A 51,037-nucleotide genomic window follows, 5' to 3' on the forward strand; every position below is an offset into this window, starting at 1 on the left:
ACAGCTCTTGCGAGACGAGGCTTCCCAGACACACAGCCTCGCTCCCTCATGCACGACGTGGCCGTACGGCGCTGCTGGCGACACATACAGACCCTGTGGTGGACATCGGCAGCTTGGCCTGCTGCTGAAGATGAAGAGGGACCCTTCCTCCCCCGGAGAGGCAGGCTTTCTCTCTTACCTGCAGCTGCCGGCCGGATGGCCTTCAAGTTCTTCTTCTTTGCCTTTCTGCGGCCTCTCCGGCTTCATCCACGGCAGCTCCTGTCCCTGTTGGTCCCCAGGCTGCGAGGGGAGCGAGGCCAAGCAGAGACGAGCCTGGGGCGGGGGCAGCCCACGGCATCCCCGAGGGAGGAACGGACAACCCCGTCCTCGGCGCAGCCTCTGGGTGAGAGAAGGGACCGGCAGCCGCCGTGATTACCACAGCCGACCCCGGCCGGCACTCCCCCTCTTTCCCCGCACGGCCGCTAACTGCACCTGCCCCCTTCCCCTCCTCCCCTTCCAGCAGCTCCCGGGGAACTCTCTGGGGCTGCCCCCCTCCCGCAGACCAGCTCCCTCGCCCACCACCGCGGGGAATCGCGCCCGGCCCGCTGCCACCGTGCAGCAGCAGCAGCAGCAGCAGCAGCAGCAGCAGCAGCAGCGGCGGCGGCGCTGCAGTTCCGCCCTTGGCCGCCAGGCGGCAGCAGCAGCAGCTGCGCCCTGCGGCACTGCGCATGCGTGATGCTTTTCCCGCCTCGCAGCCCGAGCGGTGTCGTTCGTTGCCTCCGTACCACACAGCGCTGAGGCGGCTGGAGCGTTGCTGTCCTTTGCGTTTGACCGCTTTAAAAGTCTGGGGGTTGCCGCTTTCCATGTCGTTCCCCCCCCCAGTACCTCGGGAGGAGGAGCAGAACAGGTGGGGGTTTGCCCCCCCAGGGGTTGCTGTGTGGGTCCGCGTGTGGCGTCGGGGTTGTGGGACGGCAGCGAGTCAACAGATGCTGGCAAGAGATTTAAAAAAAAAATAAAGCGGCACAGACAACATCCCGAAGGCGGGCGAGAAGAGACTGACAGGTGCTTTGTGCGAGAGGGGCAGCTCTGTTTAAGCATGAACAGGGCATCAGAGCGGACCAGGTGCAAGCGGCCGATCTGCAAAGGAGCGATACGCTGGTGATCCCTGGGCGTTGTTGTGGTGTTTGCACCTTTCCTCGGCTCTGTGCCGTCAGCACTCTGCTCTCCTAACCCTGCGCGCACACCAGGCTTCCTCTGCAGGCCTTGTCGCTTAGGTAAGAGACACTGCATGGTGTTACTTACCAGCCTGCCTGCCAGCATGCAGAGTAATTAGACATGAATCAGGGAAAGCAAAAAGGCACGTCGGTATACTAGATGTCCTTAGCAGATGACCACAGAGCCCTGGAGGTTCCATCTTTGCCCTGCACAGGAGCGTAGCTCTGCACTCCTTGCTGCTCCTTGCCAGCAAGCATCACAGTTGCTCTTTGCTGCCTGCAACACGCAGTCCTTGGTAGGATGGATGGGCTGTTCTGCCAATGTGTTGGGCAAGCAGCTCAGTTCCTTTGGCTGCCTAATTTGCCTCCAACACTCAGTTTCTTTAATTCAGACCCCTCTAAAGACCTCCTGGCCTGCAAGCAATGCAGCTGAAATACAGTGCTGGCAGAAATCTAGGGGAAAGGAATGACTGGGAGTAAAGATCTCCAGGGTGCTGGTGTCCCGTGCAGAGACAACCTGAGGAGAAGTCACAGGGCTGCAGCAGTTTCTGCAGCAAACGTACTTTCCAGCTCAGCTGGGCAGAGTAAGAGGCAAGAGGTGCATTTCTAGAAAGACTGCTCATACTACCCAACTTCTGCCAGAACTACCTTCTGGGTAGGACTGAATGACAAAGCAGAACTAGATCCCTTAAGAATCCCCTCTCAAAAATATCTCTGGTTGCAAAGTAAATTATTTACTGTGAATTACCGATGACTGACTCCCTTAACAGAGGTAGATGAGTCCTAAAGGCCAACACCAACAAGCCATGGAAAGACAAGAAGCATATCAGGAACTGTATGAAGTGGCCTAATTAACACCTAAGTAGCTAGAACAAAAATAAATTGCAAAACACAACAAAAAACACCACAGGAGATGTGTCGATAAAGACAGATGACGGCTATTGCCTCCTCTGAAAAACACAAGAGGAGATCTGAGCTGACAACAGACATCTTTGGGGTACCAGGTACCCAAGAGAACCATACTCTAAGACAGAAAAAAAAAGACTGCTCTGGAGCACAGAGGTGGCTTCGGAAAAGGTCCTAGAGGGACCAGAGAGACCAAGGGGATGCGACGAGCTCACAAGGGAATCAAACAAAGTACAGATGTCCTCAAGGGACTGGGGACCGAATGGAGATGCACCAAACGAATGAGAGGACAGGAAGACTGGCCAGGGTAACAGATGCGGACTCAGGAAAGGTTCTGAGGGGAAAAGAGGGGTGCAGAGTGCCCTCCCGTGCTGAAACAGGTCTCTAGGGCATGGAGGATGGCTCAGAAGAGCTCAGCAAAGGGAGCAGTGGGGTTCCCAGGGGGCCTGAGAGACCAAAGCAGCCTCAGAGATGCCAGTGAGGAACTCTGAAGGGGATTTCAACAAAGTACAGAAGTTGTCTGGGGGCCGGGGGCTGCATGAAGGCAATCCTAAATGGCAAAGAGTAAGATAAAAGCACAAAAAAAGCCTAAACCAAACCACAAAAGGCAGCTAAAGTGCTACAGGAGTGCTGCGGAGTACAAGAAAGGACTCAGAAGACATTGTAACAGAGAGAAGAGGAATTAGGAGGGGGTAGGGTAAGAAAAGAAGGCTTGGAGACACAGTGAGGACCTTGGAGTCTCAGGAGGGCATCTAGGTAAACTACAGCTGACAGAGTGAGAGAGGAACTGAACACAAACACCCTCGGTGGCAGAGAGAAAGATAAAGGAGCACTGTGTAGCAAAGAAAGAAGGAAGGCTGTGATGGAATGAGAGTGATAGAATGGGAGATAAAGTGCTACAAGGTGCTGTGGAGGTTGAGGAAGGTCTCAGGAGGCATTGTGACTGAGAGAAGAAATGTCCTGAGGGAGCCAGAGAGACAGAAAAAGGATTGGGGACACAGCAATTAAATCCAGTGGGAATCCAGTGGGATAGGGGAGAGAACTGGGGGAAAAAAAAGTAGAACTCGTGGGTTGAGATAAAGACAGTTTAATAGGACCGAAAAGAAGATAATAATAATGGTAAAAGAGTTGGAGTATACAAAACAAATAATGCACAGTGCAATTGCTCACCACTCACCAACCAAATCCCCAGTTAGTTCCTGAGCAGCGATCTGTCCCCCACCCCCCCGGCCAACTGCCCCCAGTTTATATACTGGACATGACATCACATGGTGTGGAATGTCCCTTTGGCCAGTTTGGGTCAGCTGCCCTGGCTGTGTCCCCTCCCAACTCCTTGTGCCCCTCCAGCCTTCTTGCTGGCTGGGCAGGAGAAACTGAAAAATTCTTGACTTAGTGTAAACACTACTCTGCAACAACTGAAAACATCAGTGTGTTATCAACATTCTTCTCATACTGAACCCAAAACATAGCACTGTACCAGCTACTAGAAAGCAGGACAACAGAGAAGGGGCAAGAATGACAGAGAGAAAGTGGAGGATGGGGAGCAGGAGAGACGGAGAACAAACAAATAGCAATGGGCAGAAGAACAGAAACACAGAGAATTTAAAAATACTTATAGGGAGTAGGACAGAGGGCTAGAACCAGAGGGAGAAATCAATGGGGAGAAGGATGGGTAACACACAGCAGGACACTGGGGGAGTAAGAGGGAGGGAACACAGAGCAGGACAGAGGGATGAAGAGAGAGAAAAATGGGGACAGAAAGAAAAGTAGAATAACCAAGAGAGGGGGGGGAAACCCAAAGGCAACTGGACAGAGATGGGCAGCAGGACAGAGCAATGGAGAAAGAAAAAACAAGGAAAAGAACAGAGGGCTAGAGAGGCAAAGAGAGGGACGGGGACCCAGACAGTGGGATATAAACAGAGAGTAAACAGAGAGGGACAGCATTTGGGACTCAAGGCTGCAGAGAGAGAGATACAGGGAAGTGGGAAGAATGACAGAGAGAAAAACTGCAGGGCAGGCAGCAGGTCGGAGAGCTGGAGAAAGAAAAAAATACTGCTGGTGAGCATGAGAGGAGAGTAGAGCCAAAAGAGATTAATGGGAAGCAGGGCAGTGGGATGCAGACAAAAATAATGACAGGCAACAGGACAGAGGGATTGACAGAGAAGTAAGGGATAGGCAACAGGACAGAGGAATGGAATGAAAAAATACTGATGAGGAACAGGACAAAGAGATGTAGAGAAAAGGAAGGACGGAGAGAGAGAAAAAGATGTGGATAGAGTGTGGGACACGGAGAGACAAAAAGCAGGACAAGGAACAGGACAGAGGGACTGGGGTTAGCAGGGGGGAACCAGATGCAGATTTAGACAAAGAGTTGGAGAAGGGGAAAAACTTATGATGGGCTGCTGGACAGAGATGGAGGAAGAAAAAGTAAGGGCAAAGTAGGGAAGAGAGAAAGGAAGAAAGGGACAGCTGGCTGGACAGGGGGATATAACTAGAAAGACTGAGACAGGCAGGGGGACAGGGATAAAGGCAGAATAACCAGTGAGAGGAAGTGAGATGGATGGTGGGACAAAAAGAAGGGGCAGGGAGCAGGACTGAGAGATGGAAGAAACAGCATTAGGGGCAGAGGAATAGAGAGAGGAAAATACAGGTTGGAGGAAGGACAAGTGAACAGAGAGGGAAAGAGAATGACAGAACCTGGACAGAGGGTGGAAGAAAGAAAAACCAGTGACAAGCAGGAGGCCAGAGGCACAGGGACCATGGGGAAGGAAGGACAAGAGGAAGGATAGGGAGTAAGCAAACTGAATACAGAGGAAAAGAGAGGGATGGGGAAAAGGACACTGGGATAGAGTGCAAGCAAGAGCAACAGGGAGATGGAGCCAGAGGAAAAACAGGGACTGAAAGCAGGACAGAGAAATGTAAATGAAAAATTAGGGATGGGGAGCAGGACTGAGGGGTGGAGAGACAACGAGGGATGCAAGAATAACAACAGAGAAGGAGGGATGGGGAGCAGCACAGTGGGGTGGAGAAAGAGAGGGATGGGGTGTGGGGCAGAGAAATGGAGAAAGAAAATACAGTGATGGGGAGCAGGACAGAGGACTAGAAAGAGAAAAATAAGACAAAGGAGAAGACAGAGGAGCAAAGAGAGAATAAAGGTTGAAAGAAAAGTTCAGAGAGGTAGAGAAATCCAGAAAAAGCAAGATGGAGCAAGGAAATGTAGGGTTGGTGAGTAGGACAGAGGAATAGAGAGATGGGGAGAGAAGGAGAAGAACAACAAAGGAGGGACAAAGGCTGTGAAAGGGCACAGGACGTACAGACAGAGAAAAAGGATAAGGAACAGGACAAAGGGATTAAGAAATAAAGAAAGGGTTAGACCTGTACAGAGACAAAGAAGGAAAAAAAAAAAAAAAGGCAATGGGCTAAAGGACGGAGACAGAGGAAAAGAAAAAAGGGCCAGGGAACTGGACAGAGGAGAGAAAGTTAAGAAGGGAGAGCCAGATGGACAGGGAGGTATAGCAAGAAATGAGACAGGCAGTGGGACAGAGAAAGACATAAAAAAATGGGGACAGGAAGCAGGACAGAGGGACAGGGAGAGGAAACAAGGGGCAGGGAGTAGGACAGAGATGGAGAAAGAAGCACAGGGGCAGAAGGCTAGAAAGAGAAAAAAGGACAGGAGGAAGGATGGGGGTGCAGGGGCCGGGGGGGAGAAGGACAAGGAACAGGACACAGATTGTGAGACAGGGACAGTGAGCAAGACAAGGTGATACAGAGAGAGAAAAAAGGGCCAGGGAGGCAGGACAAAGTGAAAGACAGGCAAAAATAAAAGATAGGGAGCAGGACAGAGATGGAGGGGGAAAAGCCTAGGATGGGCAGCAGGAGAGATAGATGGCAAAGGAAAAAAAGCATTGGGCTGCAGGACAGAGATGGAGTGTGAAAAAACTGACAGGGAGAAGGATGGAGTGACAGAAAACAAAAAACCTGGAGAAGTAACAGGACAGAGAAATGGGGGGAAAGACAAGGAGAAGGACTGAGAGAGGGAGCAAGAAAGGAAAAGAAGACAGGAGGCAGAACAAAGAGAAAGACAAGGACAGGGAGAAGGACAAAGGGATGGAAGAGGTAAAAAATAGTGATGGGCTGAAGGACAGAGCTGGAGGAATTAAAAAAACAGAGAGCATGACAGAATGACAGAAAAAAGGGACAGAGAGAAGGACAGCATTAGAGGAAAAAACCTGTGATGGGCAGTGGGAGAGAGAAATGGAGAAAGAAAAAATAGTGAGGAAGAGAGAAAAGAGAAGGGACAGCTAGCTGGAGAGGAAGATACAGTTAGAAAGGATGGGAGAGGGAATGGGACAGAGTGAAAGACAGAAAAGATAGCAAGGAGGCAGGGCAGAGGGACAGCAAGAGAAGAAAAAAGGGACAGAGAACTGGACAGAGATGGAGAAAAAAGCAGCAGGGAAAGATACAGCGAGATATGATGGGACAGGAAGCAAGACAGAGTGACAGACAAGAATAATGACAAGAGAGAGAAAGACAGAGACTGAGAGAAGCACAGGAGGTTGGAGAAAGAAAAAGAGGTATTAGGAGCCCTGCAGGGAGATGGAGGACAGAAAAAAAGGGCAGGGAGCCGCACAAAGGCTCAGAGAGAGTAAGAGAGGAACAAGAAGGATGGGGACAGTGAAATACAGAATGAAAAAAAACAGTCATGCTCTTTCTGTTCCAAATTCTATTACTGCAATTGTGTGCATTTGTGTGTGCAATAGATAATTCCAAAGATACTCAGGAACATGTCCTTGCAACTCTGCCTACAGCTGACTAGCCCTGAAAGCTGCTCATTCCTCTCCAGGGTTTCACTTGCTTACATAGACCTGGTCCCAGTACCCATTACAGGTGAGGAATGGGATTTAAAATACTAGTACCTCCTTCAGAGGGGCTCGAAGGGATACAGATGTTGTTGGTGCCTTGCCCCAGTATGTGTATGGAGTGTTGGTAAAATCAAAGAGTGCAAATGGTTCCAGCCAAACAGCTCGGTAGGATGGCACTGTCAGGTTGCGGGGGAGGCACCATTCACTCTCCAAAGGCTCTGAATGAAATAATACAGAGTAAAATAAAACATTTTTTTCCCCTCTCCTAAAGGCCTTCAGTTTTCCAAAATTCCCCTCACCAAGCTGGTCAACTAAATCAAGACCAAGCTTCTCCTCCTGTGAGTAATCGTTGTTTCACCAGCTCCTGTGGCACTGTAGCACTGTGTAGAAATCTGCTAGCAACCTGCCCTTTGAATTTAAAGTAAAGCTTGCCAAATGTGCTAAAATTAAGTGTGGGTGAAGGCTAGATTTCACATCCAGGCAAAGGCTGGCCCACTGGTAGCTCAGAGGACACTTCTGTCTCAGAGTTACTGTGAAAGGCTCTCTCACACATCTTTGAGCACTGGGAGCTCCTTGCCTGGCACTTCACACCCCAGCAGCTAGCCCAGAGCTATTGCTAAGCCCATGTTCCTCCTGTGCTGGTCTCAGTGATGGAGAAACAGGACAGTTTCCTTTATATTTACAGTTCACTTTGGTTGCTTGACTGATTTGTAAATGCTGGAGAAGAAAAAAAACTCTATTTCTGTTTAAAAATAGATACATCAGCAAGTAGTGCAGTAATACATTTAGATAATAAGGAGTAATTGTGTGAATATCCTCACATGTAGAGCTTTTGATTTTTATTTTTGTTTTACTTTTTACACAGTAAAAGACAGTTCCCCTTTCCACATTTGTGGAGGGACTCCAAGTGATGTGAAAACTTGAAGAATTTCCTTTAATTCTGGAGGAAGACCCTAGCACTGAATCTGGAGTCACTTTTGGTGTAAAAGAAAAAATTCCTGTCCATAGAGAGAGGAAGAAATAATTATAATTTAAAGAATATGAGCAATAAGTAGACTTTCAAACCTGACTTAAATAATTAAAGTACTGTGGAAAATCCTATAAACTGTCATTAGATAGAAACAATGAATAATACCACCATGTATTTCTTAGCCAGCTTTTAAAATTGCACATTATCCAGATATAACCTGATATATTTATTAATAAGTTGCTGTTGTTCTTATCTTCTGTCAAATGAATAATTTCAAGAATGAAGAATTACAGGCTGACAGCGAATACCTTTATTGAGGAGTATAGATAAAATAATGTACCTGGCAAAGGTTTAAGTGATGTGTGAACAAGGATAAAGGCTGCAAACTCTGCTAGTTGCAAGAAGGGAATGCTAAGGCTCTGATTGACTTCTTGAGTTGCAATGAACTGAAGGCTATTAATCCAGAACAGACGACCACTGTAGTATTCCAGCACACCCTGAGATATTTCTGAAGTACTCCATGCTGCAAATTCTGCGACAAAGGCATTACCACAACTGTGAAAACATGTATGAAATTAGCAAACTGAAAACACACATGTAGAGAGAATGAGATTTATGTAATGTTTGACACATTGATAAGTTTCTCATCATTCAAATTCTTAATACTCATGTAGGAGGCAGAAAAAACAGTTCAAAAAGTTTTCTTTAAGTTCTCTAAAGCTGAACGCTTTTTCAGAGTGGCACGTTGCAGGAGCACCTGCAAAAGAAAAGCCTTCATTCCCTTGATTTCATTAGAAAGCAATTATAAAATGGCTTAATATTCTGATGCATGGATACAGAAAAATTGAAAAATCAGCCCACCTTCTCTCAGCAATTCCACTGAAACAGTGGAGTCTACTTCACAGCATGAGATTCATTCTACTTCACTAGAGCAGGTCCCCAGATGAATTTGACCCTGCTAGTTTCCTTGATAACCTTCCATTATTTATTAAATTCTATTAACATTTTCCTCCACTGGGATCAGTGGTGATTTAATCTGTCTTGTTACTTCTATGTCAAAACTTACAGGCCTTTTTTAGTTCCAATTTATCTTCTGGGTAAGAGATTAAATGTGTTGTAAGAGGCATCATTTTGCCATCTCAGAATTGTCTTTCAGCTTAGACACATACTATCCAAAACAAATTTGGAAAAGCTTTGACATACCACCAGGTCCATTAGGATGGATCACTTCTAATCTCTCTATTCTGACACGCAGGGACAATGATTTATGTCTGCCAATTGGTTCACAATGGAGCTGCATGTTCTAGCTAAAACTAGTCAACATATTTTGATTCTGTAAATGTTTACCATTAATCATAGGAAGTTTAATAACAGTCAGAAAATTCAGCTGATTCCACACAAAGCCAGCCTGCAACATTGTGAGGACATACAAATACAGATACTGTTCAATTAAGTTTAAGAAGTTTAATCTGACGCTTGAAAAAGAAAAAAATGGCACTCTCCATATGAAAAGGAGGAAAAACATAGTTTTATGAGCTACCACTCATCATGTACTTGGCAGTTACAGAACAAATTACCGTTTTTCTCCAGGTCTTAGTATATATTCAAGCTGACCCATAAACATGGTTTTGTTTGGAGGGGGTTTTTTCAACTTTGCCTTTCAGGAATAATGCAGCTATTTCGTGTTCAGGATGATCAAGAGGAAAGCCTGCTGAGTACTGATTGCTCAGGTGAGAAAGCGGTGTCAGTTCATGTCCTCAGCTCCGTGCAAGATGAACAAGTTACAGCTCTAGGCACTTGAAAACTGTCAGGTGTTGTAAATGCCAAGATAAAATAGGCAATAAATGGTGATTATTTCCTAAAGCTAAGTCTAAAAATTGATGAGCATGACCTCAGTTCAGTTGACCTTCCATAATGTGTTTCTCTCACTGTAAAACCATGCTAACAACCTTCTCAACATGTAGTTTGCTGTCAGCTAGCTGTGATCATTAGCTCTTCTTTTTGTTTATGTTAAATTAATAACTAGTATGCCCAGCATTGGACAAAAATTGTTTTTAAAGAGTATCACAAAAACTAGAAAATACAGACTTTCTTACCTCTGCTACACTTATGCTTCTTTGCAAAGAGAAGCTCTGTATAGGTTTAGGCATAGACTATCTTGCACAAGCCAGTAAAGAAAACCACAGGTGAGATCCAAAGTTAAACCAACCACCTAAGAAAAAAAAGTCCAAATGGCAATTTGAACTCACCTTCACTTCTGAGGTAAAAGCCCTTAGGCATAACTGTTGTCTAGACAGCTTCATGAGTAGCTCTTTAACGACAAAAAATAACATTACTACCATGAATGTTTATTCTAACCCCAAAAGAGGTAGCACTAGAAAATAATCAGGTCCTTGGTGGACACCTATTTATAGCAGCTGATGATTTTCTAGATAGCATTTTATGAACACCTGTCACATGTTCATCCCTGGAGTATCTGAGTACTTCACATATGATGGCAATAGTGTATCAAGTGATTTATGGAACTACCTGTGAAAATTTCCACACCACCTCTGGTAATTTAACATCCTTTGTCTGAAAGAGGTGGTTGATATCCAGTCTGAAAGTCAGAATCACCTTTTGAAAGAAGTACTTCAGATCTTTTGTCTTTGTTTTCTAGCTTTGATTTTATGCATACAATATTTAATATGTTACATTATTTATGGAAAATACATGCAAAATTTTTATTGACTTATTTGGTTAAACAGGAAATTCATGGAATCATAGAATGGTTTGGGTTGGAAGGGACTTTAAAGATCACCTAGTTCTAAACCCCCTACCATGGGCAGGGACACCTTCCACAGACCAGGTTGCTCCAAGCCCCATCCAACCTGGCCTTGAACACTGCCAGGGATGGGGCAGCCACAACCACTCAGGGCAACCTGTTCCAGTGCCTCACTACCCTCACAGTGAAGAACTTATATCTAATCTAAATCTGCCTTCTATTCAAAATTTACATTTTGGTAAATCATTTATTATTCAAGAAAGAGTCAGGGTGGGGCTGGGGGAGCAGGGCAGGGCAAGGATGAAACAATCTTCCTGTTCATTACTTCAATATTTCATCTTCTTTTAAGGTAGGTGCAAGGTTTTTTGTTTATTTTTAATAGGACCTAATATTCAAAACAGAGCTTTCTTGCTTTTGCAGTAAACAACAGATTCGATACCATATGCAACAATAATAGAAATTGGACATCTAATAAACTGCTCTGTGAATAACACGGAATTTGCTTCCACAAATTAGTCTGCTAAATGTTATCAAGTTCAGTTTATGTCATGTCATTAGCACAGCTTGCAAGTTTGTTAGGGGCCTCTCTGAACATGTTTTCCAGCAGGTCTCGAACTTCTCATCCAAACACTAGTTGTATCTATTCTTCCATAAGCTTAAATTTCCATTATGGGTGTAAGTGGAGCAACTTTTTTTTTTAACTCTTCATTAATAAACTGCAGAAGATGATGACAGGAAAGCAAATGCCATATCACTTAGTTGCCTGTTGGTCCTTATGTAATCACATTCTTGACATATTTCTGTTAACATTGCATGTCAGAAAATCAAGGTCTGAATGATTGCTCCTGTAGGTTTTCCTGTTAAAAATATCTTACAGTATGTATGTGCCTGAATGCATATTTAATCAACCATGTTATATTTTATCCCATTTACCTATTCTCCCTCCCATGCTAAACAACAAATTAAATCTTCCTGAATCTACCTTGCTTTTTTAAATGTTTGGGTCTCTTTCCTTGCCCCACTTTTTTTCTGCAACTATTACATTTTCCCACAGACACGCTCATCTTCTTTATCCTGATCCTGTATCCCCATTAATAAAAGGCAAAGAAGTATTTGTACTATTCATCATTGCGAGTTAGTAATTTAACACCTCCCTTCTGTTATGCTTCAAAAATAGACAAACTTCTTCCATTTCATGAAAGGTATTAGTCTGGACACGATATGTAGCTGTAGTTATGCAATGTAACTCAACAGCATAAGAAGCAACATAAATTTAGCCACTTGAAATACCCTTTGACTAGAAATATTAAGAGACCACACCTAGAGGGTCCTGCCCCCTCAGGCATATAACGCAGTTTGCTGCTCCTCTATAAATTTGCTGCTCCTCTATAAATTGCTTTTGTCCCAGGCATATTGTACAGTGTAAACGACTTAGTAAGTACTTTGGAAATTCTGTGCCAGATCCTAAGCTGGAATAAATCAGAGTAGCTCTGCCAAAATCAATCAAGCTATGCCAAAACGCACCAGCTAAGCTAAACAACTGATTGGAAAATAAAGTAATTGTCATAAAAGGATCTAGTCCCTGCAAAAGAAATTGGACTTTCAAAGCTCTGCCTTTATATTTGTTTAGGAAATATGTCATCTCCACAGTAGTCTCTTCTATTCCCATCACTCAGATTTCAAGGGGATACAGCTATATACTGCTGAAAATCCTGTACTGACCAGCTGAACAGCAATTCTTTATCAGAAAAACAGCTAGTGAATATCAGTAAGAAGCAGCTACGTAGAGAACATGCTTGAACTGTTGGATAACAGCTATTAACTATTACATCTGTGTTTTAATACTGAGGTAAGAGGTATTCTTTTCAGGACAAAGGACTCCGTTGTGTGAGGAAGATACATATTAGTACTTGTGCAAACGTATAGTTGCATCTTTATGTGGGACAATAACAACCAGCTCAATAATTCCACCATTAAAGACTGTTGTACTGCCCTTTTTTTTCTGGTGGGTTTATTTTAGGTTTTATTTTATTAAACACCTGTCAGCTATAACTGGTCACTTCTCAATCTAGACATTTTAACTTGGCTTTTTTCCTGTATGCATCACAGCAGGAGGCTGAGTTCAGGAAGTCAGTGCATAGATTAGGGGCAGCAGAGAAGCAAAAGAGGAGATGTTTGTTTGTAGGAGGTGTGAATAAGTGGATGGTTGAAGGCTGGTATCACTGACATAGAGAAAGGTGCAGGAAAAATAAATGACAGGAGCAGACAAGCAGTCTTATTGCCGCCAAGGTTCCTGAAGACAAGAACAAGAAATTTGAGTTTAGCATGAGGCAATTCAGAGAAACAGGTAGTGAATCAAAAGAGAAGGGCAAGGAAGGTGATGTTTGCTGCTTAGGATAAACTGCAAATTGTCAGCCCTTTGCAACAGATCACCCAGAAGATATGTGATAGGCGTAAGCGTGCTGTTGAGCTTGAACAGCATCTATCTTCCCATGAAGACAGTCCGCAGCAGCCAGCTTCCAGAGAGGTGTGAGGCTAGTACTGGAAAATACAGTGACCCTTTGCAGCACAAACATTCCTCTCTACATGTGACAAACGTTTTTCAGTTCTTCTGTACTTAGGTTTACAAGTATAGCAGGTGCGACACCAGAACCAGCTTCCTGTCTCCTTCCCAAACCCTCATGAAGGTAACAGAGACCTGTGAGATCAGCTGGCCTTCTGAATGTTAGTTGCCTTTCAGAGACTACAACAGGCCTGGCTTTTTTTATCCTTAGAGAAACACCAGCCTCTTTTCCTTTGGGAAAGGAGATTGAAATATTCTGGGGAATGCTACAAAGCTAACCAAGAGACATAGTTCTCTAAAATTTAGAAAGGGTCTATAATAGAGCACCTGCCCTTAGGTAAAATGGGAGCACAGGTTGTACAATAGATGGAATAAAAACAAAGGCTTCTCTTTAGCAAGAGCTGTGTTTAAAGAAAGCTGTTGCAGCAAATAACATAGCCAAGTTGACCTCCCCAGCTACATGGGAAGGGGAAGAGGAAGGGACATAACATCTGCAGCTGCCAAGACCCTGGCAGATCTTTTCATGAGGTGAATATTCAGTCTCAGAGTTCCTTCGCTGCATAGGCAACACTGAATCCCACCTAGCAAGAATGAGGACAAGTCCCTAGCATGGCAAATCCCACATGGTGGCAGAGGCAGGATGGGTTTGGGGAAGGCAACATTGATCTATGAGGAGCCAGCAGTGAACCAAGGCCTTAAGAGACTTGATAGGACATCAGAGAGGAGTGAGTGGAGAAGAAAGGCATGGGAGAGGTCAGCAGAGATACAGAGGTTGTCTGTGAGGACCTCAGAGCACGTCAAAAAGTCTCCATGTAGGGAAGGAGAGTTAATGGGCTCCCACATATAGCAGGGGCTTTGGTGAGCTATAGGTGGTAATGGCATCTCTATTTCCCCTCTACCAGCCTACCCCTGCATGGGACCTATTATCCACCCTAACAGAGCTAAAACAACAACCCCCTATCCCTTTTTTTCCCCTATACTATCCCCAACCTTTACTCACTCTTCAAGAAGCCCCCTTCCCTTCTCCCTCAGAAGATGCTCTGCTCTGCAGCAGCCTCTTCTCAGCCTTCTGGAGCTCCCTAGCAGCCTGGAGCAAAGAAAGAGGGGCCAAGCTGGGGCCAGGACTGCCCCTGACTCAAGCAAGGGAGAAAGAGAAGGTGGGGAAGGGAAGGGGCGAGCTGGGGATGGAGACCCTCGAAGATCCCCAAAGCACAGGACTCAAAAGCAAGTACATTTCACGTATGGGAAGGAGAAGCATTACAACCATAAGGACATCTTTAATGTCACATTTTGTTGCAAGGGTCTGGCTTTAGAATTACGGGCCAAAGTTTTGGTGCAGCTATTACATGGTTTAATTCTTACCCTGTTCTCAAAATGATATAACAATATTGCAAGAAAGGCATGTTATTCTTCTGATCATTATGGTCATAACACATCAATTTTGACAACCATGAACACGAGATCTAACCACTAAAATACAACTCCCCGCAAACAAACAAACAAAAATAAAGTAAAATAAAATAAAAAATTCACTCACCTGTTTACCAGCAAACTGTAGCTGCTCTTGTAATATAAGACACTCCTCTCCATTCAGTCTTGTGCTCTCTGCTGAATACAGTGTGGCCCAGTACAAATAGCCATTTACTGAATCCACTACTAGATCCTTCACTAGGAACACAACATAAGCCACAACATCCGTATGGCCTCCCAGCAGTGATTTTCTGTAGATCTAGGGACAACTGAATTGTTTTTAGCATCACACCTGAATCATCAGCCATGATCAATTGAGTATACATAAGTGATTTTTCCACAGCCGTTTATCAGAAGCTTATGCAAGCCTTAGGCTTTCAAAGCCTAAACCTTTTGCATTCAAAGTATAAAGATGAAGAATAAGGCAAAATTATTAGTTAATGTTTGCCAGAAATTAACAAAAGAAAAAGCTGAAATATCTCTTCCCTTTGCTTTCCCAGTTTTGGCAGCCTTCTGTCTGACAGAGTTTCTCACCCACTTCATATTCACTATTCACAAGTGTAAATGAGGGTGCAAGCAGTGTGAAATCTGGCCTTCTAGCTCCAGTTTTTAAAACAGCTTCTCACTTTGCACTTACAAGAAATGAGAGGCATAATTTGACAGCACTGCATAAATTAGCACTGCAATTTTGAAGTCAGATACTTTTTAAATAATTCACATGTCAATGTTCCTGATAGGAGAGTGTACAAAGTGCAATGGTAATTATTTTTTTATCTCTAGTGATATGCAAAATATCACAGTACAGAGGCCAATCTTGAAAAATCTCTCTGTAAACAAATGGTGTCAGATTTGATTAAAACAAAGTCCATCTACTTCTTAGCTGAAATCAACTTGGCAGCCTCCATTTTCACTATCTTCACTTGTTTTTACAATGTTGAATCCAACAAAACTGTTGATAGCACGTTTGATTTGCCTGTTTTGCACCTGGAATTCAGCATCCTGCATTAGTGAATATTAGTGAACATTTTAGCCCAAACTTTTGTATAACTCTGGAAAATCACACAAGGGAAGAAAGGCCTTCTTGTTCTACACTACAATAGCAAAGGTCCAAATGCATCTCAAGTTGCAAGAAGTAAGGATTATCTTTCCAAGTACTGTTTTATAGTCTTTCTTGTTGACTTTAGGGTTTTTTTTCCTTCTAAGAAGTGCAACTATACCTACCATATTTGCTTTGCCATCCCCATACAAGCACTGACCCAACCAGTCAAAGGCCAACATCCTTGCATTTCTGACGTAAGTATTCCAAGATACGCAAGTATTCTCAGTGGTACACCTTCTCTTTTGTTCAATGACCAGGTCTGAACTTCCCCCATGGAATTAATCCAATAAAGATTGTCATTATATCAGTTGAGATCTTGAAGAAAAAAGGGAAGATACTAAGCATTTCACAAACGTGTAAATAAAAAAACTTTTTTTTTTAAGAATAAAAAGTAGCCAGACACTTCAGTTTTTTAAAAATCAATACAAATGAATAGTTAGGCTCAATTAACATTAAGATAGCTACTTCTGTATAAGAATACAATGTACATATATAGTACACATATAGCCCTGATGATTATAAATGTATGATATATATTGGGATGCTGGAGACAGAACTATTTAGTTCAGAGAGTTGATTTTATCTCGGCTGTAACTGTGGTGATGTCACTAGGGTTTCACTAAGGATTAATTTGATCCATAAAGTAGAAGAGGATGGACACAAAGGCTTGGCTCAGTAAAGTTGCTTCACTGCACTGCATTCAAGTCTAGACTGCTGCAGTGAAAGCTCTTGTCTTTCAGTTCTCTTGATGAAATTTATGGAGAGCTAATAAATGCTGACAAGTCTGTAGCAGCTGCATACAGTTTGTTTAGTATTTACCCGCAATATTTCTTATATGAGGATAGAGTATTTCTCCTGGCCCGTAGCTATCCAACTGCTGCTTCCAGAGCCCTTCAGCCCTCACTGCCAACATAATAAGGTTCTTCTTTAGCTGATAAAGAAAGAAAACTGCAGTTGTGCACACCAACAAGCAATTGATGTATAATATTTGTATTTCAATAGCAAGATTTCCTGCTTCTGGAAAGTTACAGAAGCACAGTTAAAACTGCCCCTGCCCTAAGGAATAATCAACAAAAAAGATGGACATGAAAATAACATAATTTGAGTAACTCCGAGATTCAGGGCAGGTTTAGATCCAGAACAATAAGGCAATTTAGAACCCTATTAGATGCTTAAATACCACTGTGGGTTTGGACCTGGCCTTACACAAGTCAGGCAAAAGTGACCCCTAATCTCAAGTGCCAGTCCAGTGCCTTAAGTTGAAAGCTGTTTTCCCCTCAGACATAGGTTATTATGGGTGAACTAGGCTTCAAAAAAACATTCCAAAGATCTACAAATCTCAGACATTGTGCACACATCCATTTCCCCCATTATCTATGCTCAAACCAAGGATTTTCAGCTTTTACTAAGCCTACACTGTCACATAAACTGTCATTAACCCCCAAGGCACTGCTCAAACCACTTCATCATAGAAAGTGCTTTACAGAGCAGAGGAAAGGAGTAATACCTCTTATGCCTGTTCATTTGATAGTGTATCAAATAATGTGTTTGGTAGTGTATTTGCTTTACAAAAGATATATAAGTAGTAATAATAAATACATAATATATAATACCATTATTGTAGTTTGAGAATCTTACTACTTTAACTAAAAGCAAATTTACTTATCCTGTATTCTTCAATGTTCCTAAGACAATCCTTTTTGTGCTCCTCATTTTGCAGTCTTTGCCCAAAGTCTGGGCCTCACCAGGTGGAAAGCTGTATGTGTAATGCATTCTTCATTTCTCCTTGGCGACAAAGCAATTCTCACCTTCTTCTAAAGTTGTGCCTCTAAATGACTCCAACCACGGCCCTTCACCATCAGGAGACAAAGCTCTGACTGACATTTCATACGCGACAACCCATTCCTCCTCAGATGGGTGCCGAGATGACAGTTCCACATCACAGGTCCAGTTCTGCCAAGCAGATAGACCTGTGAGATGCAAACAATCATGTTATTACAGAGTAGATGGCTGTAACAGATGATACGCATTCTTTGAGAAAACTGTATGTTGGAGACTTGTTTCAAAAATGCCAGTATCAGGGGAATTAGGAGAGGGATAAATTAAAAATTTACACTCACTGGCTCTGGGACCAGCCAAGAATAGTGGTTCAATCCCCCGTGAGGTTGGAAGAACCAAAGTTTTCCCCAACCAGGTAATTTTCTGCTGTTCAAAGACACAAGCACAAAGGATAGAGACCATAGCACAGTTACTGATCAAAAGTCATTAAGTCTCTGGTATGCATTTTCTGTGTGATATCAGCAACCAACATTACTGCTACTCTATACCACACTTAAGATGGAGCCTTGCCTAAAATCCCTTGCAGTTGACAAATGAGTTACCAGTATGAACTTGTATTAATTTAACCAGACAATTTAGCTATTTTACTGGCAAATCTTTTTCAAACTGATGTAATTCTACCTTTTCCAGCAGGATCTGCTATTGAAGTCACCAAAGCCTAGCATCAGGAAAAGGGAAACCAGGAAGTTATTACTCTAGAAAGAGAAGGAGTGGACTTTAAGGAAGAAACAGCTAAACTTACTGCTTCTAGTAGTGTGTTCAGGTGGTCTCCTGCTGATCACAGCTTGGTCCAATCCAAATAGCTCCGTGAAAAGCCAAGGAGGAGTTGGTAAAGGAAAAGGCTGGGTTGATGCCCCATAGAAAAACAAGTTGCCAAAGCCAAAGTACTCTGGATATGCCAAATTGCAATCAATAACATACTCATTGAAGCTAGAACTCCCCACTGGAGAGACCTCCTCATGGAAAACTGCCCAGCCATCTGTGACAGTAAACATGTTCTCCTCATAAACAATGCTCTCCATGTCATTAAGTGGCACGTGTGATTGCACTGTGTGAAATTCTGAACCATCAAGAAAACCTGACACAAAGGCCTGTTCTGTTTTGTTGAAGAAAGTGAGTCTCTTAGACTGGAAGCTGATCATGCAGTCTCTCAGAGCGCTGGATATTTCTCTACTGGTGAAGCTGTGGAGGCAGTGCCAGGAAAGAGTGGAAGGTTTGCTCTGTATATGCCATCCTCCAGGAGACAGAAGATACAGCTGGCCACGGAGCAAAATAGACCCAAATAACTACAGTGCACCTCTGTATATGAGTCACAAATATTTTAACAGCTCAGAGATGTGCCTGTCTTTACACAGGCAATAGGAAAATGCTTTTGGTGTTATTAATATAGATCCTGGGAGAATTAAGCACATCACTTTCTACCTTCTGGGAATTTGGCTCCCAGATTATTGGAGAATATTCTTCCATAATACCTCAAGTGTTAAGCATGGACATTTGAAATGCATAGATCTTCATATTCATAAAAGCACTGAATGTCTGAAAACAAAATTTCTTCATTGGAAATACTTTATGTCCTCTGCTAACACCCTAGGGAAGAAAATGCAGAAAACAACACTGCATGGTGTCACTCTTGTTCCAATTGTTTTGTAGTTTGTTATTTGTTGCCAATTGCACTTTTGCTTTGGTAAGGCAAGAGTTTGAAACAGGAACCTAGATGACTAATGAAGTGAAGAAAATTAGAGAAAAGCTCTACAGCACCTTTGACACCAAGTGCTCAAAGGAGGACACTTACCCATTACAGGGATCAGCTATAACCTTCCTAGGGGATGTCACATAAAGAGGAGAGATGTCTTCAGCTGCTGTGCACTTCTCTAAATGGCAGACGTGTATCTGGGGAACGAGAAGAAAAACTGGTGATGCATTCATAGGGTGTTTGCTAATGAGCAAACAAGCTGACCCGAGATTCCTTCAGGGCAACCAGACAATGAAACACCTCTCTCACAATCCTACGTCCTTCTGGGCTCCTGAGCTGTCAGTCACCCGAGTATAACTCTTGTACACAAGTACGAAAGCATCCACGACAGCTTACCCTGAAAGAGCTGTCTATCAGCCATCCTCCTAACTTCCTACCTCTAAGCTGGAGGGAAAAGCCCAATTTGGGGGCTATAGGCAAACTCTACTTTGAAAACAATCTGGCAGGGAAGGGAAGGAAGTGATTTTCTGATCCTGGGAGCAATATCTTGGGAATTCTCTAACCTGCAATGGATTCAGAAATCCGTGCCATCAGTCTGCTGTTCTACAGCTCATTTGTATCTTTTTATCACTACTGCTTTTCCTGCTTCCTGTTCCCTGAGCAGTAAGCAAAAAGTCAGACATGGCAAGAGGATTGGAAAAAAAAAAAAAAAATCACCCCCTAACCATTTAGGGGAACTTTCTAGTCCTTTGTGTGTTAGAGGACTACAAAGGTACATGCAAAGTCCAACTATTACCGTAATTCATGTTTTGTAAGTAGGGAATCAAGTGCAGGGTTGCCATCTACATTTTTACGTCAAGTTCAAACAGTTGTAATCTGAGTTGCCATCACTGGTATGAAACACTTTCCCTCTTGAACATCTATTGCCAGTTATGAAGGGCATTATAATCACCAACTAGTTATCTGACCACCTTCCTGAGGCAGAATAGGAACTGAAGAGGCTAGATGGAGAACCAAGTAACAGAAACAAAGTCAATTAGATTGGACATGAGGTGGGTGTGAAGTCAGTCTCAAAAACAAAGCAGTTAAAACCAAAGATTTTTATGTCCTAAGGAGAAAAATAAGACAAGGAGACAGAGTTCCATATAGCCTGTTTGCTTTAAATATGACCTGACATTCAAGTGTTTCTTCTTTTTTAAAACTCTGAAATATATGAATATTATTAAAGTAAAAATTCTGTTTCTATAATTATATTTTGTGCATGCATATCTATCTATAAATCAGATTTTCTCATGTAAAATAAATCACAGTAATGGTTCAAATTAAATAAAAAATTAATTAAGCCCTAGAGCACTACCTTTTCATTCATGACAAAATATATTCTCTGGTAAAACCAGTCTGCTGAGATGGACGTAATATTCCCTCAGCCAGCATAAAAGAGCATTAGGTCAGATACATCAGACATATTTGCAGCTCCTTTCACCCAGACTGAATTCCCCTCAGAAAAATAGACAACTTGCTGATAGACATTCACAGAAATTCTAAAAATAGAAAGATGTGCACACAGATAATATAAGAAATAGGTTTCATTTTTTTCAGTTACTTTTTCTACTTGCCTTAAAAAGAAGTATTCTTCAATCTGCAACCCAACATCATTGAGAAAAGTTAACTGCTTTTTCTCTTCCATTTCTAGTCTTCTTTCTGATAATAAGGAAGCTTTCCCATTTGCTATGTAAGTGACATTATTATAGACAATTACCCTTCAGAAAGGTAATCAGACAAAAAAAAAAGGATATGTAACATGCAAACCAACTGACACGATTGTCCCTTTCTGGGGCAAATATGCAACTGGCATCTCCTCAAAAAGCATCATTCACTCTAGAATTCAAGCTAGACATTATCTGTGCCACCCCTGTACTACCAAAGGTATTTAGTCAGGAGCAACATTCATTCTCTGGCATCTTTGTGGCTCTGTGAGCTTTGGTAGATAAACTCAGACTTCCACATTGTCTCCAAGGACCAAATACAGAACCAGTGTAGATAAGAAATATTAGAGTGGCAAGTAATTTGAGAAAACCTGGTTGTGTGGTAGCTTAGGCTACTAAATGCATCATTACAGAGCTCTGTGCGCCAGACTAGCTAACACATCAACATACTCTTCAGCCAGTATCTTTTGACACTTCATATTATTTAAGTCTTAAGTTTGAACCGCTTCCACAAATTCATGTTGAGTAAATACAGTCATTAATCATAGGGAAACATCTGCTTTGGCTTCATCTTATCTTGGTTTAGATACCTACTATGTAAAACTTCAGCTCTGAAGTAGCTGCCTCGATTCAGTGAAGAAAAAAACTACACTGGGGAGAACAATTCATCTCTTCCCAGTGCCTGTCATTTCAAATAGGTCAAATTATGTCCTGCAAGTTCCTATTTCTCCCCATTGACTATAACGGGAGGCTAGATACTGTCTCTGGGTAGGTGAGGTGCATTCTGTCCTTGGTGAACACACAGGTCTAAGTAGTACTTGAGAGAAAAGAATAGAGCCTGATCTGATTTTACCTGTAATGTTGTGGTGTATAACACCATTTTGCAGGCACTGGGCGGCTTCAAGAAAATGATCTGTGTATCTCTTAAAGCCTGGCTTCTGGATAGGAAAGGCCATGTTGCTTTTTCCTTAACTAGCAAACAGAGAAATTGAGAATTAAGATAGATGACTGCAGCACAGAGAAGAGTGCTGCTAACTCAGATACATCATTAATAAACATGAATTTACACACACACACACATACATGTATGAATATATTCTTACACTAGCTATGACAGACTAAGACTTAAACTTTTTGAGTGTTGAAAGTGGACAGAGTTATTCACCATTACATTGCCCTCTGGCTCCTCACCCAGGGTGAGAATGCACCACACGAATTTCACACCTTTGTTTCCTATAACAGTGGTGAGTCCCTAGTGAGGGTAAGTAAGCTGAAGTGGGATATTTAACACCCCTGGGCCTCTTTGAAAAACCCAGTCAAACTAGAATATTATCCCACAGAGCTGTAGAAGAGCAAGGCAAGTATGTTTATTTCATGCATTTCATCATGCTGATCAGTGATTTTTTTCAAGGAACAAGTAGTTTTCACAAATAAAGATGATAACAGGATAATATGATCTCCTTCAAAGTTGATAAATTTAATATTTTTTTTTTTAATAAAGTCACAGATTTAAAGTCAAGGAGAGCAGCTTTGGTCACGTAAGCTGACTTTGTGCTTATACAGGCCTAAGTAACATACATCAAAACCTCCGCAGCAAATCCATACCTTCTGTCTGGGCTATGCATAGCTCTGGGAAAGATAGCTAGTCTTGCTTCTGAACCTCAGATCCCTGAAAATCTAGCACATCCCCTGCTAAATTGATTCACATGGTAGTTACCTTCATTTTAAAAAGCGGTGCATTATTTCAAGTCTGAATTTGCTAATTTCAGTTTCCAAACAATCCTTCCCTTTTTTGTTTTTTTTCCCCTCTAGTTTAAGCAGCTGTCTGCTATCAGATATCATTTCCTCATGTGGGTATCACAGGACTGTGATCGAATGCCGTCTTTATTTATTCCCAGATAATCTGCATAGATTGACCTGCATGTCTTACTTATATGATGCACTCACTGCAAGTCATTTTGGTCATGATGTCTCCAGAGCAGAGTACGAGAGGCCAATATCACTTCCTTATCTCTTTTCCAGCAACATTTCTTGCAATCTAGCCCAGAGATCAGATTCCTTCCCTGACTCGGCTCAGGGCTCAGATCTACACAGCTCAGCATCTGATGCAGTAACACCATTTCTGAACGTGATACATGAGGAAGGATTGCTTCTGTTCACGTTAGCACAGAGAGAAAGTGCATGCCAGTGCAATTCAGGGGGAATCAACTGGTGTTTTACATGGTGAGGAGGTGGGATGGTTCCCCACCCTCAGAAGATGGTTTGTTGTTTTGGGGTTTTTTTGGGGGGAGGAGGGGGGGGGTGGGGGGTGGTAGGGTTGTTTGTTTGTTTTCTACCTTAAATTAATCGGTTGGTAATTGGCTTGACTTAATGAACACAGTCAGATGTACCAGTCTGGACATTTCACAAATGGCACAAATGTTTATGGCTCAGGGTCAGCCAACCCTAGAGCAAACCTCTGCAAAGTCTCCAGACAAGGACATATCAGTGTGTCTGAGCTATTTAAAAAAAAAAAAAAGTTGTATTTTAAAAAGAACTAGAGAAGATATAAGTTCAGTTTCTCTAACCAATAACAGAAGACTGATGATTCAGAGACAGACTTAAAAGAGTTTGCTAGAGTTGAATAGCTTCCAGGTGTTTGACAACTGGATTTCTTCAGGTGGAAGGGAGCGTCTTTTGTTTTCTTTTCTAAAGGTACATTTTGGTAACAGTGATTTCATTCTTATTTGTGCTCTATCTCAACATGTACTTTTCTCTGGCAATAAATTAATATTTCTGCAATTCTTTGAGTGATACTTAGAGTGCATCATTACTTTCATTATTAATTAGTTAGTATAGTAAAATAAATACAGCCTTGAAAGAGCAACAAAAATTGATATGATTTCACATATTTGGCATGAGATAACTGAGGGTGTTTTGACAAGAGTTTCACGTTAAATATTTAATATTATTGGAAGAAATACATTTGTTTGTCAGCTGTTAAAATCTCATCTAGAAAATGGAAACATGTCTTCTCCATCACTGTCTCAGACCACTGAAGTGTTTTTCATTTGGCCCTGCCAGCATCTCAGGTTATTACCATGCTGTGTAGCCTAATAATGTCTGCAGATAAAGAACAGGACTCTCTCTGATATGCTGTTGACTCCTCAGTGTACAACTCCTTGTCATGCACTGTTTACAGACAAAATACTATTCTCTTCTGCCAGGTACCCAGCAGCCCAGCAAACGTGACTTTGTCCCCAGGAACAGACAGCAATAAGGACTCTGCTACTCTTGTACCTTTGGATTCTGGGGTTGCGATGTTGTCTTTGGCAGGGAGTCCAGCACCAACCTCGTTAACCACCACAATACTGAACCTACGGTAAACCAGAGAGACAAGTTGGTTTGCAGGTTTCTTTTGAAAGATTGCGTGAGAAACATTTTATCAAGTAGGGCAGCAGCTACAGAAGTGCTTGACTATCAGAAATTATTTAAATATAATGCTCTGGGAAATTTATAATAAAAATAAAACCAACCAGAATCTGAATTCCCCAAAGGTGGGACAACAACAGAATCTTCTAAATTAAAAATCAAAATGGAGTTTCAGACTCAGAACAGCAACTCGGTTTCATTTCAAGGGAAGATCTGTATATACCAGTGCAAGCAGAATGCAGGCCTTTGTTTTTAAAAAAATGAAGAAATTTTTCCAGGTGCTTAAAGGACTAGAGAGGACTGCTCTATCATTCCCTGAATATACTGAAAACATGTCACACAAGCTTAAAAAAAATGAAAAACAGCAGCTAAGAAGATGCAGCCTGCTGGCCCTGTATCAAATTGCTTTTCCTTCCTTCCCATCTGACTTCCACATAAGCAGCCAACTCATCTGGAATAACTCCGTTATCTCAAGGAAGTTACCCTTGCTTTTGGCAAGAAGATAAGAAAACAGCATAATTGTGCAGAAGTGATAATTAAGCATACCCTGCACTACCTGGGCAAGTAGTGCTACAGCACACTTGGCCATGTTGGTTATCTTTTCTTCTTGTACCTCTAAGTGTTGTTTGGGAAGGTGGAGTAGAACTGAAAGCTATGTCCTCTTGAGGCTCTCAACAGTTCTTGATTCCTACTGGTCAGGAGCAATTTATATCCAACAATCAATTCATTCGGAAAAAGTGGTGGAAACCAGCTAACTTCAACAGTGTTTGGACTTGAACTCTAAATATCTTTAATGGCAGGAGCTGTCGTAGGAGCTGCAAGAGACAGAAACAACTGACTCTGGGATGGCACCTAAGAGATTTTTTTAGGTACATTTTTAGGTTTCATAGTTGTTGATTCATTTATACTAATAAATATGATTAGGGACAGCATAAAATTTCATCAACAATTAACTTTTTTTAGTGCACAGGAAAATGTGTTTATTTCTGTCAAAATCACATGCATAATTATGCACAAAAGTGTCCAATGTGCCCTCACAATTTTGACCACGTACATTTCTGTGCATGTTTTTAAAACTAAAAGGAGGAAGCAGCCCTAAATCTCCTAGTTCAAACAAAAAAAGCCTGTAGTATTTTAGTTTGGTCTTCTGCAGCTACCCAACAGACAACATACACATTCTGAAGATTAAGCATTAATGTTTTCTGTGAAAGAAACAAGGAAACCTAAATGTTTCTAATACAGTCCTGAAAGATGCAATTAACAGTGCAATTCATTAACTCCAAAAGCATGTGTCTGGTAACTGGGACTAGATGGAGGATGGAGCTGTAGCTGAGATGTAATGATCCAAACTACTCAAAACGCATTCTGTGAAGGCTTGAAGGTCTTTGATTGTATATGAAGTTTCAGAAACTACCTAGATTAATGCACAGACACAATCGCATTTTTTCCTTCCTTCATCTGGCAGCTACTATGTAGGGTGTTATCAGGGCAAAAGAGGTCTCATACAACAACATACATATTTTAGGATACAAAAGTGCAGCATCCTAAGTTTAAATAAGAGGAAATTCTGGGAGTTATATTCAGCATAGGCTTTGATTTTCCATCCTTTCAGAACTTTTTCTCTTCGCTTTTCTTCAGAACACACTACCAAATCTAAACAATGAGCAGATGGATGGAAGGATGGATGCAATATAATAGTAAATTTGAAGAATAAGGTAAAAAAACCTAAAATAACAACATATTACAGGCAATGTATTTTAAACTGTTGATACATATATTACAGGTTTAAGATCCAAAGGTTAAACTCTTGATACATTTACTACAGGTTTAAGATCCAAAGGCTCCTAGTTACCCTAAAATATTTACAGTCTAAAGTCATTGTTCCCCATTATTTCACCAATGTTTAATTCAGAAGAACTTCCTGCTTAGCAGATTATCTTCACCTTTGATTTGTAGCACCAATTTTCCATGCTCTGTAAATTGGTCTAAAAGATGATGGCAAGATAAGAAGCGTATAGTTAATGCAAAAGAACATAGTATGACAGTAACCGTACTGAGTCAGAACAAAGGTCTATCTAGCCAAGCATTGCGTCTTTGACAAAAACCAAAAAAATTTCTCTAGGGAAAGGTATAAAAAAAAAAAAGCCTGCAGTGATATTTCTCCTGAATACTCTCAGTCTTGGCATTTTATAAGCATGGCTCAACATGAAACAATGCTGATTTTTGCATTTAGTAGAACTCAATTTTTTCTTCCATTAATTTGTCCAGTCACTTTTCAAAGTCCATTTAGTAATTTTAATATTTAGGAGTTTAAATTTAGTAATTTAACATCCACATGTGCCAGGAAGTAGCTGAACATTTTAACTACACATTGTGTGAGGAAATACCTTCATTTGCTAGTTTTGAACTTGCTACCTGCTAGTTTCCGTCAAGGTCCTCATTTCTATGTTGGGGGAAACAGGGAATAATTGCCCACTTCTCAGCTTCTCTGTGCTACTCATGATTTTGCAAAACTCATTGTATACCTAACATATTATCCAATATTTTTCTAAAATAAAATGAAGAGCAGAGAAGAACCTGTTTCCTTGCAAAGTAAAAGGAAGTGTCCTTCTTTACCTCTGTGTACCTCCAGTGTCCAGGGAGCTGACTGAAATTCCAGCGGATAATATATTTCACCCCAGAGATGTTAGCTGGCTTCCACCCCAATGTGACACTGTGGTTTCCAATAGTAGATGCAAATGGTGCTCTAGGCTCGTTCAAGTAATCTGAGGGGAAAATACAACACAACAGTAAGAAAAAACTTTTCATGGCAATCTCTGGGTCTTAAAGGTAAAAGCCTATTACCCCCCACACCTGAAAGCTGTGAAGCCAATAAAAACACACAAAAGAATATATTGAAAATGTTGCTGAATAAATCACATGACATTTTAAAGACAGTTTGATAAGTAAGCCTGAACTGGGCCAAGCTCAATGTAAGCAAATGTGACTAGAACTCTGCACTTGTGTAAATGTACTTTTAGTTACAGGTACTTAGTAAAATTTTGCTGAATAGAAACCTAAAGAAAGTATAGGAGACTTCTGAAGAGATTTTCAAGGGGCCTACTTCAACAGCACTGTACTGGCCCGATCATTCCCATATAAGTTGCAGGAGGTTTTGGCAATGATTTCGAGATAGCAGACATGTCAAGGACTGGATTCAAAAAGTCTCAAGTCTATGAAAGGGAGGGAAAAAAAGTTTTACTATAAGGTAGAGTTAACATCATTGTATTTGTTAAAAGAAAAAAGAAGAGTGGTAATTTTCTGATCAAAACACTCAAGACATTCCTATTTTTTCAAAGAAATCCAGATAATAGAACAAGACTGTAATCTTAAAACTGAATTTATCAGACTGTGGATTGGACACAGGACCCTTTGCAGACTTACGTAGTGCTTCAACTCCATATGCATCCTCTGCACCACTACACCAAAACTTACCGGAAACTGCCCATGTAGCGTATAGAACTCACTGGTTAGTTTTGTGTAAAGGCACGCTTCCTCCTGGACTTATGCAGACACATTTTAAGTACATACAAACCCTGTGGAAATCATTACATTCATTCTAAAAAATAGCAGTAGCACAAACTCACTCCAAAGATCTTCCCAAGAGCCTTTCCACCAATTCACTGGGCACTGAATTAGGGTTTTCCTCCTTACGCACTATCCCTTTGTGGAAGGCACAAATATCAGGATACATTAAAGTTGGAAATAGACTTCAGTGACAACCATGGAGTTAGGAAGTAGGTTTTCAACTTGTTAATGATATGTTCCACATGTTGGATTTCACCATTTCCTGCTTCATGTATTTCCTATGAATGAGGCACATTCTTACAAATGTACTTTCAGTGAATTTTCAAAATAGTTGAAATTAGTAATTTGTAAGAGCAGCCATGCCTAACTCACACTTCCTTGTTAGTCTGGTACAGTCATGTCTACAAGCTGCAAACATAACAAATAGCCCAGAGCAGTGAGTTCTCCACACTCACATCCTAAGAACAGAAAATTCCCAAGAGTCTTCAGTTTAGGTGGGGAACATAGATAGAGGGTTACCCTGCTTTATAGGTAGAGAGCTTAAGAAGAGGTAATAACATTTTCCAGGTGGGTCTCAATGGCTTAAAAATGACATGCAAGACTGAGTCTCCTGGAAAGCCAAAATTTTTGAGAAGTGATGGTTTGAGCTCTTCTAGGCAGGCATTTTATTTGGCCTATAAAATCTTGAAGTTTGCTTCATACAGCAGCCATCTTTCAAGTGATAATTAACCTTTAGATAATTCAGATGTAATTCATTATGTTAAGTGAGCAAATTTTTTTAATCACTCTTCCTATGATTCCAGGATATACAGTTCTGGCACCCTACGGAAACTGATAAAGCATGTTATTTATTTCAGACAACACAGTTGCAGCTGAGATGGATTTTAAAACTTGCTTAGCAGTATATTTCTATATACATTATCTCACATTTAGGCATTCAGTGCCAAGTGCAAGCACTTAAAAAGTTTTTTCCAATGTTTTCACATTCAGAGAAATAAAATACTTCCAAGTGACTTATTGTGACTGTTAGCAGACAAAGATGAGGGTATTAGCAGACATCAGTTATCAACCATACACTGGAGCTTTCGTTTACAACCAAGATTTGTTTAGTTTGTAGGGGACAATGTCCCCAAATTACATGCTGATTCACAGTACCTTCTGCTTCATGTAACACAGACATTTCCGACTATTTGTTTTTTGTTGTATTTTTCTTTCTTCTGATCTTTGTCCAAACCATAAATCCAATTTTTGCTTGAGGTAAGAGGATTACTAAAGCTCCTAGTCTTAGAAATTTTGAGGAAAATTTGCCATCTGCTCTGCCTGAGAACAAGAAATCCTCATATATTCTCCTCATACATATGCCCCTGATGAGCCAGATTGTGCTGTGCTTTCATGTGAATATTCCCACTGAGTTCAGTGGCATTCCCCTGTTCCTAGGTGAAAGGTAATATCTAACAGGAGCAATACTACCAGATTTCAGTCCCAAGGTGTAGTCACACAACAGAGCTGAGCCAGCGCCAAAGGAAAAGTCCCACTCTTACACCCGCTCCTTTCCCCTGCAGACAGCAATGGCCTGATCCTGCGCATGCAGTGACCTGGTGCTTGCCTGACCATGTGGGGAGTCAAGTCAGCCAGCTGATCCAGTAGAAAGATAATCCCGCAAAAGCCCTTGTAGAGTTAGTGAATTTAACTGGCATATTGTGTGGCCAGACAAGAAGAAAAACAACAACAACAACCACCACCACCACCACCCCACACACACAGTAATTCTGTGTTTCTACAAAAGTAAGTTGGTTACTTCTTGGACTGTTCCTACACTCCAAAACCACCATTTAGCATATTTGTAAACCTTTGTCATGGTCACAGTTTCACAGATTAAAAAGCAGGAAAAAAAAAAAATCAATCTTTTCAATCAAATTCCAGCTTGCCAGTGGGTTTGTGTTCTACTTGGGATTCCCTCCAACTCCTCCATCACCTGCTTGAAGTGTGTTGCTCCCGTCTGGGTACAACCTTCATACTGAGGTCTCAACAGTCCCAAACACAATCCTGCAATCATCTCATCCCCATCCCATCCTACGCTATATGCTAATGCTAAAAGGGCCCCAGAAAGGCACTCTTTAGCAGCACTTCGTTGCCTCATACTTATTATTGTAAACGCCAGTCCATCTGCAGCACAGACCAGGCACTCCCCATGTGAGATGTCTTTCTAAAGGGCAACATGTTGCCCCTTACTGAATTGCATTTTACTTCATTTGGACTCACTACCCAGTCAAGAGTGTGTTTTGTCTTCTGGCTCCCACTCCTTGTTTCTGCTTCTCGCCAAGCTGGTGTCATACTAGCCTTAAAAAAGCACCCTCTCCGGATCATCTTTGATGGCATTAATGAAAAATTGGATAGAACAAGACTCCTGTGAGAGCCTAGAACGCTGTTTAAATAGGTCTGTACTGTGTTCCGTACTGGTGTGATTAGTCTTCTTTCTTTAAAGCAATATTCTTTGCTACACAGCAGTATTTAATGCAAAGATTCCTTAGCCACCATGCAAGAAAGAAAGGATTCAGGTACTTAACTCATTCTTCAGCTTTAGGGAGCACAAACAATTAGACCTGGATTGATAAGTTTGTGTATCTACACTGCATTTCTTAGCACTACGTGAACACAGTAATCACTGAAATAGTGACCTTTTTTGGTATTGATCTGATAGCATTTAACTTACCTCACATGCTCTGGTTTATGTCTTGTTCTGCCAAGAAGCAAATTAATAAAATGCAGGATTAACATAAATATAATCACAGAGTATTTCAAACAGATAATATCAATTAATTAAAAGTTTCTTACAGTGAAAGTACGCTACAAAACCTTATCGCTGGGAAATAATGGAAGAAGGAAAACCCACACTTGAAAAACCAGAAAGTCAACATTAAAATGATGCCAAGGATGAATGAGCTTCAGACGTTCAAGATGTCCAGAAAGAAGAGCAATTTAAAAACTATCATGGCAGTTGTCCCAGACCAGTGTTAATTCTCATCCGTCTGGTCTAGTAAAAGCAAGAAATCAAGCTAGGAAAGACCATGTGCTTCATTTACATCTGCATACAACCAGTAGGCCCCAGTAGAGTAAAATACTGGAAAGCACTAGTTCTTTCTCACTGCCTGAAAAGCTGGGTGAGTGGTTGAGCTTAATGAATTGTAAAATGTCCCCACATTTTGACAAACACAATGAAAACTTTTGATATTACAGGTAATTCCCACAGCAAGAATTACTGGCTTCCTGAAAGAGAATTTATAAATGTACTGAGGAGAAATATGGTCATTACATCCTTTCATAGAAACACTGCTCTGGTTAAGTTTTCCACATCTGCCATTGGATAAGGTACTTGATGGACTGGAGAAAAGTGCTATAGAGCCAAGGCTAAGGCAATACTCACACATTCCAGTGGGCAATTGATTTGCACCATTGCATTCTAAACCTGACATCCCTGTGTGCACTGCAAAGGCAGAGGGTGGCTTTAAAAAGAACTTTGAAAGCACATTTTTAAAGAGAAGGGATACAATAGTTCAGTATTCAGCTGTGGTAAAACATTCTGCATGACCAAGTCACTTCGCTTCTTTGTATCCTTGTTCCTTTAGCAATAAAACAGGCATTTACAGCAGTTAAACTCTAGCGAAAATATTAAATACACCAAAGATTGTAGGTACTTGGATACTACTGTAAGGGAGTTTTGTATAGTGCCCTTCTCATTGAAAAATCCAATATAGAGCAGAAGAAAAAATAAATCATTCTTAGAGATTGGTTTGTGCAAAACAGTAGGTGTGCAACTACCTGTTCACCTCTGTTAGAGACTTTGACAGCCTCGCATGTAACGAGAGCACTGAAAGGACTCAGGACACCTGAGCAGAGGGTGACTATCACCGGGGGACAGTGCTCAGCTTTACATAGGCCTTGGGAAGGGGCTGATGCACAGCTCCAGGGGCAGAAGGAGCCCTGGCTAAGTAAGACAGTCTGGGAACGAGTCACCCAGCCAGCCGTGATGTATGTGGCTAGTGCTCCCTCTCTCCCAGCTTTATTTTACCACTTGTTCTCTGTGGAGAAGTCACAGACATGCAGTATGCAGCACAGCCAAGCACAGTGGAAAGCCATTCAGTGCAAGCCCCCCGCTCTCCAAGGGGCAAGGCATCGACTTTAAAACCATGAGTTTTCAAAGATGTAATAAATATTATGTGCTTTGGATTTGATGTTGGACTTTTCTTATTTATTCTGTCCCATCCACTTCTTAATGGTCACGTACGTTTTTCTTTTTAAAGGCAAGCTGGAAGGGAACAACTTTGGAAGCAGGAAACTGATATCAAGCATTGCAAAACCTCATGAAAAAAACAGTAAGACTTGATAACACTGAGCAAAGATACACAGTAACCTAAATAAGTGAGTCAACCTTGCTGTGTATTGTCATGACAACAGAACCTTTTATCATCCCAGCATCATAAATGACCCAGCCTTCCTAGATACCAGGTGCTGAGAGGCTGCTTCTCACTAGTCTCTGTGGAAAATATTGATGACCGAATTCTCCACTGCTCTTCAAAGAGTATGTATAACCACCAACTTGAATTGCATTTGCAATCTGAACTAGAAGATCATCAGCTAAAGTCTTCACAAGAATGCTCCTACGGAAAGCTCGTGTTAAGCTAAAGAGCCCCCAATGACAGACAGTTTGAAGTCCTATAGAACTCTAAATTTTCAACAACTGTCATTTTAAGTTTTCTTCCATCAAATCACTGAGAAAACAAAATAAACAACTGTACAAAGGTAGCTGAATAAAACAGTCTTAATGACTTGCATTTTGGAGAGAACACTAGTTTTGACTCATTTTCTCAAAAATGAGTGATTATGAACTTTGTACATCACAAATGTGAACATGACTCACAGCAGAGACCCACATACTTTACACATTTTCTTTAAACAAAAAAGATAGTTGTGTCGTTAATAATTTGAGCAAAATCTAAGCACACAACCTACTGACTTACGCCAGACAGGCAGCTGTGCACATTTATGTGAAGTCTTTGACAATATGATCATTGTACCCATTTTATTGAAACAGCAGTAACATAAAATGTCAGTAATTAACAAAGTAAACCATTACTCACTGCTCCAGTGATGTCACTAACATTGCAAAGGTTAGTAATTCCAAGTTCTTTTTCCTATAAGAGAAACACATACATTTTTACAAAGAGTCAAAATGTTCCTCCAAAATTCTTTTATTAAGATATATTAAAGCATTGGTTTCTTGTAAAACAAATTTTCTTTGTTTAACGTTTCCTCATTTGAAGAAATTTATTGTTGACACACCAATAGCTTCTCACTTGAGAAAAATTTCAGAGTACGATCAAACAAAGACATTGGCAGAATCAGTTGGTGTTAATTAAATTATCTCAAGTAGAAATTTGGGTCTCATCTCCTGATTCTGGTTCACTGAGTCAATCACAAATGCTTCATAAACATGTTGGGCACAAATGACAAAGCCAAGTGGCTTTGACCTCTTGAGAGTAGGAAGACCTTCCTTCAAGCTAAATGCCTTTTGTCTGGCCTCCTTTTGAAGGGGTTTTAAGCAGCCATATGGTGACCGCCCCTCCTCTCCTGTCAAAAAGTGCTCTTGAGTTAAGGTGCCTGGTTTTTCACATCATTCAAAGTGTGCAAAACTAGAAATAGTTCTAAATGCAGTCAGACAAATGTATGAAATAAAATGGAGCAGGTGATAGTCCTCTGCAGTAGGTTTCCACAGTTAGCCCCAAGGCACAAAATGTCCTTTTTACAGGCCAAAGGTACATGGTCTTCTAAACAATATCGATGTTTCAGGCAAATAGAAACAAGGAGGTAACTCCTGAAAGCCTAATGCAGAACTATTGTTTGGATTTGAGCGGTTTTGCTTATCTTTGTCATGCATCAGTAGAAAGAAAAATAATAAATTCCACTCAACTACTCAAAGGAACACTAAGAAAGCACAAGATTAAGGATCTAACCACTTACTTCAATACTTAAAGAAACACCCACAATTTAAAGCATAGATGACTTGAAAAAGAAGCTGAAACTAGTTTAAGATAATTGGGCAAGCCACAGTTTCCCAGACTATTTCTTGTGAACTTACAGTTTTCCTGGGTTTATATAAAAGTCATAAACTAGACAGAAACTGATAAGTAAAGTGAATAAGCTGAAAGAACGAAGTTTTCTCTCCTCTACCCCTCAGGGTCTTCAGCATTTATAGCAGTTCAGGAGCTGTTGGAACATAAGTATATAAAGTAAGTATAAAACAAAAACCCATGCAATCTGGTTAATGGGACTTCTACCTTACCAAGTTCCACAAATTCAAATGTTAAAAATTAGTTCTGAAACTCTGCTTTTACTCAGATACGTTCTTTAAAATAATTTTGAAATAGCTAATATGTAACAGAAAATTCCTACAGTGCTAATAACCATCTATGTTTCAAAAGATTAAGTACGGTTTTTCAAAAGTTACTGAGTTACTTGTACATAAGTTCTGACAATTTTTTGAGAAAGTACAGTACACTGCAGAAATCCATACACAGTAAAAAGCAGCAAGTCTGTTTAGCAGGAGATCCCACATGCAAGTGTTCCTCATAACTTAAAAAAATTCATCTGTCAATCTGATTCTTTCCTTGACATGGCAATATAAACTCCTTTTAGTCTAGATAATGGAGACATGACCATGAAATTTCTGCATTTCAGTTTATTAAATATTTTTTAAGTTCTTGTTTACACTCCACTCCAACAACTTTTCAGCTTTCCAGAGCACTTTTCTTAAAATTGCACAAGATCTATTTCGTAGTTTCTTATTAAACTACTGAAACAAAAGAGTTGACCAATGAAAGTCAGCATATGTCCTTATGTAAATATCATTAAAGAGGAAACTAAGTGCAATGTCTTTAATCAGGTGCTCCAAGCAACATGGAAACAGGGAAAGAGTGAGATAAAACTGGCCTAATCTTCATTTCTACTCTGATTAAGCTATTTCTAAATATTTTCAAGTGGATACAATTAAGAAAATTTGTTTATGATGATGAATAACCTTGTTAGAACACTACAGTTCATATCAGTCAGTACAAAAAACATTAATTCTCTATTTTAATGACTGTTTCCAAATGTTCCATTTCCACACCAAAATACCACCCAAAACAGACCCCTGTCTGCCTTCTGATGCAGTGTAGACACAAACTAACAGAAGCCAGTCTGCCAGGGGGTCTCTACATGAGTGGGCACAGTTGTACTGGTAAGTTTGTGCCCATATCATGGAATAAAACTGAAGCTGATGGATAAATCATATATCTGATTTAAAGAGAGGTGAAGAGTCCTACATAAAGTTGGAGACTCACGTTTAAGAGGTCAGTGGGAATTCAAGCTAAAGATACATCCAGCTCCCGGTCTGCGGCACATCTCTATTGTACTGGCAGAGCTACCCACAGCGTCATTCTGTGAACTGCAGTAGGAAATCTATCCAGCTTACATATATGTATGTGTATATGAATCCATGTTATGTCATTTTTGTGCATGTGTATTATGCATTATAAATAAAATGTGTTATTTTATAAATAACATCGCATTTTGATGATCAGTGTAAACTGACATATCCTGTCATTGCTGCTTAAAGAGGGGACCCACTTTTCCACCACACCTTCCCAAGCCCCACTCGCTTGCCAAGCAAACATTCGTGCAGTCGTGCAATAAACCAGGCTAAGAATCTCGTTAACACTAACCCAGCAACAACAGAAGTGAATTGGTTAGCATTAACCTGATGCTGTTTTCTCCAATTTGGGCTGCAGCACAGCCCACCCATGCCCAGTAGGTGAAAGGAGCTAAAAGCGCCGAGGCAGGAGGAAAAGATAAGCCAGGCTGGAGAAAACTGATGGATATTGCCAAGCCCATAGCTTGAAGGTGGTCAGAGGAAGGAAAGGCTTTGTGGAGCAGGCTCCTTCCTTTTCTTCCATTTGTCCTGGGAAGCATCTGGGGATTTCCTTGTGCATTATCTCTGCCTCCTCATCACTACTCAAGGCAACTCCTAGGTGAGAGTAAGACTTGTCTAAGGTGAGCTTAGCTTGCAGCTAAGGGCTTTCAGCTACAGAGGTGAGGGGGTTACTGCCCCATTTTCTTGTCACTTCTCCACTTCAGAAGGATGCTGCCCCTGCTCCAGCCCAACAGCAAAGCTGCTCAAGAGGGAACTCCTTAGCTCCAGCCAAAATAAGCCAGTTTAGTCTGACTGCTTAAATAGTAGCTCTTTGCTAATCCAGCTCATCTTGGCTGAAGAAGCTTTGTCAGAGCTCACATGAGCAGCAAAACTGAAGAAGCTGGTGACAGCAGATGTAGGCTGCAATTTCTTCCTGAGGCAGAGCACTTTGTACTTTGGATAGACCTTTAGGAGATTTAGGACCCTCAGGATTTGGTCTCTAGGGCTAGCAGATCTGTACCAATAAATTAAATGTACCCACAACACCCATACCCTAGCAGGTGGCATGGGATAACCCACACCCACACTTTAAAAAAAAAAATCACTCAAAGAATCATAGAATTGTTTAGGTTGGAAAAGACCTTTAAGATCATTGAGTCCAACTGTTGACCCAACACCACCATGCCCACTAAACCATGTCCTGAAGTGTCATGTCTATGCGTTTTTTGAACACCTCCAGGGATGGTGACTCCATCACTTCCCTGGGCAGCCTGTTCCAATGCCTGACAACCCTTTCAGTAAAGAAATTTTTTCTAATATCCAACCTAAACCTCCCCTGGCACAACCTGAGACCATTTCCTCTCATCCTGTCACTAGTTACTTGATAGAAGAGACCAGTACCCACCTCACTACAACGTCCTTTCAGGTAGTTGTAGAACAATAAGTCTCCTCTCAGCCTCCTTTTCTCCAGACTTAAACAACCCCAGTTCCCTCAGCTGCTCCTCATAAGAGTTGTGCTCCAGGCCCCACACCAACTTGGTTGCCCTTCTCTGGACACGCTCCAGCACCTCCATGTCTTTCCTGCAGTGAGGGGCCCAAAACTGAACACAGGACTCGAGATGTGGCCTCACCAGTGCCCAGTACAGGGGGACGATCACCTCCCTGCTCCTGCTGGCCACACTATTTCTGATACAGGCCAGGATGCCGTTGGCCTTTGTGGCCACCTGGGCACACTGCTGGCTCATATTCAGCTGGCTGTCGACCAGCACCCCCAGGTACTCATACTCCAAAAAGAGGATAGCCACAACTGAAATACCTATGGGGAATGGCTCCTAGCTTTTACTATATCCCAAACTGTTCCTGGATATTTGGGTTAGTGTTGATGTGGACCAAAACCAGCCAGGGACAACTCTAACAGTTTAACAGTTGATCTATGTGGTCACTTAGGATTAAGAATGCTGCCTGGCATGGATTTAAATTACTAGCTTAGTTGTAGCCCAGGTAAATGAATATGTCTAAGTTCAATCTTAAAAAAAAAAAATCATTTAACTGCATTTAATTATTCAACACATTGTTTTGGTTTGGGGTGTTTTTTAGGAACTAATTGATTGTTAGGATGTCTTGGGTCTTGTTTGGTGATGTATAGAAAGGAGCAGTGGGAAGGGAGAAGGAGGGATCAAGTTAAGAACCTGGTGAGGAATGTAATCAAGGTGCATCTGAAAGCCTGAAGAAGTCAGCAGCCATATAAAAATGTTGGCCTTTGGCTCTAAGGCAAGGAAATTTGGTTACTATCAAATACACACAACTTTAAAACTGATGCTGATAATTCCTGTAAGTGAGCATTTGCACGCTCATATATGTGTAGTACATGCATACCTTGCACAAATGGGCTCTAACCGTTACCGCAAAATAGATAGTTAATAAAATAATAGCTTTAAAGACATTATCAAATTAACAACTTGTTTTACGATGCAGAAATTTTCCTTCGATTTCCAACACTGTTTTCCACCAGGTGTCACTGTAACATCCCATAAACCAGCACCTTCAAAAAAAAAAAAAAAAAAGAGCAGTGAAATGTCTCCTTTCTTCTGTTCCTTCTAACACATTGGCCGAAAAAATACTAGCAGTCACCTGCGTCTTCGGATTTTTCACCTGAATTTCAGGAACTCTTCAGGAAGACAGTATTTATGGGCTTTATGAACCGAACTTTAAAAGGAGGGTTTGTAAAATGTGTAAATGATGGAGCATTAAGTGTTATTTTTTCAGTGCATCTCTTCCATAAAACTGCATCTTGGCACAGAACTAGGGATCCAAATTCTGTGAGATATTAATAAACCTTGTCCTTTATATTACAGACCTACTTACAGAACATAATTTCCTTCATCCCAAAGACCAGCACAGGGAGAGGATCTGCAAGTGAGAACACTGTGAATGAGGAGAAAAATAACGGTGTAGTGAGTAACAGAGAAAAGCAAACTATTACAATTCCCTACCTGAACAGCAGTATATATCAGAGCATCTCACAAACTATGGATTCATCTTTCAAACTCCTTTGAGAGCAATAGAAATATATAGAGACAAATGATCAGCCCTGATAGTAATGAGTATGGGCTATCATAACTTGAGGAAAAAAAATGCACATTATTACTGTCAGTAAAGCAAGTAACTTTTTTCTCTATACCAGAAATTGTCATGATCCATAAAGACAAATCCTGTACGTGAGCATGCACATGATTGTGCTTATGTATACATGAATGGTACAATATCAGCAGACTAACGATCTAAGACACAGAGCTTTAGGGCTCTGCTGCACTTATAGCAGAAGGTTAAAATGGGTTGGCTCAAAGTCAGGTTGGCAGCTTCCTCCACCATACACCCCAGTGCACAGACACAAGGGGTTACCCCTGCAGCCAGAGAGAACAGTTAGGAAGCATCTCCTGGGCTGCCAAAGATTACAGCCCGACACATTAACATAAACTGATGCCAGCTTTCAGGTTCTTTTAATGCTCCAGAGCAAAAGCTCTCAAATTACAGGGCAGCTCCTGGCTGACCCAGTCCAGGAGCCATGCCATCATCCCTGCCCCAGTGGCAGCAACCTCCATCAAAAAGGTAGGCCAAGCAGCTCAAGGTAATAACCACTCCAGCAATTTAATTTTAATCTGCTCCCATGTGCGAGTCAGGCACCTAAAATCTCATCAAATTGAACACTTGACCATCAGCTCCCATTTAAACTCTGAACATAGTTTCACAAAACCACAGCACACAGCAGCAATTGGAAGGACGGGGGGAAAAAAAAAAAAACCAACAGAAAAGAGGATGGCTGAGGAGGCAAGGAGGGGGACAGCCAAAGCTCCCAGATGTCTGTGTCTAATCTGGACTGTTTGTGTCCAGTTACATAGCACTAAGAATTCCTTGAAGTTAGACCACATTCATGAGTCCTGTCTTGATGGGGGGAAAGTTGGGAGAGGTGAGAAAGGAGAGACTGCCAATCCTGCAGCCAGCCTACAGGGCAGAGCAATGAAAAGGAAAATCTCAGCTTTTACTTATCAGTTTCTAACCCCTTTGTCTTGTGGGGGTAGCCTTGAAAAGATATGCTGATGTGAAGCACTCACTAGTGGTGACAGATTTTCACTCTTTTCCAAAGATCGCAGATTATTCCTGTTTTCCCTCCAGCATTGGGCCCTCATTAGCTTTTGAATTTCTCAGTAAAGTAAGTGAAAGAGGACCTTAAGGGCAAAAAGCTTCCCTCCACCGCCCCTGCCTCCCTCCTCTTTCATTTGTTAGTGCAACTGCTAAGGCAGCTGTTTGTCTGGCAATAGCAGCCAGTCGGTCAGGGAGCGCTTTGCACAAACAGAGGGAAGACCGTACAAGAAAAACCCCCTGGAGTCTGGCTCAAGATTTATATCTATCTCTGAAGATTAGAGAAGTGGGGCTGGGGAGGGCGGAGAAGCAGACTGTTAAACTGGATCAAATTGGAAAGACAGTCATGCATGAGATACTTAGCTAAAGTAGTCAGGAGACAGGGATTTGTTTCTATTGATCTGCAGCAATGATGACTGGAGAAATGTCACATTAAATGATGTACAATGATGGATTTCAGACTAGGCAAATTTGAGCTGTGGAGATTAACAATAGCAAGAGATGTGAAAGCTAGGCCAGGATAGAAAATATAAGGAATGCTAAAGGGTAACATGGATCTGCAAATATGCTGCTAAAAAAATTTGAATTAAAAAAAAAATCAGGGTTTACTAAGCTATGTTTGTATAATCATCCTATATTACATCAGGGGAGAAAGAGAGCTAGCACAAAATGACAATAGAAACCTGCTGTTAAGTAGATAAAGCTTGCACTGCTTTTTGTATTGCTTTAAAGAGGATAGATGGCCAAGGTATTTGCAAAGCTCTTCAGTGATTTGTTCAACTGTATTATCTATTAGGTATCTTCTGATTGTTACTAATCAAATATGCAGTCTGAAATTTGAGGAAAACTAGATTTCAACATACACAAGTAGCAGACAGATCAACAGTGTAAGTGTAAAATGGTCTGATGCAGCATGTCTGAAGACAACTGCGTGGAAAAGATGTGCAAGGGTTTTTAGAGAAGGAAAGAAGATTGCATACTGCAGAGGGAGCGACATTGCTCTGAGCACGTAGATCAGTGTATAAGATATAAAGCCAAGATTAGGAGAGAAAGACAAAAGGAGCAGAAGCAGTTGTATAGATTACATGATCTTTGTAGAGATCTTCAGAACAGTCAGATGCTCAGCCTGCATAAACATCTCCCATAAAAGGCTTTACCTCTAACACTTCCTGGTTTCCATGGTATTCCAAAATACCTGAACATTTCATCTCCCAGTAGTTTTCTAAAAAGAAATTGCTCACCCACTAATCCAGAAGAGAGCCCATCTGCATGGAGTTTCTGACAGCTGGAGAAGCAACAGTGCCCACCATGGAGACAAGAGTTAGCAGGGGCTGGACTTGACCGTTTCAATCACCTGCCTGTGCTGTGAAAGTGTGTTGCTGGAGTGCTGTTTGGATGCACTGTCTGCTAAGCTTTTGGTAAATATCTAGACTTTCAGTCCCTCTTCCTCAAAAGTTCCTGTCATCCTCTCCTCGGCTGAGCAGTGCCCCTGGGTATAGGCACTGCTGCTCCTCCACAGGTACAAGTAGTTAGTTCCCTTTCTTCACAGAAGGAAGAGCAAAGATGCTCATAGTAGGAAAAAAAAAAGAAAAAAAATGAAAAATAATTTCAAACAAGTTGTCTAAAATGTTTTTGAGCCTTCAACAGACAAACACAGGGTTGTTGCAAACAGCTCTAGATATGTCTGACCCATTCTTGTTTGGGGGACAGGGAAACATCCCCTGGGGAAGACCACGGTTAGCTGGGACTACTGACATGAGAAATCCTGGGGATGGTAACCCAGCACGTCATTTCCACCTGTGTTAACATGTGAAAAGGTATATGCTGTGGGAAAGCCAACATTTTGTCTCGACTCACAAACGTGTGCCAACACCACAGGCAGCCCCGTCAACTCTTCAGATTTCATCCCCTAAGGGTTTCAGACCCCTCTGGAATACCAACAGCTGCCGTGGGGTCCTGGGCTGTGGGCAGGTGGGGGGATCCCGGGGGGGCCAAGCAGCCAGACCAGCAGCTGAGAGCCAGAGGGATCGTCCGAGCATCTCAAAAGGCAGGAGGTGCCTCTGTTTAGGCCACCGAACCAAGCCCAACATCTCCATTGACTGCAACAGCAGTCACTTCAATTTGGATGTACTGATTTTAAATTTATTACAATGCTTTAAAACAGCCTACGTATTATCTGCCCCCAGCTGTGCGTGCTGCCACTGACGTGCAGTCAGACCCACAGCAAAGCAGTTGTTTGGGTAACGAGCCAGCTTTTCCTTTTCTTTTGCTGCGGAAATTTCCTTGAGCTGAAGGGAGTTTCCTTCCTGAGGAAGTTTTCTTCACGGAGAAGTCAGGCAGATGCCAGAGCAAGGGGGAGGGAGGGCACACAGAGCTACACCTGAACACTAAGAGTGAGGGTGCACACCAAGGCTGAGAGGATTTCTCACTCTGTGAAAACCAGCAGCCCTGACATTTCCCTCCTCCCTTTCCCTGCCCCTTCCCCGCCACGTTCCCAGACCTCAGTTTCCCCTGCCCTAGCAGCATGGTCATTCCCCCTTGCACCAGCTCTGGAGCTTTTTTGATTCTCTACTGAGCTAATTCAGGTCCCCGACACAGCGGAAAGCCTTTCACCTTGTTGTCAAGAAAACGTTCTGCTAGCTCAGCAAGTTGAATTGGCTCAACGCAACATCAGGTGAGCACTAGAAGAGGGGAAGTGAGGCCAAGAAAGGGACCCTTTGACCGGGCTGGTTTGAACCTTCACTCAAACAGCTGCTATTGTTAACTAAATTTAGGTCTGAGGATACATCATTGTCCCTTAACAGAGAGAAGCCTGGGGAGCCGGGTCTGCTGCTCCCGGTGTGTTTGAATGTGATCTTGCACAAAAGAGCAGTGACCTCTCTCTGCATTATGATCATACAAATAATAAGAGTTGGCCTTTAATTGCGAGCACATCTGGAGTCCCAAAAGATTTGCAAAACAATGACATGCTTAAGCTGTAATGACACACACTACCTCAAGGTAAAGCACGCTAAGACGGGAGAAGCATTAAACAAGGGATGTCATACTGGTTCATATGTTTATGCTCCCAAGATTAAAGACATAAATCGGCTTATGAAAAGTATATGATTTTTCCAGTATTACTTACATGCACAAACACAAGCGCACACATGCCTCTTCTAATGCTGAAAGGACTCAGTGGAGCTCAAAGAAGAAAGGAATGCACTAGAAAGAGAAAAATCTCTAGATCACAACAGATATAATAGTATTTCTTATTTTAAAGCAATAACTGCAATAACTGTTTCTAAGAAGATCCTTCTGTATTTTTTTTCCTTTTCCAGCAATGTTTGGGATATGGACTAAATTACAAAACAGAGAAAGAGTATTCTGTGAAAAAGGCTAACGTGCCCTTTTGCAGTAATCCTCAGCAGAGAGTGCAGAAGAGACCATATTCTTCAACCTCCCCAGGCATTTGTGTTCGCAGTCCAGTTACTGGTGGATGCCCATCTTAACAGCAATTTAAGTGAAGGTTGAACACCGGAGATGCAGGCACATGCTTTCTTCCACTGCTCCGCAAGCTGCAGAAGTTGAGCAGAAAGGAGAGCTATGGGTACACCAGTATCCTGAAATATTACAGCATCAGAATTCAGAAAGTACAGGCCCAAAGGAGCACTTGGTGCTGCTGTCAACACAGGCTCCCCCCATAACTTCAAGGTGCTTTAGATTAGGCCCAAGCACTAAGCTGAAGGCAGAGATTCTGCCCAAGCAGGACTACGAAGTAGTAATGCTTCCTTTGGTAATTTCCAGGTCCAGAAAGAGTGCCTAGACACATACACTTCAATGTCTATGCCAATCAAAATAGTTTAATGCTTTTCTGCATGTTTTTCAGATAAAGATAATACATATGAGAAATTGTCTGTATGTGTACTTCTGTAAGACCAGTAAAACAAATTAGCTATAAATATTTCTTTTGTGTAGCAACAAGTTAGCCTTCACTTGGCAGAATGCCTGTCTGCAAATGTTATCGCTATTTTCTGACTGTGGTATCTCTGTCATGCTGGTTTGGTTTCTTTTGCTTCAGTGTTTGCTAGTTTATTGCATTAATGTAATTCCACAGATCAAAACAACAACAACGAAATCCCTGGGACGCTAACGTAGGGCAAGGAACATCAAGAAAAAATACTGGGTTTAAGATGAGAGGAAGCAAGTGAAGGTTCATGGTCCACCAAAGCCAGCCTCTGCAACCAGTAGAAAGCAACGTGGGATGACCTACATGTGCTCCAACAGTGGTTTGTAACTGAGAGGAAGCTGGGCTTCCTGCTCCTGCCCATTTAGAGGATAAGTTTTGCCTCTCCAGATCTCTACTAAGGAGGGCATATTGACAGGAGTGTGGGAGAGGGATTAGATAATGCCATGAGAATAAATAAAAATCCATTTGATCTCTCTCTTTTCCAAGTAGAACTACAAAGTCAGTCAGAAAAGAGTTCAACGGTGCTAACATGAATCCTGATGATTGATTAATATAGCATGCCGATCTTTTTTGAAACAGTGGGTCAAATACCTAAAAATACATAAATGATACAGTATTCAAACGTAGCCAGCAGAAGTCTGAGCCTAAAAGATTATGGCAACCCCTGAAAAGGGTGCCGAGTCCTCATAATTCCTGGATGAGCAGGGTGCTGCGTGAGAAAGTCAGAAGCTGCAGGGACTCAGGTCCTCTCTAGAGACAAGCACTATGCATTTCCACTGCAAGATTACACTACGCAATTATTACCAGGGTTAGTTTTGCCCTGGTTTGAGCAGCCACCAGCACAGCCTTAGCTGTGGCTGACCGTACCCTTAGAACACCTTCCCCCAAGCCCTCCTTCCTTCCCAGGCTCAACTCCACTCCCAGTTTGCAGGGGGACGGGGAACATGGGTTGGGGTCAGTTCCTCGCACCTTGTCTCTGCTGCTCCTTCCTCCTCAGGGGGAGGAGGACTCCACGCTCGGCCCCTGCTCCATCACGGGGTCCCTCCCATGGGAGACAGTCCTTCACAAACTTCTCCAGCATGAGTCCTTCCCACGGGCTGCAGTCCTTCAGGCACAGACTGCTCCAGCATGGGCTTCCCCATGGAGCGGCGGCCATCTTGGGGGGCGTCCATCCCCCTGCCCCAGCGTGGGCTCCTCTCTCCCCGGGCTGCAGGTGGGCATCTGCTCCCCTCCGTGGGCCGCCTCACCACGGGCTGTGGGGACATCCCCTCCTCTCCCTCTTTCCTCACCGCCTGCACAGGGGCTTCTCTCACATTCCACTCTCCTCCCCTGCTGCAGGTTTCCCCTCTTAAATACGTCAACCCAGAGGCGCTGCCCCTGCCGCTGATTGGCTCAGCCATGGCCAGAGGCGGGTCCAACTTGGAGCTGGGGAATCTTCTAGAAGCTTCTCACAGTAGTCGTCCCTGCAGCCCCCTTCCCTGCTACCAAAACCCAGCCACGCAAACTCCAAGCGTGAGTGATGAATAAAACTGATTTGAATATTCACCAACCTGCTACGTTTACTTTTTGTTATCCAATTATCTTTGACAAGGAACCTAAGGTAGGCTCTAAATATTTTATTTCCTAAACAAGCACAATAATACAATGAATACTGTAATTAAAATATGAGAAAATATTCAAACTCAAGCTCATATTTTTTTGAAATTATTTTTAAAAAGGCACAAGGGTCTTTACAAACACAGATGACATTTGATCAGTTTTTTACTAATCAAATGCCTGGCCTTAAAAGCAATTAACAGTGAACCCTTAAACTATATATACAGTTGTAAGCCACAGCTGTGACAGTTACGAATTACAAGAATTTGACCTTGTAATTCGTTGATGTAATGCCCCAATGCTATGTGGAAAAGTTGCACAAGAAGCTTTTTCTCCATACATAATGATTATTGCAGATTTATGAGCCATGCTTCCACTATGCATAACTGGCTTACTTCTGTGAAGCCCTGAGGAGTGTGGACTTCTATAGGGCCCGAAGTGAGCGCGGGGAGGGCGGAGGGAGCACAGTCCCTCACATCACTAATTACTAAATTAATAAGCATGATTCCCATCCCTCTCTCTCCACAGAAATCAAATGAAGGGAAAGAAGGCCATCTCTGGACTTACTTTTCAAGCCCTGAGGCTTTCTGCCCGAGTTCATCTTGGGTCCTGCAAGAAAACTGAAATGTGGCATAAACACTTGAAATTAGGAAGAAGGGCTAGATCTGGTGTAAATTGGATGATTTTTGTTAAATCAGGCAGTCACTCAGCTCATACTTGTATTTGCTTTCAGCTCTCTAAGCTCTTACTCATATAGCCAGGGGTATAGTGATTAACAAAACAGTACGTAAATGGCTGTCTCTAGTACACGCAAGAATAAGTGCCACACTCGCTATATTAGAAATGGGTAAGCTCTGCTTACTCACATTCACCTTCCATTACTCCACACTTTTTTTGGAAGAACATAACTAGACCGATTGCTGTCTTTATTGAAAAGGCATGTGATTCAAGCATAATTGGTTATTCCTGGAAGTGACCACGGGATTGCTTCATATTTTGCACAAGTAATTTCTTAGCTCCTACTTGGATGCAGTCTCATAAACATGAGTAAATGATTAAGACTACTTGTTTCTCATGGAAAAAAAAGCAGACTATGCAAATTCAACTGTGAACTCCCCCTCAAAAAAAAAAAAATTACAGTTAAAAATTACCTACTACCTATGTATTAAGGGGAAAAAGTTGTTATTTTCTAAATGCATGAGGGTTAATACCTTACAGAAACAGGAAAACACCTTACAGAAACGGGAAAACTCTTTAGAACACCTATAAAAAACAATGAGATCTTTGTCACTGACAAATTGATCAAGGATGCTGCCAACTAGTAAGTTATAAAATAGTAGGCTCTGTTTTGACAAAGAGTGTCGTGAATCTCTAGATCATAATATTTTTCAAGGCAACCCTAAAACAATATGTTTAAATGAAAAGGAACATTCTGCCCCATGTTTCTTGACAGAATTTAAGACGGCAGCATGGCATGTCTGGTTGGTTGATTGTCTTCAAAATCGGGATGATTAGCAACTTTATTTCATTTCACTTGGAAGTAAGAAAAATTATGACCTAAGACTACCAAGCAGCTGTGAGAAACTGCAGAATATGTGGCAGTGGGACAAATGATTAGTCTTCAGCTTGATCTCATAATTACATCATAATAGGTGACATGATTGGATAGGTTGCAGTAATTACAGTGAGGAAAAATGCACATTCATCCCCCTATATGGTTCTCATTAGAGTTACACCCAACTGCTGCTGTTGTAGTGAATGAGTCTGCGTATCCTCTTAGCATCCAATTATCCCACGGGCATACCCCTACCAGTGCTGGTAAGGGCCCTGCTACCACTCCCACCCAGGCAAGACCTATCACTCGCTGCTGCTGAAAATAAAAGACAAAAGTCTTGAAGCGTGCTACAGTTTGGCTTTCGCTCCCAGAGATTATTACCCAAATTTATTGCCTGCAATTTCTTCCTTCACGTTCCTAAGGTCTAAGAATATTTATGGTCTCTCCCCACTGGCGATTTTTGCTACCAGTGTAATTGCATAATGCCCATAATACGGTTCCAGCTCATCTGCATGGGTGTGGGCAGCGACCTGTGCCAGTGCAAGTTAAACTGTTTCTTCTGTCTGAAGTTTTTTTTTCTGTCTGATTTTTTGCCTCATGTTTCCCTTAAAGTAATGAAGCAGTCATGATATCCCCTTACCTACTTGCTCAGAACTCCTTGAAAAGTGGAAACGTTATTTTTACTAACTCCTTCACTCCTGTGTATTTTCACACCTGGAGAGGGATGCTTACAGTAAGCAAGGATGGAGGTTGCTAACGTGAGCCTCACCAGAACCCAGGCTGGCTCTGACGAGTAGAGCCCAATCCTGCAGTCTGCTATAAATGAAGACGACCTTTTTTGCAGCAGTAGTTAGGTGAATATCCAGAAGCCCAGAGGAGTCCTGGAGGTCAGCCCATCTCCAGCTGGTTTAATGGTATGCAGACCTTAATAGAGGGTGGTGTTACGCAGCCTGAAATGTCTTTGCTGCTCTGTGGGCATGGCCTTAGCCTTCCAATGATACAAACACAGCACAGTATACTAGGTCCATTAAATACTCTACACATACAGAATGTTGAATCTAGATGCATCTCAGGCTTTTACTTCATATGTTTTATTTTCTGATTTTTTATACAACCACCACGTACACTTCTGGCAGAATGCAGTACCTGAATACACAGAGATCAGCAACCGGACCATTTCGTTCTCAGCTTTACCCTGTAAATCCATTATACTATTTGCTTTGCACCAATCAAAATGCAAAATCTAGCCCATGTATAAAGACCGTTAAAAGGCCTCTCAATCTGCAAGCTATCCTTCTGGTAAATGATGAGATTAACATACCTCTCAATGTCTAGAATTGTTCTTGCGCTTTGTAATTCGTGACCTCAGGTCCTCTCCACCTCACTGTGCCTTCTGATTCCTCCCCCTTCTTCCACACAGTCAGCAAAGTGCGTGCTTACAACTTAGGAAGAACAGGAACTTTCCTGTTAGTCATACAAAAGCAAGGCTACTCCAATAAGATGAAACTTAAATCTCTTTGTATAAATCAGGTTTTTGGTTTTCCCTACCCCCCCCCCCCTCCCCCCCTAGAACATGTACAAAGCAAGGATCTTTTGAAAGAAAGTACGTATACAGTGTCAAGCTTGCAAGATAAGCTTAGGTAAACTCTTCAATGTGTTTTTCCTTCCTCCTCTACCCCTTGCCCCAGACAAACTACCTGCTTAACATCACACAAGGCTTGCAAGGACTCATTAGATGCTTTAGGTCTGCTTAGAAGACGCTCTTTCAGTATATGTTATATACAAGTATGTAACAGTATATAACAAGTATAGGTAAGAAGGTAAATCCATGAAGCTATAGACTGTACAAGTCTATAAATGAAACCTGGGTATGTCCCTGCCATACTGACCAACCGCCTTCTAAAGTGTTTTGAGCTGATTTTCTCCCGAAGTCCTGTCTTGCTGTTCATCCTGAGGCCAGACATCTGTAAAAACATAATTTCTCATTTGCAGGTGGCTGCACAGTAAAGTTCTCCATCTCGTGAATACTAGATGAGATACATTATCTAGCTGTAGGTGACTCAGTTAGTACCATTTGCATTAAACACACAAAATACTCCTAACTCGTATGCTTGGAAATCTGACTGTAAAGGAAGAACACATGCTCATGCTGAAAAGTAGTCTGTCTGTGTCCCTGGGTGAATCCTGTCTCTTCCAAATTAAGTTAGTGTTAGTGGCCAAACTCATCCACATTAAGCTGTCAAAAGTGGTCTGCCACGGAGTTTTCATGTTGTGAAGCTCCCATTGTGTGGCATCCCCACAAGTTATTAGTCAGGCTCTATGTACGCCTCCTTTCTGAATTAATCTTTTTGCCTTGACTCAAAGCCTTGCCTTTAAAACTGTATTTATTTAAAAGCTGGTTTTAATTCTCCTCCTTACAAAGGGAAATTTGGAAAAGTACACATGAACCAATGTAGCAGTGTGACAGGGGTTACACAAGTCCTTGAATAACAGCTTTGAGAGCTATAGACTACTTCATTCATCATAATGATTATTTAATCTTGGAAGCTGACAGTAAGTTCCTTGCCTACAGCCTGTTGGAAACTGACAGGGAGAGGGCATGATAAAGTAATGTGAATTTAATAGCAAAATAAATAATACAGAAGCTACTGCACTGATTGCGTTATTCATTATCCTACTGAAGTCAATAGGAAAGCTGTGCTTCCAACACCTTCTGGAAGAGGTGCTGAGTTTCCACCCGAGCATTATACACTTTTGCAATGGGAAAGGCGTAGCCTCGGACAAGCAACCAGCTCCTGCTGAGCCCAGGGTGGTGAGAAGTTTGAAAAGGCAGCCTGCCTGCCCTTCCTTCCACCAGTGCTCTCCTGTACAGTAAACTCCTTCACCAATCACGAAAGGAAAACCAAATACCGCTCCCAGATATTTTACAGCCCCAGTCTCAAGGTCATGACTTATCATTTTACTACAAATCATTGGAATAAAAATAACTGTGAAGGGAATTATTCTCTGGCTATCTGTCCCAGAGGGCATTGCTAAGCCTCCAACGCCCAGGAAAAGGAGAAAGCTTCCTTTCCCAGTGTCTGCCAACCCCCCTTCCTCGTCTTCATGAGCCTCCAAAAGGTATGTGACAGGCAAAAACCATTTTGGCCTTCCAAGGCTGCTAACTTGCCTGTACCAATTACCAGCACCCAAGTTCTCTTGAGAGCTCAGCACTAGCAACACTATCTGCAAGCACCACAGCAGAGGTTTTTGAGCATCAAATTGCCCAAGATCGCCAGACCCAGTTTATTGCAGCACTGACTCCTAAGATTACTTGGGATTGACTTGCAGGACTTTTCTGCCGATATTTGTGATGACCCTTAACGAATACAGCTAAAACCTGGCCCTATTATTAAAAATAATAGATCTAGATCTCAGTTGATGGAATGCAAATCAGTACAATTCCCCGTACCAACCCATGTATGACTGGCTGGTTTTAATCGCCCACTGAGACTGATACAAAACAACGCATGCTCTTATGCCGTTATGTTGCTTTTTAAGAACTGCAGCTCTTTCAAAGGTGATACATGTTTTGCAACATGTATATTGTCCTATTGATTTTGCTTCCTCATGTTTTTGTTTACGTTGGGTCTCATTTGTAGGTTCTGAACTAGTATTTGGTATTGGAGAAGCTGTTTTCTACGACCACAATATTTTCACCAGTTCTGTGTTCTTCTTAAGTCCAGTCTTGAGGCCGTTGCAGAGTTGGAGTTTCTCGCCCCTTCCCCTCCATAATCACCCTCATTCGTGTGGATTTGTTCCTGACGATCCGTGAGACAAATACAGGAACAGGCCACTTCTATTCCCATGGGCATAGTCCTCTTTAAAAGTCTCTCGGCCTTCAGAGTCCTGAAGCGAGTGACCCACCACAACCTCCTTCAGCCTGAAGGATGCTGACGAGGTCCGGCGAGGATTAGTCTGACTGCTAAACTGCTGCAGTAACGAATGTTCTGCCTTACACCAGGTCTAATGTTGTAGTCTAGATTTCAAACTCTCCTTTGCAAAGAAGGGGTGAGTCTCAAATGCTAAAACCCTGTGTTAAATACATATACCACGAGTATAATGTACTGGGTACACGGTAAAACAAATATGCCTGATCACATACGGTGTCTGAAAAGTTAAAACCCAGGCATTAACACTTCCAAAACAAGAGCTCGATTAGAATAAAGGTTTACTAAACTTGACTTTTTCTAAAATACTATAAAACCTAACAATTAGCAGTTGCCTCTAGGACACGCAGGTTAATTACGTGCTTCAGTTTACCATAG

General features: G+C 41.9%; 1 protein-coding gene across 1 annotated transcript; it reads right to left on the bottom strand.

The window, feature by feature from the left end:
* Positions 1–6,676: 6,676 nt before the first annotated feature.
* Positions 6,677–34,671, bottom strand: ROS1 (ROS proto-oncogene 1, receptor tyrosine kinase). Its single transcript, XM_049817682.1, is given in 27 exon segments — positions 6,677–6,685; positions 7,016–7,179; positions 7,783–7,959; positions 8,272–8,486; positions 10,028–10,143; positions 14,796–14,987; positions 15,950–16,057; positions 16,060–16,142; positions 16,647–16,740; positions 16,742–16,758; positions 17,636–17,797; positions 18,409–18,829; positions 18,832–18,922; positions 19,459–19,556; positions 20,717–20,901; positions 21,919–21,993; positions 21,996–22,037; positions 24,345–24,421; positions 25,090–25,291; positions 25,739–25,839; positions 25,841–25,890; positions 27,093–27,241; positions 27,900–27,956; positions 30,753–30,783; positions 31,468–31,527; positions 33,182–33,235; positions 34,549–34,671. Coding segments are annotated over 27 exon segments (3,153 nt in total).
* Positions 34,672–51,037: the final 16,366 nt, after the last annotated feature.

Source organism: Accipiter gentilis, chromosome 15, assembly GCF_929443795.1.
Source record: "Accipiter gentilis chromosome 15, bAccGen1.1, whole genome shotgun sequence".
Lineage (NCBI taxonomy): Eukaryota > Metazoa > Chordata > Aves > Accipitriformes > Accipitridae > Astur > Astur gentilis.